The sequence below is a fragment of the Oryzias latipes genome, chromosome 18 (assembly GCF_053564925.1).
Source record: "Oryzias latipes strain Hd-rR chromosome 18, Olatipes_Hd-rR_3.1".
NCBI lineage: Eukaryota > Metazoa > Chordata > Actinopteri > Beloniformes > Adrianichthyidae > Oryzias > Oryzias latipes.
Genome location: NC_136254.1, coordinates 7,557,876 through 7,629,578, shown reverse-complemented (window position 1 = coordinate 7,629,578; position 71,703 = coordinate 7,557,876). Strand labels below are relative to the sequence as shown.

Below are 71,703 nucleotides of genomic sequence, written 5' to 3'. Positions count from 1 at the left end.
GATTCGCATGGTTATTTTGGCAATTTTTACGCCGGATGCCCTTCCCGACGCAACCCTCTGTATTTATCCGGGCTTGGGACCGGCACAGAAGTTATTGGCTTGCAACCCCTGTGGCGGTTCTGCCTACTTAATTTAAGTAATTCAAACATATATTGTTTCCTTTTAAAAACAACGTTGATAAATTGGTAAATATAACTTAAAAAAATAATGTGGATTATCTGTATTACAGTTCCGCTTTCAACACAATAATCCTGGACATACTCTGCGATAATCTGCTCACTCTTGGCCTCCCACTCCTCACATGCAATTGGATTAACAACTTCCTCACAAACTGAACACAGATTGTGAGACTTGGCCCCCACCTCTCCTCCACTCTGAGGGTCCTCAGGAAGAGCAACATCAGCACCAACCTGCTGCTGTCCTTCTACCAGTCATCCATCCAGAGCCTGCTTACTTACTGCATAACTGTTTGGTTCGGCAGCTGCACGGCCGCGGATAAAAAGAGACGCCTCAGAAAATCATTGGGCGCCCTCTCCCCACCCTGACGGACATCTACTGAATGCCTAAGTTACATTTTTGGCCAAAATTTAATTTTTGCATAAGGATAAAAATCCGAATCAGATTCTTTTATTGTTATTATGCAGTGCACAAAAAAATTATTAGAACATGCTTTTCAAAAACATTCCAATGTGACTGTGGCTGTTATGCAATGAGGTTAACAAACTGTTTTTACGATGAGTTTTAGGGCCAGTTTCCCAAAACATTTTTTTTATATTATGACTTTTAAGTCGTAAATCTACAAGAAAGAAATCTTGTGAATTTACAAGAAAAAAAATCTTGTAAATTTAAGAGATAAAAAGTCATAGATTAATATTTTTAGATATTTTTTAGGCCTTCAGAGAAGGCCTTGAAGGCCCTGACGGCCTGAGTTTTATTACAGACTAAACTGAGTCTGTATTAAAGTGACAAATAAAATACATTTAAACAAGAAAGCTTTTATTATTAAAACAGGAAACACTTTTCTTTTGTTAGCTTATTTTGATCTGGCACATACATCTTAAGAATGTTTCTGCAAATAGGATATTTTATGTAGAAACAGGCTAAGTATATGTACTAAACCATCTTTTTATCTTAAGATTATCACGTAAATGTTCACATTTTTAGAGCGCTGCTGGAAACTCTGAATGAAATGAACCAAATGTGGATTTATTGAACCCAAAGGGATGCCAAGGAGATGCTCCACGATGACCATAAACACCATCATCAGGGCTACATGTTTGATGAGGAGAACATTCTGGAGGAGCTGAATGAGCGTCTGTGAGAGGTGAGACACCAGAAACAGACAGAAATGAACAGACTCACTGAAAGAAAAAAGAGATTCACCTTTAGTTTCATTTACAGACTGCAAATAAAATGTAAACTTTAATTTAAATGTGTTTGAGCTTTTTGGTTGCTTTTTGTTGAAACAAATATATGAGAACATCCTTGTTTGAATGATTCACATACAATTAATGATTTAATCCAACTGTTTTACTTTGCATGATAACGTTAAGAGTCATGTCATCTGATTAGTTATTGCTTCATGAGGGCAGAGAACCTTATCAACAGAGCACTAAGCTGCTTTTATAATGATTGAAATGTTCATCCCAAGCCTTTGCCTCAGTAAAAAATGTCTACAACCCTTTCCTGTTTCCCCTCAGGAAATAATCTTCTTCAACTGTCACAAACAGGCGGCCTCCGCGCCACTTTTGGCCAACGCCAATCCCAGCTTTGTCCCCTCCATGCTGACCAAACTGTGCTTTAAGGTCTTCCAGCCGGGCGACTTCATCACCAGAGAAGGAACCAACGGTGAGAAGATGTACGTCATTCATCACGGCGTTGTCAGCGTCAACACCATAGCAGAGACACCAAGATGACTGATGGCTTTTATTTTGGAGGGGAATTCTGCACACTTGCCTGCTGGTCTGCTGCATGAATGTGTTCTGCAGAAGACTGGTTTTAATCTGCACACAAAGGTTCACGGAACTGACAATAGAAAAAAAAAAACGACAACATGTATTTCAATATGCAAAAAGTGGCGGTTAAATAAATAAAATAAATTAAATTGACAACCCCTCCCCCCACCCAGAGATTTCATCAACAGCAATACATGTGAAAATGGTTCAGAGGAGATTTGACATGTGATTTAGTGATTTGTTTATACTGTAAAAACTGTATCCCTGCATTGTTATCATTCAAATCAACATCTCCATGGCGACATGGTGTCACAGCTCAGTCAGGCTTTGGGTTCTTCTTTGTAACAGCACAGATTGTTGCTATAACAACACACTTAGAGATCAACAGACCGCTTAGGGACTCTAAGACGTCGACACGCAGACAGTTTCGTTCAATAGACGATTTTCTCCAAACATATTTTTTTTGTTGAAATCGGGAAACAACAGCAAAACTGATGGGAAACTTAGTTAAGCAGTTTTAATAGTAAAGGTAAGTTTTAGAAGCAGAAAAAGTTGGATTTTAACACAAGTTCAGGTTTATGATTTAATATATTCATATTTTACATTTAATAAATGATCTTTGAAGCTTTGTCAGGGAAGTGGGGACATTTTAAATGACAAACGACAAACATGCAGGTTATAATGTTTAAGCAGAGATGTGATTTTAGTCTGTGGGGAACATTTATTCTACTACAAGAATTCATTAACTAACTTCTCCAAACTCTAAATAATAATCATAATAATTAAATGAAAAAACACAGATAAAAAAATGAACATCCACATCAAGATAGCAGAAATTGGTAAAACAACATCCAGCACCCATAAAACATAAAAGACTGTAAACTAATGAAAGCTTCCTTCCTGACAGTAAAATGTAGGCCTTTAAGACTTTTCATCAGCAATGTTCAATCTTATCTGATTTATAAATAACAAAATGCTATATGATTTGTGTGATGTTCACTTACACATAGTTCAAATCCAGGCCTTGAGGGCCAGTGTCCTGCTGGTTTTCCAGAAATCCAACCTTATTTGCTGCTGATTACCTGGATCAGGTGTGTTTAGCCAGTAAGGAGCCTCGATGGCAGATTGGATGGAAAACATGTACGACACCAGCCCTACAGGCCTGGATTTGGGGACCCCTGACATAGTTCGTAAATAGTAAAATGCAGTGACATGCACACACACAACACACACACACACACACACTGTGTTTAGACACACAGAAGTACACACTTGCTGTAATGGTATCTGCCTCTTTGGTTCATCGTACCTCCAACTCTTCACCCTCCTCATTGTGGACACTTAATGAAGACAATCATTGGTTAAAACTGACATGTTCTGTTAAGGCAGATTGTATGCATTGACATAATTTGTACATCCTTACTTCAAAAGTGAGGAGGTGTTGACCTTCCACCTGGTCCACACTCATCAGGGGGGTTCAAATTGATGGTGGATCCAGGAGTCTGTCTAACCCTACTGCTCAGTGCACTCATTCATGTAAGAGTAAACCATCACCGGGGATTAGTTAGGACATCTACCAAATGATTCAGGGCATTCTGATGGGTTTAAGTCCAAACCATTTTCCGATGTGGAGGGGGTTGTCCTCCCTTTGCATGGTGATGGTTGGACCTTGAATTTGGAGCTGCATTTGTGGACAAAAGATGATATAAACATTTCGCATGTCGTGAGAAGTCTTGCACATAGCTTCTATAATACCCCAAAAATCCTAAAAGGTTACGCAGCTCTTTGATGTTGGTGGAGGTTGTTGTTTTTAGTTCCCTCACTGCTGACACTTCCTTGTCATCCATCTTGTACCCTTCAGATGAAATCAATTTCCCTACATAATGCACCTCATTTTTGAACAGGTCACACTTGTCTGGTCTAAGTTTGATTCCCCAGGCTTTCTGGCGTTGCACAACCGATCTGACGTTTTCAACGTGTTTCAAGAATGTTTTACTGTAGACCAAAGCATCATCCAAGTGTGGAATACAGATTTTGTCTCTCAGGCCCTCTAAACTTTCCTCAGTACTTCCCTGAAAAGCTGCAGGTGCATTTGTGAGGCCAAAAGGATTTTTATTCCATTCATACAACCCCCATGGAGTTGTAAAAGCTGTGAATGCTTTTGAGTCTTCGCTCATGCTTCCTTGATGGTAAGCTTTTCGTTGGTCTAACACACTAAACCATGCATTTCCACCTAGCCCGTCAAGAATCTCCTGGATTCTAGTTGCCTGTCTGGAACAGTGTTTTCATTCAATCCCCTGTAGTCAATGCACAGTCTCAGACTCCCATCTTTTTTTCTCAAGCAAACTATTGGAGATGCATATGGTGACCTAGACTTGCGAATAAACCCTTTATTTAACAAGTCCTGTATGTGACTTTTTACCTCATCGTATAACGGTCGAGGTACAGAATTATATGTTTTGGCCACTGGAGCATTGTCACTTAAGTTAATCTTCATTTCCAAATTTTTATTTTGCCCCATTTCATCTTTATGTCTAGCGAAAGCATCTGCCTCGTCTCTCAGCATTTTCTTTACTATTATTTGCGGTTGACTAGTGAGGTGGTCAACATTGACTGGTGGATCCCACTGTGTGTCCAAAGAATTACTTGGGGCTTTCACAGGAGTGAATCCCAAGGAATCTGCTTGAAAACAATCAGCCAATGTCCTAATTGGCCAATGTCCTAATACCCAATGTCCTAATTGGGTATGTTATTTTGTCATTTGGAGTTTCCTGAATTAAGCTTAAGAGAGTTTCTGCTTTCCTTGTGCCTAATTTGAAAGAGTTTCTAAGCAGAGTTATTCTTTCACAAGGCAAAGCCGTTTTTTCTCTCTCTCTCACGATTTCCTCAATCGCATTGAACCCAATTATAGGTCGTTGGACAATGTCCTTGCTCACTAGCACTGGAACCAAAACCTCATCTGACTTTGTGGATTGTTTTTTTGGACCACAGAAATTCAGGCAAACCTCAACCCAACCCCGAAGGGATTTCAGAACCGTTTGCGGCTCTTAAGTCCAAAAACCCATTTTGATTTAGTAGATCGCTGATGGGACGGATCTTTATATCGGGCAAGTTTTGGGACATCCATGCTTCGCTTATCACTGTGACCTGTGCTCCTGTGTCCCACAGAGCTTGAGTCTTTAAGTTATTCATCTTGCACCAAACAACATATTTTTTGCCAATTAAATGTGTAACTCTTTGATATTTCGAAAGAGGCCAATTGGGCGAGGTTGGGAGATCTTTCAGCTTGTTGTTTGGCCGTACCAAAGCGAGATTGACAGGACTTTTACTTTTGACTGGTTGGTTAATGTTTGGGTTGAAGGATTTGGCTGGTGAAATGGACTTGGGATTTAGATTTTGGGACTGTGGCTCTTTGGCTGTGGCACGTCCCTCAGCTACAACCTTTGCCCGTTTCCCGGCATCTACTCTGTTCCAAATCTGCACCCTTTGGCCCAGTGGGTTTCACTACCACACTTAAAACAATGTTGACAGTCAATAGTGTCTCGTTGGCAGGCGGCACATTGTCTTTCAGGTCGATGAACAAAGTTTGCACGTGCTCTATTGGGGAGACACTGCTTGTCATTGTGGATGCTTTGGAACAGTGAAGCCACTTGGCCTGTGAGGTCTCTTATGGCAGTGTTATTTTCTTCTATTTTTGTTAACAGAGGACTTTCTTTATCTGTCTTATTGTTTTTCTCTGAGCTTTGGGCGATTTAAGCAGATTTTCAGCTTCACTTTGCTCTATTGTGTTTAATTTTGCCTCATAAACGTGTTTGTTTGCAGCTTTTACTTTTTGAGCTCTTTCGGTTTCAGTGTACTGAGCAATTTGCATCTTTTGAAGTAGCACTTCATCATTACTGTTTTCATCTTGCAGGTACATTCGCATTTCAGCCCTGATGTTGTCATTGAGCAGACCAGTCATAATTGACTGAAAACACTGGCTCTGGACATGTTCCTTGTTGTATTTGAGGTCAGACTGTGCACGTTCAGATGCAAACAGAACCCTATAGCGTAGATCAAGTACACAAATGAGGAATTCAAGTGCTGTTTCACTAGGTTCTTGGGTTGCTTTTGACAGCTGCTGGTAAAGCACAGTTGCATCCTTTTCTGCAAAATGGGCTCTTAATATTTGTCTGACAGTCATCAAAATTTCTTAATTTCAGGCCAGGGCTCACAGCTCCGATCACAGCTTCTATTATTTCCAGCTCTGAATAACCTTTTCTATGGCCACTTTCGATCTGGTGTTCCAAGCTGCTGAAAGTTAGAGTGTCTCTGGAGGTTGACTCACCCACATGTCCCTTTATCTTAAATTCCTTTCTGAACCCAACAGAAGTCGCACAGCATTGGCTGATCGTTGAGTTGTCTTTCTGCGTTTCGCTTTTTTCTGAAATTCTTTGAAGAAACTGTTGAGGTTGTGATGACAGGGATGTGCTTTCGCCTTTTGCCGGCCGCTGTGCTTGGCCTTGCCGCCGGTGGGTGGAGCTGACTGCTCCACCTGCTCCACCCCCACAGGTGATGACAGGCACGCAGCCCCCGCGTCGCCTCCCGGCGATCGGCCCAGCAGCATGTCCTCCAGCTGATCTTTCAGCTCCAGAAGCACCGACATGCCGTCGTCCTCTTCCTCCAACAATTTTCTTGCTCACAAAACTTGATGATGAGTTTAACAAGAGCACGTTGCATCTTTCCTATCGCTCGTTCATCTCTAAAGATCTTGAAAAACTTGCACACCACACAGCTCTTTAACAGTCAGCTGGAAAAGTTTTTCCTCAATTTCCATGAGAAAGTCTTCTCTTTGTTACGACATCCATCAATATTCGTTCTTTCAAAAATCAAAAACAATAAATCTCTGTGGGACCTCCATATTGTTATGCCCCTCAAAAGTCGAGACGTGATGAAGAAAGAACAATTTATTTGCAGTCGAGAACTTCAACAACGACAACAAAAAACAGAACAAAGTAATGAGAAAAACGCATGAACAATCACAGCTGCTGGCCCTGATCTGCCCGTTAGTTTTTTTTTTAACAGCCCTTCTTCTAGCCTCTTCCAACCGATCTTTCCAACTGCCGCCCGCAGTAGGCACACGTCTGGAACACCCACACACAGTTCATTTTTTTCATGCCGCTACACATTAGCTGTTCTCAAGTCTTGTTCTCTGGTTCTCACTTTCCAAGCTTTCTCTTAATTACTACTTCTCCACCTCGTCTACAGGAAAAGTTGCCACGAGTGTCAACCTGGGTCCTACCTCCACACGAGCAAATGCTTCATCAAAGATCCAAAGCCTCCAGCCACCAAGAGTCCGAGCCGCACCAGGAGTCCGAGCTGCGCCACGAGTCTGACCTGTGCCATGAGTCCGAGCTGCGCCACGAGTCCGAGCCGCGCCACGAGTCTGAACCGCGCCACGAGTCCGAGCTGAGCCACGAGTCCGAACCGCGCCATGAGTCCGAGCTGAGCCACGAGTCCGAACCGCGCCATGAGTCCGAGCTGAGCCACGAGTCCAAACCGCGCCACGAGTCCGAGCCGAGGCACGAGTCTGAACCGCGCCACGAGTCCGAGCTGAGCCACGAGTCCGAACCGCGCCACGAGTCCGAGCTGAGCCACGAGTCCAAACCGCGCCACGAGTCCGAGCCGAGCCACGAGTCTGAACCGCGCCACGAGTCCGAGCTGAGCCACGAGTTCGAACCGTGCCACGAATCCGAGCCGAGCTACGAGTCCGAACCACGCCACAAGTCTGAATCGAGCCACCAGTGCGTGCAGCCCCACGACTCCAAGCCGCGCCACGACTCCAAACTCAGCAACGACTCCAAGCCGCGCCACGACTCCAAACTCAGCAACGACTCCAAGCCGCGCCACGACTCCAAACTCAGCAACGACTGCAAGCCGCGCAACAACTCCAAGATGCGCCAGGACTCCAAACTCAGCAACGACTCCAAGCCGCGCCACGACTCCAAGCCACGCCACGACTCCAAACTCAGCAACGACTGCAAGCCGCGCAACAACTCCAAGATGCGCCAGGACTCCAAACTCAGCAACAACTCCAAGCCGAGCCACGAATCCAAACTCAGCAACAACTCCAAGCCGAGCCACGAATCCAAACTCAACAATGACATCAAGCCCCCCATCGACTCCAACCACGCAACGACTCCAAGCCATGACTCCAAACCGTAAAATGCAGTGACATGCACACACACACACATAAAAACACACAAACACACACTGTGTTTAGACACACAGAAGTACACACTTGCTGTAATGGGATCTGCCTCTTTGGTTCATCGTACCTCCAACTCTTCACCCTCCTGATTGTGAACACATAATGAAGACAATCAATGTGTAAAAATGACATGTTGTGTTGACCTTCCACCTGATCCACACTCATCAGGGAGTTCAAATTGATGGTGGATCTAGGAGTTTGTCTGTCTCTGGAACAGGAGATGTCCAGTAAATGCCGTATGCTTTGTGGGGAAAATGACACAGAGGGGATCTGCTCTCTGCAGCTTATGTCCTTATATTCTTTCCCACAGCAACTTTGGACTACAGTTCTTCATTAAGATAACTTTTGCAACTGAGTGACCATCTGTAATGACTACCACCTTGTTCCTTTTTGTAACATGTGGGGCAAATGAATTGTTGGAATAGTAGCAAGTCATGACTGGCTATCCCTTCTCCCTCAAAATGCACCAGGAGTCCGAGCTGCGCCACGAGTCTGACCTGTGCCATGAGTCCGAGCTGCGCCACGAGTCCGAGCCGCGCCACGAGTCTGAACCGCGCCACGAGTCCGAGCTGAGCCACGAGTCCGAACCGCGCCATGAGTCCGAGCTGAGCCACGAGTCCGAACCGCGCCATGAGTCCGAGCTGAGCCACGAGTCCAAACCGCGCCACGAGTCCGAGCCGAGGCACGAGTCTGAACCGCGCCACGAGTCCGAGCTGAGCCACGAGTCCGAACCGCGCCACGAGTCCGAGCTGAGCCACGAGTCCAAACCGCGCCACGAGTCCGAGCCGAGCCACGAGTCTGAACCGCGCCACGAGTCCGAGCTGAGCCACGAGTCCGAACCGTGCCACGAATCCGAGCCGAGCTACGAGTCCGAACCACGCCATAAGTCTGAATCGAGCCACCAGTGTGTGCAGCCCCACGACTCCAAGCCGCGCCACGACTCCAAACTCAGCAACGACTCCAAGCCGCGCCAGGACTCCAAACTCAGCAACGACTCCAAGCCGCGCCACGACTCCAAACTCAGCAACGACTGCAAGCCGCGCAACAACTCCAAGATGCGCCAGGACTCCAAACTCAGCAACGACTCCAAGCCGCGCCACGACTCCAAGCCACGCCACGACTCCAAACCCAGCAACGACTGCAAGCCGCGCAACAACTCCAAGATGCGCCAGGACTCCAAACTCAGCAACAACTCCAAGCCGAGCCACGAATCCAAACTCAACAATGACATCAAGCCCCCCATCGACTCCAACCACGCAACGACTCCAAGCCATGACTCCAGACCGTAAAATGCAGTGACATGCACACACACACACATAAAAACACACAAACACACACTGTGTTTAGACACACAGAAGTACACACTTGCTGTAATGGGATCTGCCTCTTTGGTTCATCGTACCTCCAACTCTTCACCCTCCTGATTGTGAACACATAATGAAGACAATCAATGTGTAAAAATGACATGTTGTGTTGACCTTCCACCTGATCCACACTCATCAGGGAGTTCAAATTGATGGTGGATCTAGGAGTTTGTCTGTCTCTGGAACAGGAGATGTCCAGTAAATGCCGTATGCTTTGTGGGGAAAATGACACAGAGGGGATCTGCTCTCTGCAGCTTATGTCCTTATATTCTTTCCCACAGCAACTTTGGACTACAGTTCTTCATTAAGATAACTTTTGCAACTGAGTGACCATCTGTAATGACTACCACCTTGTTCCTTTTTGTAACATGTGGGGCAAATGAATTGTTGGAATAGTAGCAAGTCATGACTGGCTATCCCTTCTCCCTCAAAATGCAAATATGCAGCGGTGGGAGGCCTGCATTTGGGTCACTCTGTCTGCCATCAATGTAATGAGCATTTCATGTGTCAAATGCAATGGACTTTTTTTGATAAGAAATACATCCAAAATACGGCTAGCCATGCCAATCATCCTCTCCCACACTCCACCCATTTGAGAAGAGTGTGGTGGATTGAATGTCCAGGTGCATCTGTTGTCGTCAAGGTAACAGTTTAGCTCAGAATCCTCTGTGTTGAGTTTAAGCTCCTTACAGACTCCAATGAAATTTGTGCCTCGATCCGACCTCAATGTTTTGACAGGTCCCCTTGTGGCGCTGAAACCTCTGAGGCCATTGATCAAGCTTGCAGTTGTCATTGTCTCTATTACCTCAATGTGCACGGCTCTGGTGCTTAAGCATGTAAACACGATAGCCCATCGTTTATTCTGAACATATCCTCCTCAGTTTTTCCGAACTGTAACTGTCCATGGTCCAAAAACATCCAAGCCAACATGAGAGAATGGTGGTTCCATTGACAACCTGTCAGAAGGCAAGTCTGATATCTTCTGATCTTCCAGCTTACCTCTTAGTCTTTTGCAGACTACACATTTATGTTTTACACTGGACACAATTTGTTTCCCACCAATAATCTATTGTCCAGCTGCTCTAACGGCGCCTTTAGTAAAATGTCGTCCTTGGTGTGCTGACTGCTCATGATATTTTCTGACCAAGAGTGTGGCAATGTGTGTCTTGGGAATGATCAGAGGGTATTTTTCATCAAAGGTCATGTCAGTCGAGGGAATACGGCCACCAACCCCCAATTCCCGTCTTTGTCCAGAAATGGGGACAAATTCCGGAGTGAGCTTTGTTTGGAAATTTGTTCTCCTCTATTGAGACACTGACACTCCCCTTTAAAGTCATCGTGTTGAGCATTTTTGATTATGACTGTCACTGCCTTTGCATTTTTGTCTTTGATCAAAAAAGCAAGAAGCATCTCAAAAACAGAGGTTGACAATGTCAGAGTCGAAACTGCATGTACTAAAGATCTCCAAGTAAAAAATCTCTGAAACGGATGAGAACCCAAAAAGCCTTTTGTGACCTTTGTGTTGCCTCTGATCGGATTTCTGGATCATCTTCTATTAGGCCGGTCCAAGTATAACTTTGTATAAGAGTATACGGCTTCTGTTTGGTTTCCTGGATTGACTCATGCAGGACAGTAAGGTGAGTTTCTTTACAGATTTTACAAGGAGGCTTCAGAGTGCAGCGGTCCATGGTATGATTGCGTCCACATTTCCGACACCGTTTGCCATCCTCAAGCCACTTCAAGATATGGTCTGCGTTTAGCTTCTTGATATCCCTAACAGGAATTAAGATAGAGGTCAGAATTGTCACAAAAGGGACAATAAGGTTTGACCTTGGCTGATGTAAGTCTTGCCCCTATTGTCTCTCCTTGGTTTGCTTTTTCAGTTGCACTGAAGTACATCTTTGTTGGCTTCTCCTTTGGTAGGGCCATTTGTTGATCTTTCCTGGCTGGTCGGGAAGTATCGGCTTGACTGCAAATGCGCCTCACTTGAGACTTCATTTGAAGCCAGGTGGCTAAGTCTGGAAGGGTATAGGTTCTGTCAGTACCAGTCTGTAGAATACCCTGTCGTAAACAATACTCAATAAAGCCATTGCGGTAGGTGGGAGGCAATTTGCTGAGTAGGCGATCGACGTGGGAACCAAAGTGAAGTTCATATCCATTTTGTCCCTCAAGAGACCTCAACATGCCGACCAAGGACTGGAGAGATAATGCAAAGGCATTGGCACCCCCCATCCTGTGAACAGGGGTGTTGAGTATGGCACCCAGCTCACTCTGGACCAGCTGTCTGGGTTGCCCATATTTATCCTGTAGAGCTTGCAGTGCAGTTGTATATGGTGTTGGGTCATGCATGAATGCCTTTGCAAGCTGTAGTGCACTAGGAAGCCTAATGTGCCCTAACACAACTTGATATTTATATTGCTTGCTTAGGTGAAGGTGGCTTCCTAGTACATTGTCTAAGGCGAGCTTAAGTAGAGCGAAGTCACTCTCCCGACCACTCTCAAACACAGGCACAGAAGGTCGAGGGATGCCAAGGGCTGTTGCAAGGTGTATTTCGGCTCCGGGTAGTGATACATAACCAGAGTAGAGAGCAGGAAATACTGAATCAGTTTGTTGCCCCAGGTAAGTGGCGGAGAGTGGTGGAGCCCCTTTACTGACCTGCGGAGCAGCATGAAGTGAGTCTACTGCTGGTTGGTTGTAGCTGTAAGCGGGTTGGTGGCTTGCAGCAGACTGAGGCCGTCCTGGATCCTGGAAGTATGGACTCTTTGCTGGGCTTGCATCCACCTCCACTTGGAGGTGGATGCAATTGAGTCTGCCTGTCCACCCTGCACTGGTGTTGGCAAGTCCATGAAAGGGTTTAACTTGTCAGAGGGTGCAGGTGAAGGTGCCTGACCATGAGAAAGCAATGAAGAACGGAGCTTGGCAATATCAAGGTCCTGTTCAGCTCGTGCTAAGCGCTGTTGTCGTTCAAGCTGCTTAGTGAGCGCTTCTCTGGCTTTGAGTGCCTCCTCTTGACGTCGCTGTGCTTCCTTGGCTTGTTCATCCAGTCGTTTACACTCCAGATCAGCTTGTGGCTCATCCGTGATAAGATGACGGAAATCGTCTAACTCCAGCTGCTTTATTCTCTCCTCCAGGATTGCAGTTTGTGCAGCTGAGAGACCCTGAGTGGGACATGTCCCAACAGAGTACCTTGTGCGCCTACTCGATCTGCTGTGGATGTATGAACTCTGGTGGGATGAACTGCTCGATTTGTTGCTGTAGTGGCTGTTGGAGCGGGAAACAGCGACAGGTGGAGCTGAGCGCCTAGGTGGCTGGAATCCAACTTGGTAGTCATCCAAGTAAGCAGGTAAGCGGTGGTCCTTCTGTGGACGGCTCCGGTGCTCAGATGTTTCTGATTCTGCATTGTCCATGATCTTCTTTGGGTGCACTCAATCCGGCTCGAAGGACCAGATGTGCGAAGGGGTCGAGCCTCGCTGAAAGATTTCTGGTTGAAGCGGCAGATTATGGACTAGGATTCCGGTCAGAGAATCACGGCATTTGGAGAGAGAGACTGAAGTTTCTTCTTTTATTGAACAACGTTGGAAGATGATGAACTACAGCAGCTGTTGCTTTCAACCGTGTGTGGAGGATGAAGTGTGTCAGTGTGTGTGTGTGTGTGTGTGTGTGTGTGTGTGTGTGTGTGTGTGTGTGTGTGTGTGTGTGTGGTCGAAACGAAACAAAGATATAAAATGTGTTACCACAAAGTCTGTATGACAGTGAGCAAAGCTTACACATTTACTAAACAAAACTGCTGTATGAGCACATAACATAAATTCAGCAATGAGGTAAGTAACATAAGCATTAACAAAGCCACTAATCCACTTTAAACACTCAAATTTAGCTGAATTGTTCATATAAGTAGAACTAAAGACAGATATTTAACTACCTCAAACTGTAACAGCATGTTGCCATATAAATCTTATAATATAAAATAAATCACCAAATTGTTGATAAATGAGAAGCAGAAACAACTTACATTTCCTCAAGAACGCACACAAAGAGAAGGGGAAAAACACAGTGAATCCTTACAGCTTCACACCTCTGGTAACTGCTTCTCTGCTGCTTGTCAGTGTAAGGGGCATGTCCAGGCAAGTTCAACAGATGTCGCTTTTCTTCTGTACGCCAGTAGATGGTGCTCTTCTGCCTTGACCAATAGGGCTTTCTCACAGAGGCGGCTTTAAATGGAAGGGGTACAAAGTCCTGGTTGTCATACTCACTGTGATGAGGAATGCTTGCTTCTCTGTAGATTTTTGGCTCAGTGATCACAGGTGGGTGTGGTAGTGAGACAGGTGGAAGCCCAACTGGGTGTGACTGGGGAGTCTGCAAGTCAAAGCAGAGTTCAGAATGCTGCCTTACATAATCCTTTGTTCCTTCAGCTGGATTAATTGCTGGCATGTTATCTAAGTGAGGTTGTCGTGGGTTTCCACTTTCTTAGGTGGACGTCTCCCAAGCTTGAGCCTCAACTAGTGCTGCCGCAGCTGCTTTCTGTGTTTTGAGAACATGCAATTCAGCGTCCAGATCTGCTTTCATTTTTAGCTGTTCAGATTGTTGTTTTAGGATGTTTGCTTCCTTTTGTGCAGAAGACAGTGGGGCTCGTGCTGCTCCTGGTTTAGCTCTTGCTCTAGCAGCAGCTGTAGGTGATGATGTAAGCTGGCTGGAGCGTAAAGAGCTGGACACTTTTGATCTTGTCTCCAATGTCTCTTCCATATCAGCTGCAGATCTTGCCATAATTGAAATTTCACTTCCAGATAGGACGTGATGAATTAATGCCTTTTTACTATTCAGCCCTCCGTGAATGTAGGATTCATTTTGGCTTATAGACAACAGTTCTTCAGAAAGACTTTATGAGACTTCTTTGTACTAAAGATTTATTAACTTTCTCCTGAAGCCACTGTAAAACTAAGACAGAGAAAACATACATGTGAGTGTGTAATATATGCATACAACCCATGTTGTACAACATACAGACATTTGACAAAAAATTAAGTATTTAGAGTGAAAGATAAACCTAAAAGAATAGCATCGAAGGCCACTAGCACGAAAGCCAGTTCGTAGCCCCTCTATGGTGCATTACCTGTTCTCAAGTCTTGTTCTCTGGTTTTCGCTTTCCAAGCTTTAATTATTACTTTTCCACCTCTTCTACAGGAAAAGTTGCCACGAGTGTCATCCTGGGTCCTGCCTCCACACGAGCAAATGCTTAATCAAAGATCCAAAGCCTCCAGCCACACCACGAGTCTGAGCTGCACCAGGAGTCCCAGCTGAGCCACGAGTCCAAACCGTGCCATGACTCCACGCGGCGCAACAATTCAAGGCCGCGCCAGGACTCCAAGCCGCGCCACGACTCCAAACTCAGCAACGACTCCAAGCCGCACTACGATTCCAAACTCAGCAACGACTCCAAGCCGCGCCACGACTCCAAACTCAGCAACGACTCCAAGCCGCACCACTACTCCAAACTCAGCAACGACTCCACGCGGCGCAACAATTCAAGGCCGCGCCAGGACTCCAAGCCGCACCACGATTCCAAACTCAGCAACGACTCCAAGCCGCACCACGATTCCAAACTCAGCAACAACTCCAAGCCACGCCAAGATTGACACTCCACGACTCCAAACCGTGCTACTTCTCCAAGCTGCGCCACGACTTAACTTAAGTCCCGAGTCCAAGCTGCGGCAAGACTCAACTCTTGTCTTGTTCTCTTTTTCTCCCTTTTGAAGCTTTCTATTTCTCCACCTCTTCTGCAGGACAAAATGCCATGAGTGTCAACCTGGGTCCTACCTCCAGCAGACAATGCTTCATCAAAGATCCAAAGCCTCCAGCCACACGAGGAGTCCAAGCCGCGCCACAAGTCCAAGCCGCGCCACGGCTCCAAGCCACACCACGACTCAACTCAAGTCTCAACTCCAAGCCACGCCTATTAAACCTGATAAGTTATTTGTAAGTTGTGATGCATTATAATTTCTGAAGTTACTTTTTTTCCCGAAATATGCAAGATACTTATGGGGGAAATAACTGAAATTAATTGAATACCCTCTGTCAAAAGTTGATGAGTGTCCCCACTGTCAGCATCATGACACAGTTAAACTGTCGCTCCTGTTCTTCATCCCATCCAAGTACAGGGAGCTTGGAGTGCCCTTGGTATAGATCTGATTGGTCTCCTTCCTACCACTGGAAAGGGCAAAGGTAGCACTAAATTTTATTGCGTGTGTCTTTGTGTATAAATTCATACAAAGTTAATAGTTCTTCCTGTGCATGCGTGGGTTTTCTCCGGTGACTCCGTTTTCCTCCCATCATCCAAAAACATGCTTCATAGGTTAGTTGGTCAACTTAAATTGTCCCTTGGTGAAAATGTGAGAGTGCATTGGTGTGTGACTGCGGACACTCTACCCTGCGACAGGCTGGCAACCTGTCCAGCATGATGTCCCCTGCTTTTGCCCACAAGTGCATAGTCTGCGGCAGCCCCGTGACCCCGAAAGGGACAAAAACGGAATAGAATATAAATGAATTCTGAGGGGGAGAGGCATATTAAAACTAAATTGAATTCCAACTTCCTGTTCTCCTTCAGTCTTGCTGCAGCTCAGCGTTCGCCTTCATCTTATGCCCCCCCCTCCCTGCCCGCAGCCGCCTCGTCTCACCAGCGTTACAGGCGAGGCGCTGGTTCATTTCAAACACGTTTATCGTTGCATTTTCCCCACGTATTTTTAGTGTGTCCAAGACTAAATCTTGTTGTTGCTCGCACGTGTTTCATGTTAAAGCCCTGTTAGCTGTCACGCATGTAGGTGTGGGACATTTATTCTCCACAGTGACCCATCTCCTGAGGGAGCGGTGTGCTGCGGTCACAGCTATACACGAGAACTGTTTGGTTGGGGTCAACACGTCATCGCGCGAAACTGTAACCTTAACCCTCCTCGGGGTTCGAGCGACCCAGAAACAAGTTCAGCTCTGACTGCATGTGTTTAGAAAATTACATGCAATTAAATACGCTCTAAAAAGGAAAGTAACAAAGTCCTAGATCTGGTCCGGGGAGGGGGCTGTCAGGTTTCCTGCCTTAAATGTTCCCCTGCTTTAAGCCCGGTCATTGTCACGCCCCCGAGAGTCATATAACCCACTGTGATTGATTGGTTCGTCAGCTCCGCGCACAACACTGAAAAGGTGTCATTCATACAAACTTGCAGGACGCAATAACATCAAACTTTCATTTAAGGCGGTGGCCGCAAAATATCATCTTGGGGGCCGCGAATAGCTGCAAGTTTGAGACCCCTGGAGTAAAGGAGGACTACTTTATTTTCCTTTTTATTCACGTATCCAGAAGTCCATTTGTCTCATTACGTCCAGAACCTGTCATGTGCAGAACACCAATGTGTAAACAGTTCCATACGCCCCCTCCTCCAGATGAAACATCCCGTTTCAACATAAAACAACAAAGATGAATGAAAATAGTCTTTATATTAGCAGATGAACGTTGAAAATGCCAAAAAGTGCTACTCCTCTGACGGAAGCATCACACAGACTTAGAGATCTTGGTTTCATGGAGGAAGAAAGGATTGAAGTGGACGGCTGCAGGGACACCGACGTCTTCATCAACGGCTACAGAGATCCTGCAAGCCACCCATCAATGAATAAAAGAAATGAGGTTGCAAACATTTTTAATGTTATCAATGAACATTCAGCTCACCTGTTCAATTTAGTTTAGTCGCTCTGCTCTGCTGTACTGTTGCTAAATTTCACTTTAATCTCGTAAATTTACGAGTTTTTTTTCTCATAAATGTACGATTTTAAAAATTATAATAGTACTTTTTTTTTCTTTGGGTGGCCCTAAAACTCCTTCAGAAGCGATTGTTTTTTATTTCAAAATTGTTAACAGGTCAAAGGTCACTCTACTTCTGAAGCATTTGTTTTTGTTTTAAAATTTTGGTTGGGTCAAAGGTCAATCTTTTTAATTTTTAAATTGAAGGTAGGTCAAAAGGCACTTGTTTTAATTTTTAAATTGATGAAAGGTCAAAGGTCACTCTATTTCGCTCAAAAAAGGTAAAATAAAAACAAAAATGATCAATTTATTATTGTCTCGATGAAAATTGTATTTATTTTAAAATTGTTTTCAGGTCAAAGGTCATTTTTTCCTGAAGCACTTGTTTTCAGTTTAAAATTTCATTTGGGTCAAAGGTCACTCTTTTTATTTTTAAACTGATGATAGGTTAAAGGTCACTCTTTTTCTGAAGCACTTGCTTTAATTTTAAACATTTTGTTATTTTGTTTTGTGGGCATTTCAGACCATTCATGTCTGTTTTTAAGGTGCATGACTGCATAATTGAGAAGCTCCCTGAGAGAACCATTAGAAGGCGCCGTCTACACCCTGAAGTGGCTGCAAACTTCATCTCACATTTGGAAAATCAGCAACCAACTCTTTCATATCCATTTATGGACTCCTCAATTCAACATTTTAATAATAAACTCGCCACAATTCTGGACAAAGTTGCCCCATTAAAGTTCCAGACAGTTAAGGATAAAGCTCCACCTCCTTGGAGAACGGAGGATATTAGGAAACTCAAAAGAATGACAAGGAGGGCAGAACGGTATTGGTGGAAAACAAAACTCACCATACATCACCAAATCTTTAGAAACACCTTAATGCATTACAATAATTCCATGAAAAAGGCAAGGCAAGACTATTTCTCAAAGTTCATCGCAGAAAATCAGTCAAAGCCAAAAATCCTCTTTGCCACAATAGACAAAATAATAAACCCAACCTCTGGCCCACCATCCACCTTTGGCAGTAAAACCTGTGAGGAGTTTGCAGTCCACTTTACTACCAAGATAGATGGCATTAGATCATCTATCTTACAGGGGAGGGATCAACAACCCCCAGTTGACCTTTCCACTGTACGTCCTCGTATCAGTGAGAAAACGCTCGACAGTTTTGTCTTGTCTTTTGTCAGCACTCAGAAAAGTGATGTCCCAAATGAAAACAAAAACATGGCGGCGCGACCGACGCTCGCGGCGGCCTCTCCTAGCAACAATGTAGTGCAATTGTGTGTTAATGTGGATTTTAATGTGACTTTTAGTGTTTTGAATGTAAACGGTACGAAAGAGATGCTAGTATATCAGCGACAGCTTCTCTTGGAACTCGGAAACAAGTAATACCAAAACGACAAACATCTGCTCAGTTTGCTGGGCGAGCTCGGACTCCTACGAAGAGCAGGCCGCAAGAGGCCTGCGGGCAATTCCGGAACAACATCCCAAGGAAGGCACCGAAAGCGGTGCGACAGGACGCAGAAACGAGGCAAACGTGGAGGGGTTAAAGCTAGGCTAGCAGCTAAGCCACACAAGCCGGCAATTCCCACACTCCTGCTAGCAAACGTATGATCCCTTGACAACAAGAAGGACGACATCAGATTATGGAGAGCTTCCCAACGCAGCGTGAGGAACTGTTGTGTTTTGGTTCTCAGGGAATCCTGGCTGAATGAGAACATAACAGACGCTACGATCCAGCTGGAGGGGCTAACGACGCACAGAGCGGAGAGACTAGCTTCACTAACCGGTAAACAAAAGGGCGGCGGGCTAGTTGTTTACACCAACAATCTATGGTGCCGAGACGCCATGGTGGTTTCGACCCATTGTTCGCCACACCCGGAGTCCCTGTCTGTGAAATGTCGACCCTTCTACATGCCGCGGGAGCTAACAGCTGTGATCATAACAGCTGTTTATGTACCACCGAGCGCCAACACTAAGGAAGCCATGGCAGAGCTGCACAACAACATCAGCGAACTTCAAAGGGATTATCCCAACGCCTTCTTCATAGCGGCTGGCGACTTCAATCAGGCAAGTCTCACATCGGTTCTGCCTACATTCTACCAGCATGTGGACATTGCAACCAGAGGAGCCAACACACTAGATCTAGTGTGTACAAACATTAAAAATGCATATAAAGCAGCTACCCTCTCCCACGTCGGCAACTCCGATCATCTGGCTGTTATGCTAACCCCAGCCTACAAACCCAGGGTCAAGCAGGAGCAGTCAGAGGTCAGAGAAAATAGAATTTGGCCACACTAAGCAAGTTCAGCCCGCAGGACTGCTTTGAGACCACTCACTGGGACATTTTCAGGGAAGCAGCAACCCACAATAAAATCACCGACCTGCAGGAATATACAGTGTCCGTCATTGACTACATCAGGAAATGTGTGGATGATGTGACAGTGATCAAGACCATCAGGACAAGACAAAACTGCAAACCTTGGCTAACAGGAGAAGTACGTTCCCTGTTGAGAGCCAGGGACAAGGCATTTAAATCCGGAGATGCAGCAGCATATAGTCTGGCAAGGAAAAACCTGTCACGGGGGATCAGAGAGGCGAAGTGGCTGTACGCACAAAAACTGATCAGCCACTTCGTGTGTGAGAAAGATTCACATCAACTGTGGCAGGGGTTTCGGAACAACACAGACTATAAGCCCCCACCCTCAACAATTTGCCAGAACAACCGCTCCCTACCGGAAGAACTGAACAACTTCTACGCCCGGTTTGAAGTTAACAACTCCACCCAGGCACAGATGCTCCCGCTGTCTTCCAGCGACACTGCATTACAGCTGTCAACCGCTGAGGTGAGGAAGGCCTTCTCCACCATCAATCCCCGAAAAGCGCCCGGCCAACATCCCTGGACGGGTTCTGAAAGACTGCGCGGAGCAACTGAAAGATGTCTTCACCGACATCTTTAACACATTACTCAGGCAGGCATTTGTACCCTCCTGTCTTAAAACTGCTGTTATTACTCTGGTCCCAAAGAAGTCAAATCCAACCTGCCCAAGCGACTTTCGCCCCGTGGCCCTCACACCTATTGTGACCAAATGTCTGGAGCACTTGGTCCTAAAGCACATTAAGAACAGTCTTCCCAGAAACATGGACCCTTTACAATTTGCATACAAAGCAAATCGATCCACGGAAGATGCCATCTCCACCACTCTCCACCTCACTCTGTCACATCAGGAAAGAAAAAACTCCTACGCTAGAGTCTTCTTCATCGACTTCAGCTTGGCTTTTAACACCATCATTCCACAGCAGCTGGTGGAGAAGCTGAAGCTACTAGGCGTGGACACAGCAACCCACAACTGGACACTCAGCTTCCTGACAGACAGGCTGCAGACAGTCAAGATCGGCAGACACACATCCAGGCCCATTTCAGTGAGCACGGGCACACCACAGGGGTGCGTCTTGAGCCCACTGCTGTTCAGTCTGCTCACACATGACTGCACAGCTCAATACAGCACCAACCACATTGTCAAGTTTGCAGACGACACAACAGTGATCAGTCTCATAAGCAACAACGACAAGTCTGCTTACAGAATGGAGGTGGAGCAGCTAGCAGGGTGGTGCACATCTCATAACCTCCAGATCAATGTGGACAAAACTAAAGAAATGGTGATTGACTACAGGGCATCTGGCAATCCCCCCCACTCACATCTGACCATAAACGGTGCTGCTGTGGAGAAGGTCGACAGCGTCAAGTTCCTGGGGGTGCACCTCACCAATGACCTGTCCTCCTCCACCAAATCCACAAGGGTCATCAAAAAAGCACAGCAGCATCTCCATCCCCTCCGGAGACTCAAGGCCCGTACACACCGGGACGAATATTCGCCAGGCGTTATTCGCCAGCGTTTTTCGCCACGTTTTTTGTTTTCACACCCAGGCGATTTTCGCTGACATTGAGTCGAGCGAACATGCAATTTCATTCCCTGACATTAGATGGCGCTTAATGTAAACAGAAATACTCCTGTACACAAGGTGGCGCTGCGCAACTTTATGCTTCTTAAACTCGCTTTTCCCTCAAAAGAAGAGAGCAAGTATTTACGCGCTTGTCAGAATCATACAAAGAAAACATGAATATTTCAAGCACAGGTTGCTCCAACTGGTGCTTGGTTCGGGGATATTTTAGAATGTCCGTCATTATTTCTTCACGGCTGTGTAGATGCAACTCGGCGTCTATCTTCTTCGCTGGTATGTGTGCTCAGCAAGGCAGTTTTGTGTTTGTGTTTCAGACCTCCAACGCCGCCTCTGAAAAATATGCCACGAGTTTCCTCTCTCCTTCACTTTCCATGGTGGATCATGAATTCAGTGATCTATTGAGAGGGCCTTTATGTCTTCAGTGTGCACACGTGTAACAGAGTAAACTGTTTTTATCTTCGTGAAATCCGGAGGGTCCCTGAAGGCAGCAGCTCATGCTGCTAGAATTAGATGTGTGTGCTGGGGGCGTGCTGATAAGAGACTGGATTTAAGGATCAGCAGGAATGCAAGAGGAGCAGTTTTGAAGTGAGAAGATGGTGGGGGTGCTTCTTCCAATTGTTGATTGTGTGAACGAGAGGAGCCACCGGAGCAGTGCGGGGCAGACAGCGGAAGAAATACGCTCCGAGTGAAGCATCTCCGGGTGAAGTGGCGCCGGAAGACATCTTGAAGGAGACGCCCTGCCGTGAGGATAGATGAGCGCTGACTAGCACCGGAGGAGCAGCTGAGCCGAGAGCCAGACAGAGTTCAGAGGGGATAGCGGGGTTGGAACGCAGTGGGGTGTGGTTGTGACCCGCCCCCCTTCGAGCTAAGTACCCCCCTGCTATTTTATATGGATTTTCTTTTTGATTACCCAAGAAAGTAGGTGTAGTGTCTTCAATGATGAGACGTTACTTTAGGTTGGCCATTGTTACAACTCTTTTACAACCAGGATGCAGCGCGTGCTTATCCTTAACAGTGTAACATTCACGGCCTTACAATAAAATCAGACTTTGGTGTGATGAACAATAACTAGTCAATATGCCACATTACCTCCCATTTTAACTGGGATACCTTAACAACATTAATTTCTGCAAAATAGACGAAACAGGTTTCTTACAATCTGTCCTAAAGTCTTTAATCTCAAAAAGAACTATTTTAATATCAAGTTTGAAATCTAAGGGGACGCTTTATTTCACGTTGTGAGCGTCTCAAAACCACTGGCTCAGGTGACTGGTTAGGAAAATCTCCCTTTTGTGGGGAACTTCCACAGCTCGTCTCCACTTCTTCTGTCGAGACGACTTGGTCTGCCGCAGGTACAGCTCGCTCTCGTAGCTGATCTCCATGCCGTCTGTGAACTGTGCCAGAATCCCGCTCTCGGACTTTGTAGGAAACTGGACCAGTCTGTCGCACCACCATACCAGGAATCCAATTGTGACCCCCACTCACAGTGCTACGCAGATACACTGCATCTTCCACTGCAAACGAACGATCTGCAGCACTGTAATCATGGCAGTCTTTCTGGTGATATTGTCTCTTCCTCACCCGCTCCTTGGTGCACGGCTGAAGAAAATCCAGCCTGGTACGAATGTGTCTGCGAAGAAACAGATCAGCAGGGGACTGTCCCGTGGTGCAGTGAGGAGTGGATCTGTACTGCAACAAAAACAAGGAAATCTTATCATCAATGCACAGATGGGTGTGAGCCAGTCTCTTCATTCCGGCTTTAAATGTCTGGACGTATCGCTCCGCCAGACCATTTGATGCTGGGTGTCCTGGTGCACTTGTAGTTTGATGAATCCCATTCATTTTCACAAAAGTTTTGAACTCTGCTGATGTGAATGTAGTTGCGTTGTCAGTCACAATTTGCTGTGGCAGTCCAAAAGAAGAAAACAATCTCCTTAGTCTTGTGATGGTAGCCTGGGTGGTGATTTGTGACATGCGATATACTTCCAATCACTTTGTGTGTGCATCGACCACTATCATGAACATGGCACTCAGGAAAGGTCCAGCAAAGTCTATGTGCAGTCTTTTCCATGGTTCTCCAGGAAACTCCCATGGATGTAGGGGAACTTGGGGGGGGGGTGTTGCTTTGTTCAGGTGGCATGTCTCACATTCTCTGCAAAGACGCTCTACATCCAAATCAAGACCGGGCCACCATACATATTTATGGGCTAAGGCTTTTGTCTTGACGATGCCTTGATGTCCTAAATGGATTTCTTTTAGGACTCTCCCCCTCAGCTTGGCAGGTATGACAACCCTTGTACCTTGTTCTGTTGAAAGTTCATTTTTCCTCATGCTGAATGCATTTAGGTGTTCTTCCTGTTTCCCATGCCAACCTTCCATCACGTACTTGTAGACTCGTGACAATTCACGGTCACTTGTCTGTACGTGTTGTCAGACGTTTTCTGACTCAGTCGAAGTCTCACGAGGACTTGTGTCAAAGCTGTGCCAAATGCAGCCGAACTGTCACCAACTTCATTAGCAACTGTTGCGTCTGTACAGACAAGTGACCACTTAGTGTCACTTGTGCACTAAGTGGTGCCTCTTGGAGATGCTCTTACAACAGTGAGTGAATTAGCGCTGAGGTTCCTGCTGTTCCATAATCACTAGTTTCTGGTAAGGGAACCCGGGAAAGACCATCTGCATTGCTATGCTCTTTTGACTTGCGATAAACAATGTGGTAGTCATAAGCAGAGAGGATGATTGCCCATAGTTGGATGCGTGCAGCTGCCAAAGTTGGTAGACCTTTATGTTCACCGAACAGCGTCACCAGGGGGCGATGATCAGTCACCAGTGTAAAGTGGCGGCCCCACAAATACTGGTGAAATTTCTTCACACCATAAACCAGTCCCAATGCTTCTTTTTATATCTGGGAATATTTCTTCTCAGATGGGCTTAACGTACGAGAAGCGTAGGCCACAGGGCGTCGGGCTTGACATTACGAGATCCGGGTCTGTAGGTGATAGTAAATTGGAAGCGATCAAAAAATAAACACCATCGAGCTTGCCTGGAATTCAGTCTCTTGGCAGAACGGAGATAAGCCAGGTTCTTGTGGTCGGTCCATACTATGAATGGCTGCTCGGCCCCCTCCAACCAGTGACCCCACTCATCTAGCGCCAGCTTGATGGCCAAAAGCTCCCGGTTCCCCACATCATAATTTTGTTCAGCAGGTGACAACTTCCGTGAGAAAAAAGCACAGGGTTTCAACTTGCCAGTGGCGGCTTCTTTCTGGGATAGAACGGTGCCCACTCCTGAGTCCGACGCATCCACTTCCACCACAAATTGCCGAGAGGGATCAGGTTGGATGAGGATGGGAGCAGAAACAAACAGTCTCTTTAAGGTGTCAAAGGCCTGTTGAGCTTCCGTAGACCAGAGGTAGGGACGATTAGTAGAAGTAAGCCGTGTGAGAGGGGAGGCGATACTGCTATAGTTCCTTATAAAACGTCTGTAGAAGTTTGCAAACCCCAGGAATTGTTGGAGCTTCTTACGGTTGTCAGGTGGCTCCCAATTAGCAACGGCTTCAATTTTGGATGGGTCGGGTCGGATGCAACCTGCCTCGACGATGTACCCCAAGAACTGGACAGTGGTCACGTGGAACTCGCATTTTTCGACCTTCACATAAAGCTGGTTCTCTAATAGTCTTTCGAGTACGAGGCGCACGTGGTGTTCATGTTGGGCTTGGTCGTTGGAATAAATGAGGATGTCGTCTAAGTAGACGAATACAAAGCGATTAAGGAAATCGCGGAGGACGTCATTAACTAACCTTTGGAAGACTGCCGGGGCGTTGGTTAGGCCAAAAGGCATAACCAAATATTCATAATGCCCTAGGGGGGTGTTAAAGGCAGTCTTCCATTCATCGCCCTCTTTGATACGGACCAGATGATAGGCGTTGCGTAGATCTAATTTTGTGAAGATGCGGGCCTTCTGAACGGAGTCAAACATGGAAGAAATCATTGGCAAGGAATACTTATCTTTAATCGTGATCTGGTTGAGTTCGCGGTAGTCAATGCATGGCCTGAGTGTTTTATCCTTTTTCTCCACAAAAAAAAACCCTGCTCCAACGGGGGAGGAGGATGGTCGTATGTGACTTAGAGAGAGGGCCTCCTGGACGTACTGCTCCATGGCAGCTGGTTGGGGGCCCGATAGATTGAATAGTCGGCCCTTGGATACAGGGGTGCCCGGCAGGAGAGTTATGGCACAATCATAGGGTCTATGCGGGGGCAGAGCACTAGCTTTGGATTTACTAAAAACGATCTTTAAGTCATGATAGCACGGCGGAATAGCAGAAAGATCGACCGGACTAGCATCCTCCACCTGCTGGGGGTAAACAGTTAGCGAGGCAATAGGGGCTCCATTGATTGATTAACCCCAGAGACCAGTTAAAATGAGGGTTATGTAACTTGAGCCAGGAAAACCCCAGCACTATGGAAAAGTGGGCAGACTGAGTGACGAGGAAACTAATGGACTCCCTATGATTACCTGATACGACGAGTAGGATGGGTTTAGTGCGGTGGATGATGCGCGCGAGGTGTTGGCCACCCAGACCAGAGGCTTCAATAGGGGTGTCCAGAGGTTCTGTGGGTATAGACAAAGAATTAACAAGCCGATGATCGATAAGGCTTTGTTCAGCTCCAGAATCTATGAGAGCATTGGAATCGTGGACAAGAAGATCATAGCATAACTTGACAGGAATTAGTAGAAACTCTTTACCAAAATCTTTGGAGAGCTGTTCCCCTCGGGGCCTGTCGTTTAACGAGGGGCTCGGGAGTTTAAACGAATAGGGCATGAGGAAACCAAATGGCCTTTAGCTCCGCAGTAGAAGCACGCTCCTTCATTGCGCCTTTTGCGGCGTTCTTCTTCAGATAACCTCGAATGGCCAATCTCCATGGGCTCCTCCGGACACTTAATGGAAATAGGCGTTTCAGAGCAAAAACCGTGATCTGCGGGTGGTGCACTGGGTGGCTTGGTGATGGGGCGAGGATGAGGATGGTTGCGCTCTCTTTGACGCTCCCGAAGTCTGAGATCCGAACGGAGCGCCGCGGCAATCAATTCCTCGAAGGAGCGCGCTTCGGGTTGTGAGCAGAGGTGATCTTTGATCTGCTCATTCAGGGATTGGTAGAAAACCCCTTTTAAGGCCACGTCGGGCCATCCTGCTTCCACCGCTAGGATACGAAAATCGACCACATGATCACTAACTGGGCGATTCCGTTGTTTAAGGGCGAGGAGACGCCGGGTAGCTTCTTCCTGTCTGCAGGGTTGATCAAAAATCAAACGGAACTCGCTGATAAAACGGTCGTAAGTGACTAATACGATTGGCGGAGAGAAAGGCTTGGGCCCACTGGAGTGCTTTATTGCGAAGAGAGTTTACAACGAGAGTTATCTTACTGTGATCTGTTTGGTAGTAACGGGGGGCTTGTTGACATATCAGTTGGCACTGTAATAAAAATCCTCCGCAGGCTTCCACATCCCCGAAGAAAGGTTCCGGCTGGAGTCGGAAGTTTTCCGGAGCGGAAGGAGATCCGGAACCGGAAGCGGTAAGATCACTGGGAGCTTGAGCTGTGGGAGCCGAGGCATGGGTAGTCTGTCTAGTTAATTCGAGTAAGGTTTGAGTCATACCGTCGAGACGTTGGAAAAGTTCTTGTTGGGCTGCGGCCATTTGCCAAAGGGCGTCCGCCTGGCGACCGAGCATCACGCCTTGCTGGGACACGGCAAATCTGAGTCCTTCCGGGTCAGCTGGGTCGGGATGTTGGCCAGTCCGTTCTGTCATGGCTACAGAACACTTTTCGACCCAGACGCTGGAACCCGGAAGAAACACAGAGGAGGACGAGCGTGGCAGGTAAGAGGTTTTAATAGTGAACAGACAGAAAACCATGGGCAGGATCTAGGGTTCCCAGAGAGTGAAGATCGTACTCGAGTGGCGTCACTGCTGGATCTTTCTGCAGGCAGTCGGAAGGAGTTGGCGTCGGAGGGGGTCCAAGAGATGGCAGAAGACGGCAGAGGCTCGAGGTGGGACCAGCAGGAGCGAACGGGGGGAAGGTTCCAGACAGAGGTTGATGCAGGCGACCACTTGTGACAATGGATCCCTGGAGATAAGCAGAGACAGAAATTAGCCAAGGGCTTAACGAGACAGAACACCATGAACGAGACGAGAGGACCAACTATGCACCATCAGGGGCAACGGACTGGCGAAGACTGGTGATCAGGAGGCTCCTTATGAAGGCAGAAGAGGTGATGAAGTAAGTGGCAGCAGCTGGGATGGAGAAGCAGCCAAGTGGAGGGGAGAGGGGGAGGAGTCTGACAGCGGCACCATATCAATTGGCTTATTTCTCAACCGATATCTGCAGATGTAGAAAACTGTGTAATAGAACCGTCTCCACTTACTGACCATTGTCTAATTAACCTTTCCCTAAAACTGCAAAAATACACACCCATCTCACAACACCTGGAAATTTAACGATAAACCTTTACTAAAAGATATATTTACCAAGGAGATCAAATCTCTATGTTTGAAAGTCAAGGGAATGGAAATGACAAACAATGGGAAGTGGGAGTGGTTTACTTTCAAAAGCAGACATATAGCCGGTGAAATTGGCAAAAATAGAAAAATAAAGCAAAAGGAAATTGTCAGAAATATGAATATTTTATGCAGTACGGCTGATCCTTCAGAGGAAGATCTGGCCGAGTTAAACTTGCTCCAAATTCCAACTTGATAAGATTTGTTCAGAAAAAGTAAACATTGCGTTTATACGATCCACAGCAATCCACAGCGGCGCTGGGGAAGGCCCAGCGTCTCCACTTCCTAAGAATACTCAGGAGGAACAACCCGGAAAGGAAGCTGCTGGTGACCTCAGGAGGTGCTCAAGAGCATAAATGTCTATATGCCCTATCTGTATTTATCTTTAAATGTATGTTTTTTTAATTTACATTTTTTGTCTGTTCTTAAGTTTTTCATTGCATATTTGTTTAAAATTAATTTTAAACATTGTCTTTTTATCATTCTTTAAACCGCTGGAGAGAGCTGATACATTGTGTAAGTGGTTGCATCAATCCTATTCTGTACCAAGAAAAGAGCTCTGTTGCCTAGCAACATGACAAAGGCCCTTTGATGATGCCTTAGTCATGTTGCTAGGCAACGTGACAAAAAGCCCAGTCAAGACCCATTGATGTCACCAACTGCTTTATGATGTCATGATGACTATACCAACCTGATGTTGGTGCTTTGTTAGTTACTAATTAATTAAAAAATAGAAAAAAACAACAAGAGATAAAAGGTATACAATTCTAAAGATAAAGGGAATAAAATCAGGGTTTAGTGATGTCATAGATCTCACGTGACATCAATGCCCTTATGTAATGATGATGTCAGAGCACCTGATGTGAGTTTGTCATCATGACATCATATGACATCACATGACATCACATGACATAATGTGACATATTGTAGACTGCCACTCTAGCCCACATATACATCTCAGATTTCTAGTCAAAACATTCGCTGTGGTTGAAGAGATCTAAGGTTATTGCTCTAGAAAGAGTACTTTGGAAACTTGGACACTTGGAGGACATTCTTTGCAGAGACAAAAAGCTTTTGTTTCTGAAACTTTCTGGAAACTGTCATTTCTGTTATTTTACACCTAACAAGTGGTAAAAATGCCCAGTGTAACTAAGGCAAACAGGCGCAACAATCCAAGCCCAAAACTCAGTCAAGTTCTGGAGGAACTCAACACGCTGAAAAAGGCCCATGAAAACCTCATCCAGGACAAAAAAGGCCAGGCTCTTTCTACCAAGGTGGAAGCTCTTGAGCATGAAAATGCTCAATTGAAGAAAGAACTAGAAGAACTTGCTGTTCCAACTGACACCAAAGAGTTGAGACAGAAATTCAACAACTTAAAAGAAGAGAAAGATCAGACGACTGAAGAACAGTTGACCCTGAAACAGGCCAACCTTGACATGGTCTGGGAGCTGGAAGAGTGCAAGGCCGTATTGATCCAACAAATGGACATCAATGACAAAAATGAAGCTTGCATCAAAAAGCTGAAACAGCAGCTTAAATATTTCAAAGAGCAGAAGGCTGCAAAGGGAGGCAAAGGACCCAAACCAGACACCAACAAAGCCTTTGAAGACTTTGAAAGAAAATATCAGGAGTTTCAAGAGGAAAATGAGGAACTAAAGGCAGAAAATCAAGTTCTGGTTGATGAAATTGGAGATTTGGAGAGAGAAAATGCTGACCTAAACAAGAAACTGGAGGTCTCTGCTCAGCATGAATCCACTATCACTGAGCTGAAAGAGCAACTGAAGAAACATGAGGAGGAGAAAAAGGCTCTCCTTGAATTGAACAAACTCAGAGAAAAAGAAGCAGAAGATGCAAAAAGGGAGTTGGAAGAAATGAAGGCAAACAAAGAGAAGAAAACAGTCTCTGTGCAGACTGACTCTGATGCTGAGGAGAAGAAAACAGTCTCTGTACAGACTGACTCTGGGAATCAGGAATGCATCACCAAAGAGGGAGAAACCACAGAAGAACAGGTTGAGGTAGAAGAAGAGGAACCAAAGAAAGGAAAGAAGGTCAAGAGGTTTTCCTTCACCAAATTTTGGCGCAGATTGTTTTGCTCTAAAAAAGTCAAGCAAGCGACTGCACAAAATTAAAAAAAAAGATCAACCTAGTCTTATAAAAAGGGGCTGCATGGTAAGGTTTGCATGTTCTTTCCATGCATGCGTGGGTTTTTCTCTGGGTGCTCCAGTTTTCCCCCCACAACCAAAAATAGAAAAGATGTATATCATGATTGGTCAGGGTTTAGAAGCTAGTGGGAGTGTGTGCAGTGATTGAGTTCAACTTTTGTTTTTTGGTTTTTTAAGTGAAAAAACGGGCTGCATGGTTAAATTGGCGTGTTCTTTCCATGCATGCGTGGGGTTTTCTCTGGGTGCTCTAGTTTCCCCCCAACCAAAAATAGAAAAGATGTATATCATGATTGGTCAGGGTTTAGAAGCTAGTGGGAGTGTGTGCAGTGATTGAGTTCAACTTTTGTTTTTTGGTTTTTTAAGTGAAAAAACGGGCTGCATGGTTAAATTGGCGTGTTCTTTCCATGCATGCGTGGGGTTTTCTCTGGGTGCTCTAGTTTCCCCCCACACACACAAAAAAGTGAAAATCAAGATTCCTAAATGTAATGACACAAGACACTGGTAATATCCAGGAAAACATTGAAAAAGATTTTAAGAACATTTTTTTTGTGGTTAAATTGAAGCTTTTAACAAAAATGTACATGTTTACTTCCAGTCATTCATTAAAAGTGTATTATATTTTATTTCCATGTATTTATGCAAATGTATATAATGTACAATAACTAGTTATGTGTTAGTCTGTAATAATAAAATTAAAATTAAAAAAAGGAAAAAAAAACATATATATAATCCAGCCTCAGAGAGTCACAGAGCTGTGTACTTTCTGTGATGGTCCCAAGCCCATAGAAATGGAGAGGGTATATATGCTGGTTGGAGTCCAGGTTTTTCTTAGCTTCCATGTTCAGTCAAAAAAGCAAAAGGCACTGGTAGATGGAACTCTGGCCTCAGCTAGACGGGGTTCAACTCCCTGCAGTGTCCTTGAAAATTCTTTGACATGAAACATCAAAGTAAATAGTCTTCCAAAAAGATGATTATAAAGTTTTAAAGATTAATTTATGTTGATAAAGAATTGTTTAGGCATTGATGAGTATAGCAATATTAAATGTATTTCATGTAAATGTATTAATTTTTAACTCAGTTGCTTGCATTGGTTTGTATTATGATTGTACCAACCTGACACTTTTTCCCTTAAGTTTCAGATATGAGGAGGCAGCTGCTGTTCCTGGAAACGTCTTCATGTCAAACCAAAGATTGAGCTCCAGTTGAAAAATGCTTCAACCTCTTCTGTTCCAGAAAGGACCACCATCTGATGATTCCTGAGCTCCAGAGGTCATGCGTGTGCACGCTGAAGACATAAAGGCCCTCTCAATAGATCACTGAATTCATGATCCACTTTTAGAGTTATCATAGGGCACCCTCACTAGGAAACAGGACGCCCCTGACGCGTGAATCGAGTTTGGTGTCGTCCTTTTTCAACTGTTCCTCCTCTTCATCATCCTCACCACCAGAGTCTACCCCACACCAACATTCTGTGCTGTCTGGCTACGCTCTCTACATCCACGGCTTTGCTGTCACTCATCTTTTTCCTCCTCCAAGTCCTTCACTCCTGCCTTTCCTTCTATCTGTCTACAATCAATTCTTCCTCCTCTCCTTCTTCCACCATCAGTCGTCCAATTTCTACCCTGCAGGTCAGGTGGTTGTTGTTGAACCAGGCCAGGACACATCTGGTGTGATCGGCATGATTGATTGGTCCTCATGTTTGCCAGATATGTATTTCAGTTTGCTGAGTCCTGCTTTTCCTTGGTAACTTCTGCAAATATTCAATGTAAGTAAATTCTGAATATTCTATAAAAGCTAGTTGATTAAGCGATTGCGGGGCCAATAAAGGTTATTTTAGGCCGTGACCGGATTGTGTCACTATTCTCTACCACTAAAAACTATATAGTGCAGGAAAAACCAGTGGATTGTAACGCAATATGGACCCACAACTCACTACTTCTTTTTTTCTTCAATAGCAACAATATGAACTTTTACAAAGACTATTAATTAGTCCACTGTGTTATGATGATGAAAACTAGGATGAAATAAAGTTTCTTTTTTTTTTCTGATGACAAATAGTTCAAAGCAGTGCAGTGTGGTCTATATTAGCCAATCCAGTGAGCATCTGTGCACACTGGACACCCTAAAACAAAGATGAACGGCCATTGGCTGTACGAGTGAACTGGACTGAGCCAGTGTGATGTCACCCATAGAAAACAGCCATCTACCGCCTCCAGCAAAATGATGCCGCCATTTTCCCCAATTCAGACGCCGCCGTCAGTAAACAGTTATTGGTCTATGTCAACATCTGGTGGATGAAAGCGCTTTTTACTTCACAGCTTTTGTACAACATCTGCATCTAACGGTCACCTCATTCTCTTTGTCCAAAATTAGGATTACATGAGCAAGAATGACAATCACTTTTTCTTTACACAAGCTACTTTTTCGTTAGTTTTATCTTTAATATTGTTTGGGGTAAAACGTTAATATTGATATTGACGTTTATGGAACATCTTGAAATCTAATGCAGAGTTTTTCAGCTGTTCATTCTTTCCTTTACACTGCAGTCATCTCCTCTGTGCAGCCTCCAGATCCAGAACCATCAGGATCGTCTCGGTTCCTCTCGTGTTCTCCGTCTGGTTTTCTGCCGGTCTAAAAGACAACAATTCACCGTCACTTTAAAAAAACTTCTGGTCCTGTATTTGTGTGTTCAGTACCGTGGCGTAGAAGCAGGTGACGAGGATCATCGCCATCAAACCCACCGAGACGACACACCAACGGATCATCAAACCGACAACAGAGACTGAAACAGAGGATTTCTGCTGAGTCATATTGGATATTTGAGTCTTCAGAAATTTGAACTTTTTCTTGGAAAAATAATCCTAATGTTTTTATTAATCTCCTAATGGACTGTGTGCAACCAATAAAAAAAGGCATATCAAATAAAACCTGGTTGTCTGGAGTGATCATAGTGTTCTGTTAAACTAAATGAAAAAAGGAGAATTTGTTGGTATCTGTACCCACAACTTCCTATTTACTATCAAAATAAAGTTCTTAGGCCCAGTCAATCTTTTTTCTGAAGGTCTACCTCGCTGGTTTTCCTCTTTCCTGACACACTTGGTGCTGATCTGGATCAGTAAATTCTAAAATTACAGAGTGTTGCAGCAAAATGGGACACGACCAGTAAAATAATGACATTGGTGTTTGGTTTTACCTGAACATAATATTTCAAGAGTAAATTCGCTGTGATCAACCCACTGCATAATATTACAGCCTTCCAGTGATAGGCCACACGGAGGCTGGATCCACCACACAGATCTGTTTAGAAAGTTGTCTTTGCTTCTAGAAGACAGAGCAGAACCACAACCCAGCTGAGCGCACACTGCAGAGGCGGAGTCCCGGCTCCAGTTAGAATCAGCTACTGGTCCCCATTCTCCACCGTAAAACATCTCCAGTGTTCCAGCACAGTGACTGACGTCTCCCTCTAAGCGGATGATTCCTTCATGTAGGCACAAACAGATACGTTATTGATAAATGATCACACGTGTCACCAGTTTTAAAGCTGTGGCTCCTCCTCCACCTGAACAGGTGAGGTCAACAACTTTCTCCGCTAAGCAGCTTCTCTCTAGTCTGGCGTGGTTGCAGTCCAGGAGAGCAGACTCGTGACCTTCACAGGAAAACTCTTTGTTCCACTTTGGAGCCTCTGATTCTGCATACGGCGCCCCCTGGAGGACTGAAGGAGCCCCACAGCCCAGCTCCCTACAGACCACCTCTGCATCCAGCAGGTCAAAGTCATCTTCACACACGGAGGACCACGAGTTGTTGGACTTCACCTCCAGCCTGCCTGAACACCGACTGGATCCGTTCTCCAGCCTGACAGAGTCTGTGGATCCAGAAGAGAAGACCAAGTTTAGAACGGTTCACAATGATGAATATTTAAATTCTCTGGACTCAAACATCTCAGGTTACTAAAAAAAATAACTTAAGATCAACTCAATGACTCATCACAAACTGACAGTGAGACGTACATACAGTCGGCATCAGAAGGTTTGTTACCTAAGCAGATGATTTCCATCGTCTGGCTGCTCATTGTATCTCTATACGCACATTCCTCCATATTTAGTGGAAATGTATGAAGGCAGAGAGAACTAATCTGGAAAACTAGCTTTTCTTTTGGAACTTGCTTAGTTGTTGATGAAACGTGGGATCCACACTTCAGCTTCTTGCACACATTTGCTAATGTTGGCTCTGTTCTTGAAAATTCCCAGGCATCAACAGCTCTCCATTCTCTTCCGATTTTCACTTGGACTTCACCAGAGCAACGACTCGATCCCATCAGTCTCACAGTAGCAGGATCTGAAAGAACCCAAAAAATCAAAGATTGTTTGAGAAACATGGAAACAAAACCAGGTCAAGATCTGACCTTAAATCTGTAGCAAATGTTGTCTTGCTAGCACACAAGGAAGTGCAGAAACTGCTGGTTTGGGAAAGTGGAAGGAGCTTCCCTCCGTGTTACGGCTGCAGCTGTATTTTGTTTTTTTTTCTTCTGTTTCTTCTGTTTTGTGTATTTTTTGTGGGACTTTGTTGTCCTTGTGTATTCAAGATTCAATATCAACTTTATTTATGCCCTGAAGGGAAAGTTAGTAGTAGTAGCAGCACCGCAGAATAAGATAAGAGATAATTACAAGACGCAAAATATACAACGAAGGAAAGAAAAAAAAACAGGCGAAAAACATAGTCAAAAACTCTCAAAAATCATATGTACATCCATGTCTGCCAGATGAATTGTGAAGTCTAATGGCTGAAGGCAGGAGTGTCTTCCTGTACCGCTATCTAGCACAGTGTTTTTCAACCTTTTCTAAGCCAAGGCACACTTTAACCTTGACAAAAATCAATTTCCTTAAAAAGTGAATACATGTCTACATTTATATGAGCTGGTAATGAAGATTTGTCTGCATATTCATGCTGTAATTAATATTTTGTAAGAAATTCCATCTTTATTATATTTATTTATTTTTTTCAAATTTTAAGAGTTATGATTCATAATAAAGGTGCTCAATAGTTCCAAAAATACTTTCAGTATTTTTGACCAAAATGATCCATATTTAAATTTTAAAAAAATTCTTAAAAATAAACATCACCCTTATAAGTGGCTAATAAGGAAGAGGGTAAGTCGGGGACAGCTGGAGGACTGTGACCCGGAGGTCAAACAGCCGTCCCCCATCAGGTCTTTATGAAGACCTTTCTAATGTGGAGGTGAACAGGGGTTCCGTATTATTTTTTATTATCTTTTCATCATGCATTACAGGGGTTCTATTATATTTTCTATGTTCTTGTTATTATGCATTTACTGGATTCTATATATGCATGTATATTGTATTGCAGAAATATGCTTGATTCCTGCCCTCAGTAGCAGTAATATGTGATGAGGTCACCAGCAGGCCTGTTTTTGACTATTGGTCTCTGTTTTCTTTCTGTACTGGAGTGTTTATGGAGCCACAACATCTACAATGCAGACTAGACAAAAGCACACCAGACTAATGACGTATTTTGTATGTTTTCATCTTCCTTACTGAATAATAAAAAAAGCCGTTTTGCCTTGAGTACAGAGAGAGCGGACAGCCACAAAGCCTAAAAGGTTGTGTTTGTCCACCTCTCCCCTTTTGCAAAAGGTTTGAAAACGCATCCAGACTCTTGTGTGTCTTTTCGTTTCCCAATTGCACATTTGATTTTTGGACGTCCAGAACCATCCGAATCTGCGAAGGCCGGACAGCAGGCCAACACTAACTTTACAAGTCTCCTTAGTCCTGCACCTTGATTGGGGAGGGGTACACCCTGGATGGGTCACCAGTCCATTGCAGGGCCACATAGATAAATAACCAGGCACACTCACAAACACACCTGGGAAATTTAGAGTCATTTAATTTAGCAGCATGTTTTATTGGACTGGGGAGGTAAAGGAGGCCTATTTGACATATTTTGGAATTTATAGTTTCAAGTAGAATTCAGCTGAAAACATTAAAATTCAAAATAAACAGGTGAAATAACATATATCTTTACATTGCTGAAGGTTTTCATTGCTCAGATGTCAGAAATCTGATCACATATGAAGAGATTTCACTGCCAGAAAAGTGAGGACGACTGGAGACACACACTGCGCCAACAGAAAAGGCAAAAGATGGCACAATGCGGCATGAAGAACAGGGTTGGGAGGCCTCTCCATCACAGCCCAATTAAATGTTACACTGCTGAGGAAAAGCCAACTGCTTTGGTCAGAAGCACGGTGTCAACTCTCTTACAGAGTTTCCTGTGTGTCTTCACTCTGGACATGCTATGGAATATTCTGGACTGGACTGTACTGTTCAGAACGGATGTCAGACAGAATACGACAACTGGTTCATGGCCCTCCCTGAACTTATTGGATTCATTGCCATCCTCCTTGTGAAGGGGGGGGAATAAAACTTCCATAAGTGCAAAACGCAAGATGGTTGTCGAAAATGGGAAATCCACTGATCTCCAAAATTATGGTCAGAAACCACTTTAAAGACATCATGCTTTGATGACAAGGACACGCGCATGGAACGAGTTGGGACTGACAGGTTTCCTGCAATCTCCAATGTTTGGAGGTCTTTCGTTGCCAACTGCATCAAATCTTTCAACCCAGGCAAGATCCGCCGGGAGCTTCCAGAATCAGTAAAAAAGCTCGCACAGACACATGCGGGAGCTGAGAAGGCAAAAAAGGAAAACCCTGTTTATTAACACGTTCCCACACCTGGCAAAGGACAAAGGGCAATGTGCCAGATGAATGGTCATCATGGCAGGGTACTTTGTTGATTGCTACAAGTATACCTGTGGCAAATGCAGAAAGGAGATTGTGTGGCAGTAAGCATGTGCAGACAATGTAGTGTGTTGATGATATCACTTCTACCACATGATTTCTGTCAGTATTGTGTCTGTAAAGACGTGTCTTTTGTGCATGAACAATACATCTCAGCCAAAAAAGAAAAACCAAACTGTGGTGACCTATTACTAAAAGTAACGGAAGTGAGGGGAAATCAGGAAAAACTTTCGCAGCCACTTGGATTGTCCTTTGTACATGCCAAAAGAGCAGCCTAATGGCTGCTCTTTTGGCATGCAAATTTGAACTAATCCAGCTACTTGGCTGTCCCCTGGCCATTGCAGGTAGAAAAGCCAAATGGCTGCTCTACAGACGTTCTAGTGTTAAGTGAAGCTGTAGGGGGGAACTGGCATTTTTCTTTAGTAATCCTTTTCTGCTGTTCATGTTAGTCCAGACAGGTTAGTGTTTGTCTTTGTTTTCCCTTTTCTTTTAGTAAAGGTAAGAAAACAGATTTCAATTGAATGGGTTTTGTTGGTTATTTTGGCCTTGGTTCACCCTGAAGTCTTTTTGCTTTACTTTAAGTTCTTGTTGGTTGTCATTCATTTGTAAATACATTTGTTATATTGGTTTTGGGACAGTCTTGTGGTGTTTTGTTATTCATTTAAAACAGGCAAAAACTGTAACTTTTATGTTATGCTCTCTAGGTACCTTTACACCAGAAAAGGGGCGTCAACTTCCCTAAAGCTCCGTTAACATCGGCCTCAGTAACACGTGTTTAAGCAGCCACTTCCAATGAGCAGCCACTTCCAATGAAAAGTCAATGTAAACGTGCATTTCAGGCTTCTGGTTCAAAACTCTCACATTCACGCGTAGCTATGCAAGTTTCTCTGACCGTTTGTCGTGGGTCCCACCAGGGAATGATTGGGCAGAGGCGCCAAGGTGAAAGTATTCTTGTTTTAATGCAAGAATAGAGCACACAAATTGCTCCACAAAGGTTAACCAACATAGACTTCTCCAATCCAACACTCCAAATTCTCCTCTCAGACTCCCACACTGACAGCTGTAACTGGTTCTGTTTTAAATGGTAAGCCCCTCCTCCTGGGCGTTGCTCTCCATCAGTCCCAAGGAAAAATAGGGAGAAGTGTTTACATTGTTCAAGAACATAAATAAATATACAGAAATAAACAGTTCCATTCAAAGAAACATTCTGTGTCGTGTACAGAGAAATAACAATAATCATCAATAAAAATAAATACAAAGAGTGACCGATGCGTCACATGACCCGGGGGGTCCATGACCACTTCCGGGTTACCGGGTTACTTCCGGGTAAACAAACAGACGCTAATGTTGGCGTTGTGTGTGCTTCGTGTTAATGTATGCATGGGGATGGTGAGTCGGCAACCCAGCGTGCACTCAGGGCTACCTGCAGAGGGATAGGGACGGAACGAAAAGGGTGAGTTGATGTAAATGATGTGTTTCCGGGTCCGTGCGTGCGTGTTAATGCGCACGTGTGTGTGCGCACCTGTGTGCATGTGTGTGCGCCTGCAGCGGCGGCTGACGGTTCTACACCGTCACACCGTTTTTAGGCTCCATGAACAGAACGCGCAACCTTTGAACGCACGTTGCAACCAGCTCAAACTTTGACCAATCAGAGACTTGGATTTGGGAATGACGAGTGAGTGAATATGGGTCACATGCCCGGTGCAAACAGAGCTTGAGATGACTTTCAATCAAACTTTTACTGATTGATGTACCTGCACAGGTGTTCTAGACATTTCTATAGTGGCGTAAATGTCACAAAAAGTTCCCGTCTGTGCTTATTGATACATCAGCTCCCAGTGAGATTGAACATGTTACAGAAACACGCCTACATTCACTAACTGGCAGCTGTACCTGAGCAGGTGAGTCCAACAGCTTTGTCAGGTGGACAGGCCTTTGTTTTCCTCCATGAACTTCCACAGTCCAGAAGAACAGACTCATGACCTTCACAGAGAAACTCTCTGGTCAATATCGGAGCTTCTGCTTCTCCATAGAGCGCCCCCTGGAGGACTGAAGGAGCCCCACAGCCCAGCTCCCTACAGACCACCTCTGCATCCAGCAGGTCAAAGTCATCTTCACACACGGAGGACCACGAGTTGTTGGACTTCACCTCCAGCCTGCCTGAACACCGACTGGATCCGTTCTCCAGCCTGACAGAGTCTGTGGATCCAGAAGAGAAAACCAAGTTTAGAACGGTTCACAATGATGAATATTTAAATTCTCTGGACTCAAACATCTCAGGTTATAGAAAAATTGATTTAGGATCGACTCAATGACTCATCACAAACTGACAGTGAGACGTACATACAGTCGGCATCAGAAGGTTTGTTACCTAAGGAGGTGATTTCCATCGTCTGGCTGCTCATTGCATCTTCATACGCACAGTCTTCAATATTTAGTAGAAATGTATGAAAACAGAGAGAACTAATCTGGAAAACTGGCTTTTCTCTTGGAAATTGTTTAGTTGTCAGTGAAACGTGGGGTCCACACTTCTGGTTCTTGCACACAAATGCTAATGTTGTCTCTGTTCTTAGAAATTCCCAGGCATCAACAGCTCTCCATTCTCTTCCGCTTTTCACCTGGAGTTCACCAGAACAACGACTCGATCCCATCAGTCTCACAGTAGCAGGATCTGAAAGAACCCAAGAAATCAAAGATTGTTTGAGAATCATGGAAACAAAACCAGGTCAAGATCTGACCTTAAATCTGTAGCAAATGCTGTCTTGCTAGTGATGCCTGGCCCGAGCCCCCTGCAACAGACGCCTGGCCCGAGCCCCCCGAGCTCCGCACCCTGAGCCCGAGGCCCCTGCTCTGCATCCTGAGCCCGAGGCCTGTGCTCCGCATCCTGAGCCCGAGGCCCCTGCTCTGCATCCTGAGCCCGAGGCCTGTGCTCCGCATCCTGAGCCCGAGGCCCCTGCTCCGCATCCTGAGCCCGAGGCCTGTGCTCCGCATCCTGAGCCCGAGGCCCCTGCTCCGCATCCTGAGCCCGAGCCTCCAGGTCCAGACGCGGACTCCGAGCCGCCAGCTCCAGACTCTGAGCCCGAGCCGCCAGCCGTTTGCTGGTCGGACTCTCAATGCCGGATGGCGCGGCCTCCCAGCCGCCCTCCGGACCAGCCTCGCCGGACAGAGCGGCCTCCCGCCCGCCCTCCGGACCCGACTCGCCGGACAGAGCGGCCTCCCGCCCGCCCTCCGGACCCGTCTCACTGGACTGCTGTTGGCCCTTGCGTTAACCTTTCGGGCCCCTTCCTCCCTGTCTTTAGATGGAACCTCGGTGCGGTTCCTTGAGGGGGGGGGGTAATGTAACGGTTTCAGTTTCTTTGTTTGTTTCCATGGTTTTCTGTATAGGTTAGAGTTACTTCCTGTTTTATTTGTGGTATTTCCTGTTTTGTTGTTGTTTCGATTGTTACCCTTCCCCATCTGTCCTGAGTGTTTCCACCTGTGTCTTGTTGCCTTGTATGTATTTAAGTCTTGTCTTTCCCTTCCTCCTATGCTGGTCCATAGTTTGTTATTCTGCTCTTCCCCTGTTTCGAGTGTTTCTAGTGTTTCAAGTTTTGGACTTCCTGCTTTGCAGTGGTTTTCAGTTTGTTTAGTTATTAAAGCCCCTTACCTTCCTTGAACAACTGCCTCTTCCTCTCTGCGCCTGGGTGCTCCCCCCTGTCCCGTAACAGCTAGCACACAAGGAAGTGCAGAAACTGCAGGTTTGTGACAATGAAAGGAGCTTCCCTCCACTCATCCACTTCCCTAAAGCTCCGTTAACATCTGCCTCAGTAACACGTGTTTAAGCAACCACTTCCAATGAAAAGTCAATGTAAACGTGCATTTCGGGCTTCTGGTTCAAAACTCTCACATTCACGCTTAGCTATGCAAGTTTCTATAACCGTTTTTAGGCTCTAAGAACAAAACGCGCAACCTTTGAACGCATGTTGCAACCAGCTCAATTTTTGACCAATCAGAGACTTGGATTTGGTAATGACGAGTGAGTGAATATGGGTCACATGCCCGGTGCAAACAGAGCTTGAGATGACTGTCAATCAAACTTTTACTGATTGATGTACCTGCACAGGTGTTTAGACATTTCTATAAAGGTGTAAATGTAACAAAAAGTTCCCGTCTGTGATTATTGATACATAAGCTCCCAGTGAGATTGAACATGTTACAGAAACACGCCTACATTCACTAACTGGCAGCTTTACCTGAGCAGGTGAGTCCAACAGCTTTGTCAGGTGGACAGGCTTTTGTTTTCCTCCATGAACTTCCACAGTCCAGAAGAACAGACTCATGACCTTCACAGAGAAACTCTCTGGTCAATATCGGAGCTTCTGCTTCTCCATAGAGCGCCCCCTGGAGGACTGAAGGAGCCCCACAGCCCAGCTCCCTACAGACCACCTCTGCATCCAGCAGGTCAAAGTCATCTTCACACACGGAGGACCACGAGTTGTTGGACTTCACCTCCAGCCTGCCTGAACACCGACTGGATCCGTTCTCCAGCCTGACAGAGTCTGTGGATCCAGAAGAGAAGGCCAAGTTTAGAACGGTTCACAATGATGAATATTTAAATTCTCTGGACTCAAACATCTCAGGTTATCGAAAAATTGATTTAGGATCGACTCAATGACTCATCACAAACTGACAGTGAGACGTACATACAGTCGGCATCAGAAGGTTTGTTACCTAAGCAGGTGATTTCCATCGTCTGGCTGCTCATTGTATCTTCACACGCACATTCCTCCATATTTAGTGGAAATTTATGAAAACAGAGAGAATTAATCTGGAAAACTGGCTTTTCTCTTGGAAATTGTTTAGTTGTCAGTGAAACGTGGGATCCACACTTCTGGTTCTTGCACACATATGCTAATGTTGTCTCTGTTCTTAGAAATTCCCAGGCATCAACAGCTCTCCATTCTCTTCCGCTTTTCACCTGGAGTTCACCAGAACAACGACTCGATCCCATCAGTCTCACAGAAGCAGGATCTGAAAGAACCCAAGAAATCAAAGATTGTTTGAGAATCATGGAAACAAAACCAGGTCAAGATCTGACCTTAAATCTGTAGCAAATGCTGTCTTGCTAGCACACAAGGAAGTGCAGAGACTGCAGGTTTGTGAAAGTGGAAGGAGCTTCCCTCCAGTCATCCACTTCCCTAAAGCTCTGTTAACATTAGCCTCAGTAACACACGTTTAACCCTTGTGTTATCTTAGATGACCCCACCCTTACATTGACATGTTATTCCTACTATGACAAAGGTGGATGAAGGTGGAAAGATTTCATGTAATCCATGGACACCAGTGAAAATCACAAATCATTGAAGAAAAAAGGTTCAGCGCACTGTCTAGTGGGTCTAGATGACCCAACTCCCAATGTTAAAGTGCCTAGGATAGCACAAGGGTTAAGCAGCCACTTCCAATGAAAAGTCAATGTAAACGTGCATTTCAGGCTTCTGGTTCAAAACTCTCACATTCACGCTTAGCTATGCAAGTTTCTATGACCGTTTTTAGGCTCCATGAACAAAACACAACCTTTGAACGCACGTTGCAACCAGCTCAAACTTTGACCAATCAGAGACTTGGATTTGGTAATGACGAGTGAGTGAATATGGGTCACATGCCCGGTGCAAACAGAGCTTGAGATGACTTTCAATCAAACTTTTACTGATTGATGTACCTGCACAGGTGTTTAGACATTTCTATAGTGGCGTAAATGTCACAAAAAGTTCCCGTCTGTGCTTCTTGATACATCAGCTCCCAGTGAGATTGAACATGTTACAGAAACACGCCTACATTCACTAACTGGCAGCTGTACCTGAGCAGGTGAGTCCAACAGCTTTGTCAGGTGGACAGGCCTTTGTTTTCCTCCATGAACTTCCACAGTCCAGAAGAACAGACTCATGACCTTCACAGAGAAACTCTCTGGTCAATATCGGAGCTTCTGCTTCTCCATAGAGCGCCCCCTGGAGGACTGAAGGAGCCCCACAGCCCAGCTCCCTACAGACCACCTCTGCATCCAGCAGGTCAAAGTCATCTTCACACACGGAGGACCACGAGTTGTTGGACTTCACCTCCAGCCTGCCTGAACACCGACTGGATCCGTTCTCCAGCCTGACAGAGTCTGTGGATCCAGAAGAGAAAACCAAGTTTAGAACGGTTCACAATGATGAATATTTAAATTCTCTGGACTCAAACATCTCAGGTTATCGAAAAATTGATTTAGGATCGACTCAATGACTCATCACAAACTGACAGTGAGACGTACATACAGTCGGCATCAGAAGGTTTGTTACCTAAGCAGGTGATTTCCATCGTCTGGCTGCTCATTGCATCTTCATACGCACAGTCTTCAATATTTAGTAGAAATGTATGAAAACAGAGAGAACTAATCTGGAAAACTGGCTTTTCTCTTGCAAGTTGTTTAGTTGTCAGTGAAACGTGGGATCCACACTTCTGGTTCTTGCACACATTTGTAAATGTTGTCTCTGTTCTTAGAAATTCCCAGGCATCAACAGCTTTCCATTCTCTTCCGCTTTTCACCTGGAGTTCACCAGAACAACGACTCGATCCCATCAGTCTCACAGTAGCAGGATCTGAAAGAACCCAAGAAATCAAAGATTGTTTGAGAATCATGGAAACAAAACCAGGTCAAGATCTGACCTTAAATCTGTAGCAAATGCTTTCTAGCACACAAGGAAGTGCAGAGACTGCAGGTTTGTGAAAGTGGAAGGAGCTTCCCTCCACCCGTCCACTTCCCTAAAGCTCCGTTAACATTAGCCTCAGTAACACACGTTTAACCCTTGTGCTATCTTAGATGACCCCACCCTTACATTGACATGTTATTCCTACTATGACAAAGGTGGATGAAGGTGGAAAGATTTCATGTAATCCATGGACACCAGTGAAAATCACAAATCATTGAAGAAAAAAGGTTCAGAGCACTGTCTAGTGGGTCTAGATCAGTGTTTTTCAACCTTTTCTGAGCCACGGCACACTTTAACCTAAAAAAAAATCCCGCGGCACACCAGCATCCAAAAATTTAAAAAAAAAGGAGAAACTCGGTCTGTATTGATCTACAGCCCCTCCCTCCACAATCTCACATGCATTTTTGAGATAATTGTGTCAGAAAAAGCTGGAAACTGCAGCTGTTTTTTTTCTAAAAGATTCAATAAAAGTTAAGTTAGAAGATTTAAAAACAGTTTGAAGTGTGTTCGTTGGTTTCAAGACGTTTAACAACAGATCTCCTTGTGCTCACAACCCAATGCATCATGGGAGATGTAGTGCATAAAACGGCCGGCGGAGATGCTTTTCGGAGCTTCATTGTTTGGTTCACTTGTTCCACGGTCTGATACTGGACTCTGTGGAAAGCTACACCGCTAAAGACGAGCTTTAGCTGGTATTTTTGTTAGAACTGAGGGAATTTACAAGCTAAATCGGGACAAGGAAGTGAAGACTTTAACCACTTCTGATTGGTCAGACTGATGACATGTGATTAAGCTCCCCAAGAATGATTGGTGGAGACAGTTAAAGCAAAGGGACTTTTCCAAAATACAGCCGGAGCTGCAGCTGAATCGTGGTAACGTCATTCTTATCTAAATGTCTTTAATAAAATAAAATAAACGCAAAGAAAAAGTATTTTATGATCTTTCATATTCCTAACTACTCAGTGTTTTATCAGGGCCTGTTTGGATGAACAGAGAGCTGAAATCCTGGAGATGGGAAATGTTGTTAAATCAGTTAATGAGGGCAATTTCTCACAGCACACTTGACCATCTCCCACGGCACACTAGTGTGCCGTGGCACACTGGTTGAAAAACACTGGTCTAGATGACCCAACTCCCAATGTTAAAGTGCCTAGGATAGCACAAGGGTTAAGCAGCCACTTCCATGAAAAGTCAATGTAAACCTGCATTTCGGGCTTCTGGTTTAAAACTCTCACATTCACGCGTAGCTATGCAAGTTTCTATGACCGTTTTTAGGCTCCATGAACAGAACGCACGACCTTTGAACGCACGTTGCAACCAGCTCAAACTTTGACCAATCAGAGACTTGGATTTGGTAATGACGAGTGAGTGAATATGGGTCACATGCCCGGTGCAAACAGAGCTTGAGATGACTTTCAATCAAACTTTTACTGATTGATGTACCTGCACAGGTGTTCTAGACATTTCTATAGTGGCCTTAATGTCACAAAAAGTTCCCGTCTGTGCTTATTGATACATCAGCTCCCAGTGAGATTGAACATGTTACAGAAACACGCCTACATTCACTAACTGGCAGCTTTACCTGAGCAGGTGAGTCCAACAGCTTTGTCAGGTGGACAGGCTTTTGTTTTCCTCCATGAACTTCCACAGTCCAGAAGAACAGACTCATGACCTTCACAGAGAAACTCTCTGGTCAATATCGGAGCTTCTGCTTCTCCATAGAGCGCCCCCTGGAGGACTGAAGGAGCCCCACAACCCAGCTCCCTACAGACCACCTCTGCATCCAGCAGGTCAAAGTCATCTTCACACACGGAGGACCACAAGTTGTTGGACTTCACCTCCAGCCTGCCTGAACACCGACTGGATCCGTTCTCCAGCCTGACCGAGTCTGGAAAGAGATGAAGAGCAGATCAGCTGGAGGTTGCAGACGTGGACCAACATCTCACTGCTTGGACCATCAACTACCTCACAGACAGGCCACAGTTTGTGAGGCTGCGTGTCGAATGTTGTGGTGGTCTGCAGCACGGGGGCACCTAAAGGGACTGTGGTCTCCCTTCTCCTGTTCACCCTGAGCACATCGTACTTCACCTACAACTCCCACCACTGTCACCTGCAGAAGTTCTCAGATGACAGTGCCATTGTGGGCTGTGTATCAGGGGTTGGGGGGGGGGGGGCAGCAGGAGTACAGGGGGGTCATCTCTAACTTTGTGGGCGAGTGTGAGAATAACCACCTTCTGCTTAACACCAGCAAGACAAAAGAGCTGGTCCTAGACTTCAGGAGGTCCTCACCATCACACTCACCAGTGAACATCCAAGGTTCAGACATTGAGGTCGTGGACACTTTTAAATACCTGGGTGTTCACCTGAACAACAGACTGGACTTGTCCGATATCACAGATGCTCTGTACAGGAGGGGTCAGAGTCGTCTTCCCCTGCTGAGGAGACTGAGGTCGTTCGGCGTGTGCAGAAAGCTGTTAAGGACCTTTTATGAGTGGGGGGCAGTTCAGGCAGAGACATTAAGAGGCTGAACAAACTGGTTAAGAAGGCTCTGTCCTCGGCTGCACACTAGAGTCCATGGAGGAGGTGGCGGACAGGAGGATGCTGGCTAAGCTAACATCCATCATAGATAACCCCTCCCACCCCCTGTACCAAACTGTATAGAGGCGCTGACCAGCTCCTTCAGCACCAGACTGTTGCACCCACAGTGCAAGAAGGAGCTGCCAAAGGTCCTTCCTCCCCACAGCCATCAGACTGTACAACACCATGTTTAAGTGACACTCCATGAACCCACGGGTTTTTTCATTCACTCATGTATTTGTTTGCTTATTGTTGCAGTTGTTGTTTTCAGTTGGTTTTGTTCCTTAACGGTTGTTTCTTTTGTATTTTAGTGGCGTTCTTTGTTTTTATTTACAATGTTATTTCTGTAAATACACTGAAGGTCACTTTGTCTTTTGGTATATGTCACTTTTGTTGCTGTATTTCCTGGATGTCTTTTTTTACCACAGCAGATCACAGAATTTTCCCATCGTAGGACAACCTATGAAGATAAATATCCTACAAAAAGAACGCACTTGTAGATTTTGATCGGAGAACTTGTAATATAGAATGTGAGAACTTGCACACCAAAAATCTGCATCTGTGTGTAAAAATCTTCTGCTGTGAACTGACAAATTCCCATTTGCATGTGTTCATTTAGAGTTACAACTTCAAATCTGTGATTACAACTGCTCAAATGTGCTTCTGCTTGTGCGTGAATCCTCTGGCGCAAATCACAGGTGCGCTACAACTGCGCTCTGAGTTCTGACACATTCCTTTGGAGAAACTTGTGTCAAAACTGATCTTTGTCTGAAAATGGAACGGGGGGGGGGGAGTAGAGGAGGCGGAGTCAACCAATCAGAGTGCAGCAATCAGAGGATTTTGTAAAGTTAGAAAGGTCTTCACAGATTTGGACTTCCTGCTTCAATAACTCTTCTGATAAACGTTCAAATGTGACAGAGTATGTCAATCATTTTGTATTAACTACATTTCTAGAAAAAGATCGTTATTTTCCTGCATTTTAATAAGAAATGATCTCTTCGTGCTTAAATGCAGACATGCAGCGAGACGGCTGCCAACGTACCGTTGCAGGACAATAGGGTCAGGGCTATTGAGCACCTTTATTATAAGTCATATATATTGATATATGACTTATAATAAAGGTGCTCAATAGCCCTGAATCTAGCCACAGGGGTTGCAAGCCAGTTGCCTCTGTGCCGGTCCCAAGCCCGGATAAATAGAGAGGGTTGCGTCAGGAAGGGCATCCGGCGTAAAAATTGCCAAAATAACCATGCGAATCATCCACAACACTTTAGACATACCGGATCGGTCGAGGCCCGGGTTAACAACGACCGCCACCGATGCTGTTAACCTACAGGGTGTCGGTGGAAATTTGACTACTGTTGGTCGAAGAAAGAGGGGAGGCAGAAGGGTCCGTGGCCAGAGAGAGAAGGGAAAAGGCAGGAACATAGGTTTGAGAATAGGGACTCTTAACGTTGGCACAATGACAGGGAAAGGCAGAGAGCTGGCAGACATGATGGAGAGAAGGAAGGTAGATGTACTGTGTGTGCAGGAGACAAGGTGGAAGGGCAGCAAGGCACGTAGTATTGGAGGAGGATACAAACTGTTCTATCATGGTGTTGATAGGAAGAGAAACGGGGTAGGAGTGATTCTGAAGGGGGAGTTTGTAAACAGTGTTCTAGAGGTGAAAAGAGTCTCAGACAGGATGATGAGCCTAAAGTTAGAAATTGAAGGGGTGATGGTGAATGTAGTCAGTGGGTATGCGCCACAGGTTGGCTGTGAGTTAGAAGTGAAGGAGAGATTCTGGAGTGAGTTGGATGAGGTCATAGAGAGTATCCCCAGAGGAGAGAGAGTTGTTATTGGAGCAGACTTTAATGGGCATGTTGGTGAGGGCAACAGAGGTGATGAGGAGGTGATGGGCAGGTTTGGTGTGAAGGAAAGGAATCTGGAGGGACAGATGGTGGTGGACTTTGCGAAGAGGATGGAAATGGCTGTAGTCAACACTTACTTCCAGAAGAGAGAGGAACATAGAGTGACATACAGAAGTGGAGGTAGGAGTACTCAGGTGGACTACATCCTATGTAGACGAGGTCATTTGAGAGAGGTTATTGACTGCAAAGTGGTGGTAGGAGAGAGTGTAGCCAGACAGCACCGCATGGTGGTGTGTAAGATGACTCTGGAGGTCAGGAAGAAGAAGAGAGGGAAAACAGAAAAGAAGACCAAGTGGTGGAAGCTACAGAATGAAGAAACTTGTGAGGAATTTAGGCAGAAGTTGAGACAGGGTCTGGGTGGTCAGGATGAGCTTCCAGAGGACTGGGAAACTACAGCAGAGATTATCAGGGAAACAGGTAGGAAGGTGCTAGGTGTGTCATCTGGAAAGAGGAAAGACGGTAAAGAGACTTGGTGGTGGAATGAGGAAGTACAGGAATGCGTCCAGAGGAAGAGGTTGGCTAAAAAGAAGTGGGATGTAGAAAGGACTGAGGAAGGTAGACAGGAGTACAAGGAAGCGCAGCGTAGAGTGAAGAGAGAGGTGGCAAAGGCCAAACAGAAAGCTTACGATGAGCTATATGACAGGTTAGACACAAAGGAAGGAGAGAAGGACTTGTACAGGCTAGCCAGACAGAGAGACAGAGATGGGAAGGACGTGCAACAGATAAGGGTGATTAAGGACAGAGATGGAAAGGTGCTAACAACCCAGGAGAGTGTACAGAAAAGATGGAAGGAGTATTTTGAGGAGCTGATGAACGTGGAAAATGACAGGGAAAGAAGGGAGGAAGATGTGGTTGTTGTGGAGCAGGAAGTAGCAGAGATTGGAAAGGATGAGGTTAGGAAGGCTCTGAAAAGGATGAAGAGCGGAAAGGCCGTTGGTCCTGATGACGTTCCTGTGGAGGTATGGAAGTGCTTAGGAGAGGCAGCAGTGGAATTTCTAACAAGGTTGTTCAATAGGATTCTAGAGAGTGAGAAGATGCCTGAGGAATGGAGGAGAAGCGTTCTGGTTCCGATCTTTAAGAACAAGGGTGACACGCAGAACTGCAGCAACTATAGAGGAATAAAGTTGATGAGCCACACAATGAAGCTGTGGGAAAGAGTAGTGGAAGCCAGGCTTAGGAAGAAGGTGGAGATCTGTGAGCAGCAGTATGGTTTCATGCCCCGTAAGAGCACCACTGATGCCATTTTTGCTTTGAGAATGTTGATGGAAAAGTACAGAGAAGGTCAGAAGGAGCTGCATTGTGTGTTCGTAGATTTAGAGAAGGCGTATGACAGGGTGCCGAGGGAGGAGCTGTGGTACTGTATGAGGTCGTCTGGAGTGGCAGAGAAGTATGTCAGAGTAGTTCAGGACATGTATGAGAGAAGTATGACGGTGGTGAGATGTGCTGTAGGTCAGACAGAGGAGTTCAAGGTGGAGGTGGGACTACACCAAGGATCAGCTTTGAGTCCTTTTTTGTTTGCTATGCTGATGGACAGGCTGACAGATGAGGTAAGACAGGAATCTCCCTGGACAATGATGTTTGCGGATGACATTGTAATTTGCAGTGAGAGTAGAGAGCAGGTGGAGGAACAGCTAGAGAGGTGGAGGTTTGCTCTGGAAAGAAGAGGCATGAAGGTCAGTCGTAGTAAGACAGAATACATGTGTCTGAACGAGAGGGATCAAGGTAGAAGCGTTAGGTTACAGGGGACTGAGGTGAAGAAGGTGCAGGAGTTTAAGTACTTGGGGTCAACAGTTCAGTGTGATGGGGAGTGTGGAAAAGAGGTGAAGAGGCGAGTGCAGGCAGGTTGGAGCGGTTGGAGGAAAGTGTCAGGAGTGTTGTGTGACAGAAGAGTGCCAGCAAGACTCAAAGGAAAGGTGTACAAGACAGTGGTGAGACCAGCTCTGCTCTATGGGTTAGAGACGGTAGCAGTGAGACAGAGACAAGAGGCTGAGATGGAGGTAGCGGAGATGAAGATGTTGAGGTTCTCCTTAGGAGTGACCAGGTTAGACAGGATAAGGAACGAGTACATCAGAGGGACGGCTCATGTTGCCTGTGTTAGCGACAAAGTCAGAGAAGCCAGACTGAGATGGTTTGGACATGTTCAGAGGAGGGATAGTGGATATATTGGTAGAAGGATGTTGGAGATGGAGCTGCCTGGCAGGAGGGCAAGAGGACGGCCAAAGAGGAGATACATGGATGTCTTAACAGAGGACATGAAGTTGGCTAATGTTAGGGTAGAAGATGTCCATGATAGAGTGAGGTGGAAAAGGATGATTCGCTGTGGCGACCCCTGATGGGAAAAGCCGAAAGAGAAAGAAGATTATAAGTCATATATATTAACATTTGAAAAGATGTATTAGAATAGATCAACGCGTTCTCCGCTGGCTGTCGCGGACCCAGGCAATGGGCGACGGCTGGGTCTGCGTCAAAGCCGTAGTTCGCCATCGGTCAGCAGGATTCTCGTCTCTCATTCTTCTGCGGAGCTCGGCGGCTGGGTCCGCCACGGCGAAGGGTGGAGCGCGGAGTCGTGGACACAGCCGCCGAGCTCCTATCTATCTATTTGACATCTTTGCTGCTCATTCAGAGGATGTTCTCTCTCATGTGGGGTCTGTGGTAATTTTAACTCCATTGACTTTCCTGGATGGAACTTAAGTGTTTCAGTGCTTTATTGTTTTCTTTAAATTTGTTCTTCTTCCTTAAAGTCAAAGAGAGACCCACTAATAAACTCACCTGAACAAGTTATATTCAGAATGTCTGTTGTTTTTATGACTGACACAGCAGAACCACAATCCAGTCTTCTGCAAACATTGGCTCCCATATTCGGGTCCAGGATTATTTTCCGTACGTCACGCCAATTGGATCCCTGGATCCTGCTCTGCAGTCTACCAGCACAGCGACTGTCTGTTCCTACCAACCTGAATTCTTTTGGACCTACTGAGAACAGACACAGTGATACCATGAAGCAGTGGGACTTCAGCACAACCCACAGCAGATTGTGTTTTTGTCGGTTTGTCTTATTGACCTGTTGTGTGTTCAGCCCACAGTCCTGCGGAGAAACCAGAGAGAGCGTGAAGAAGATCAGTCAACTTTCTACAACATGTCGCGTGTCCACACTGAAATCTACAGCTATCACTGAATGATGGTGAGAATCTCATTAAGCCTTAGTCACAGATGCTCTAAAGCTCCGTTCACATAGTCCTCAGAAAGGCGCGTTTAAGTGTCCACTTCTAGTAAATAGTCTATGTCAGGGGTCCCCAAATCCAGGCTTGGAGGGTCGGTGTCCTACATGTTTTCCAACCAACCTGCCATTGAAGCTCCTTATTGGCTAAACACACCTGATCAAGCTAATCAGCAGCAGATAAGGCAGGATTTCTGGAAAAGAAGCAGGACACTTGAGACCTGAATTTGGAGACCCCTGGTTTATGTAAATGCAGGTTTCAGGCATCTGCACTCAAAACTCCTTGACAGAAGTCAGAACTCTGTCTCCCCCGCTGGTCGTCGGCGGGAGCAGTCTCCAGAATAAAGCAAGCACTTCATCTCCCAGCATGCACTTCCTGGATGCCACACACCTGACTCTCATTCACTCAATCAACCAATCACCTTCAGCAAGTGAAAAACACGACAGCAGAAAACGTTAACTAAAGCGAGCAGCTGCTAACGGAAAGGGAATACCCTAATACACATGTCACAATCAGGGTGTAGTTCGTGTGGACATGTTGCGGGCGTCCTACGGATCACGTGCACACCTTGTGTGCATTGGCATTTGTACTCGGTCAGTAAGGAGGCAGTAATCACACTTTACATACCACAAGTCTGGGCGAAAGGTCGCTGTACAAAGGATCACCCATATGTAATATGGTTTTTTTTCACTATTCTTGATCATTACTTATCATTTAGTTCTCCATGCGTCTGTTTGGTGCACCTGCAATTCTCCAATCGGAGGTCTACCGTTCTACCTCTGCACCACACCCATCCTATATTATTTATAGGAAAAAACTTGTTTTTAAATATTCATCTCTTACAAAAGACCAAGACTGTTTTTGAGGAAACTTTGGTGCCATCAAGCAGAATTTACCTGCAGCCATTTTCAACTGATGCTCCTCTTAATTTTGTTAGGGTCCTTACCTACAGAGACAAGAATGATCTCCATGGAAACATCCCATCCTGAACATGAGGGCCCCTCATGAGTAGAACAGCGGGTCATGTATGACATTTTCCAGTTCAAATGCACGGATCTAAGAGTAAGGATCTACTTTTAGATCTGGATCTAGATTCTGAGTCAAGATGGAAGCAGAGTTTTACCTGAGCTGCAGAGACCCACAAACAGCAGCAGAGCTGGACGCTCCATGTCCTCTCTGTGTGTCCTCCCCTACCGTGCTCCTCTACTTATCACGCCAGTGCTCTGGCCCCGCCCTCCCAGCCTTTCTGCTCTCTCATTTTTTTTCTAACTCTGATAACTTGTTATACAAAACATCCCTCAAAGACAAGTTGTGATGATTTTCTCGGTGTTTGTTGCTGCTGAGCATCTATAAGGGTTTTAATTTCCTGACACTTGTGGCTCAGGGCTTTACATTGCAAGATATATCTTTTATCAGAAGAAACTTTAGGAGTATAACCAAGATGTGATCAAATATAAAAAACTAGAGTTTCCTCTGAGGAAGACTCTGGTCATTTTAGAAAGGTGGAGGAAGCTCAGGAGTCTGGAAGGAGCTTGGAGTTGAGGCGTCACTCCACATCAGAGAAAGGCGGTTTATAGCAAATTAATTCAGCTTGAAAATAAAAGGAGAAGAGAAAAACTGCCTTCATCTGCTCTGGATTTGTTCATTATAGAATGGCAAGCAAAGAAAATAATAATAATCATTTAAGTTTTAAAGAATTATTTTATACAGGTGGAAAAACTAAACATTTTTCACTTTTCCTTCATGACATCCACAAACATTTGAATCATTTCACTCATTTTATCCTCCAGATCTCTGTGTTTAGTGTGTTTCCTGTTGCAGCATCAAGCTCAGCCTCACTGCAAATTGTGCAATCTAATGCAAACTGGGTTGAGGGCCTCTTGCTAATTCAGTGTGTGCTTCAATGCAATGCTTTATTACAATGTTTTCATACATTTTGATTACTTTTCCTCACTTTTGCATGTGTGTCACGTGTTTCCTAACATAGAGCAGCACTGAAAAGGCATTTGCCCCTGATGCTGTGTGTCTACGTTACAGTCTGTCTGTAGTGTTCATCTTGCTGTTTTTTGGACTAAACTATTCTACATTTTACACTCTTCCTCAGTGTGATATAACCCTAAGAATGCTGATAAGAGATATCAAACACAATCATCCCTATATTTCCTATTTACCCCTTTCGGGGTCACAGGGTTGCCCCAGCCTGTCCCAATGCCACAAATTCACACAGAGGGACAATTTAAAAATGATCAACCCATCTACAAAACTTGTTTTTGGACTGTGGAAGAAAGCTGGAGTTCCCGGAGAAAACCCACTGTGGCAGTCAGCCAATCACTCGCTGTGGGGCGAAAGTACTACCCACTGCACCACCGAGCCGTAAATATGTTAACTTTGTATATTTGTGTATCTGACTCTGAAAGAACACATTTTCTGCATCTTGTGCGTGGTCGTGCACATATCCTGTTAACCCTTGTGCTATCCTATGGGGTCCTATGTCGCTAGAGGAGACATCAGGTGATTCCTCATGGGAGAAGAGCACCGCCATCTTGGTGAGGTCAAGTCACTGCTGCAGTGAAGGCATGTAAACACATTTTTTGCAAAATGCCAGGTCATTGTGCGGATTTCAACTGTCAAAATCGAAAAAATTAGTCCACGAAGGAGGAAGGCATAACATGTTACAGGTAAGTATTATCATTTTTTTTCTTTTAATGCTGCATTGTACGTATAATTTGCTGTCAAAATAAATGTACATTTTGTTTTGTTAAACTTATATATATATATATATATATATATATATATATATATATATATATATATATATATATATATATATATATATATATATATATATATATATTTCAGGATATGAAGATAAGAGGACTTAAAGATCAACAGGTGTTTGATAATTTCACCACAATCAAGTTCACACATGGATTTGGAATTATTCAAAGTTCTTTTAATTAAAACCACTGAGTGTTACATTGTAATGTGCAATAATGATTACTGAAATGTTTAGATTACAATCAATAAGCCATTGATTCTGTTTACTTGATCTGTAATGTGTAGCAATAATTACTAGTTTAATGTTATCATGTGTTCTAATGATAATCAATTATTTATATATAACGGTTACCGTTACTGTTTACTGAAATCATGAATGAATGTTTTCTGAAGATCATCAATCATTTCTAGGCACTGGATTTTGTTACTTGAAGTGAATCTATCTGATCAGAACCGGATTTAAAAACACTGTAAAACCATCAAATGAATGAACTCAGTAGGGGTGGGATTATATAAGCTTGCTTCTTCCCACTCCTTTTCAAGCAGTAAATCAAACTCTACTTATACCTCAGTTAATGATCACTGTATTTAATTAACCATATATGATTTAAGTGACATTTTTGTTTTGTTTTCTGTCTTTTTAATCTATGCATTTCGTCATTTCTGTAATGAGTTTAATAAATATGTGTAAATTCTTTATTGCTTTGACTACAATGCTTGAAATAAATCAATAAAATAAAATCAAAGTCTTAATATACAGCATTTTAGGACTAGGCTATTATAGTAATATATATTTACCGTAAATTCTGGACTATATGTCATGGTGCCTCCGTCAGTTCCTTCCCCATCCCCTTCTTTTTGGTTCCTGATGCGACACAGCTGCGACCACTTACCTCATCGCCAGTGTTCATCGCCAGTTCGTTCCCCCTGATGGTGCATATTTGGTCGTCACGTTTTGCTCACGTTTTTGCTCTTAGCCTCAAGCCTGAATCTAAATCATGTTCTTACCTGTGTCCAGGAATCCTTAGCCACGAGTGGTCGCCTGAGCCTGCATCTTTCTGGACCCTGCTCTATCTGCCTCATCCGGTCTCACCATGAGCCTCTGCCGATTCTCCTCTCCTCACGAGCCTCCACCGATCCAGCCGTTCATCAGACTCTTTTTTTTTTTTTTTTTTTTTTTTTTTGTCTTGCCCAACAGCTAGGCAAACAGATGAGAGCTGAGGGCCTCTTGTGTTGGAAAAGGAAAGAGGGGAAGAAGAGAGAGGGACGTTAGAGAGAGGGGGGGGGTAGGAGGGTGATAATCGGAGGGGAAGGGGGGTAAGACCATGAAGCAGCATAGAGCAGACAGGCTTACTGGTTGTTTATCGTTACGGTACGGTTCAAATGTAGTACAAAAAGGGCGGGGCCTGTTCACACACACTCAAATATTATCAACACACCTGCTAGCCGCAAAAATGTCCACATGTCAACATGCACACAAAACAGATAGTGTTCACGAACTCATACCTATGCCTTTAAACCAACTAGTGTGAAATCTTTCATTCATTCAATCATGCAAATTAGTGCAAAGGTGAGCTAACACCTGTGCTCAGGTGAGTGTTTATGTTCTTCTAAAATGGATGGTGGAATGTGAAAAGAAGGAGGAGGAGCGCCCAGCCACCCCCACACCCATACCCCCGCCGCAGCAGCAGCGGCAGCCGGAATTCCCCCAACGCCACACGGGAACAGGCAGGGAACAACCGCCCCCCGGGCGACCAAGACCGCCACCCAGGCCAGGGCCAGCAGGACCGCCGCGAGGCCCCCAGAGCCAGAGAGCAGGGAGGCGCAGAGGGAAAGAGAGCGCCGCCCCAGCCCAGCCAGGAAAGCAGCCCCCCGCCGCGCCGGAAGAGCCCAACGCAGGGCCCCACCGGAGAGGGACGCCCACAGCCCCAGACGAGCACCCCACCACCACCCAGGAGTTCCGGGCATCCCCCCGCCCCGACCCCAGGTACGAGCCAGGACCCCCCAAGGGAGACCCGCTCCGCACCCCAGGCAGCCACCCACCCGGCCCACGGTTGGTCCAGGTAGGATCAAGGCAGGGTTCATCAGACTCTTTGAACGAAGCCACCAGTGACGCCACGAGCCTTCAGGAACCGCTCGCCCTCGTTGTGGACCCCTCGGAGTCTGCTGCCCTTCATACTCACCTGAACATTAAATCCATTCTCAAATCACGCCCGTTCTCACCAGTGTCTCCTTCCGGGTTTCAGCGTCTGGGTCTATATTGTTCTGTGATGCCATGACACTATAAGTCGCTATTTTGTCATCCGCCTTAGACCCTGCGGCTAATTCAATGATGCGGCTAATTTATGTATTTTTTTGACTGCTGCCGGGAGCGTTCGCGCAGTCTCAGACTGGAGGATGAATGCATGATCAAACTTCTGCCAACAAGCCTGTTTCTTTTTAATCACACGCACAAGCAGCCAAACAGCATGGACCTGACTTCAGCTCTTAGACACTTCAGTCATGGTGCAACAAAAAGAAACACCCATGCCCAGCCGCATCCCACAATCCTTTGGTGCCATTAGACCTAATGTGCACGTGACCGCCACTACAATATGACGCAGCTTTCGAGTTAAAAGCAATCGTTAAAAGCAGTGTGAAAAAATCCACCATCACCGGGTTTGGAAAAGCCGGTCTACTGCGTGATGGAGAGGACAGCGCAAGAAAGGAGTGAATTTACCTCTGAGTCAGAATGACAGTAGCCCATCTATTTAGCAGCTCAGTAATATATGAGATGAACATTTAAACATGCTTTTATTATTGTTATGTTTATTATGAAGCGCCTGTTGGCTCATCATCATTTTCTGGTCAGTGTTTTTTTGTGGCAGAACGAAGCCGGAAGTACGGTTAGGTGAAGGCAAACATGCGTTTTCAACAACATTTAGCCCGGATGAACGTAAAATTGATGCGGGAAATCCCCCAATCTGCAGCTTGGCTGCACGTAAATATGTGGGAATAACATCAGCCTTTATTTTGTCGGGACACGACTAGAAACACAAATCCACTTGATTGTTTGAACAGTTTCTAAGGACTGAGCGGCATTTTGCTTTGAAAAGCTCACACCGCCCCAAAGCCGCTGTGTGAGCTGGAGACATGGTCCTCCTGAATTTGGCTGCTCGTTCACATAGAGCTGCGGGGCAGGTAGCAGTCTGAAGCCTCCCTCCCGTAACAAAGCATCCTCCCCGCCCCTCAAACACAAAACTTAAGTCTGTTTGCTCTGCTCAGAGACACGGTTCGCTCCATCCACCGGCAGCCACGCCCCGCGCGCAGGGACTGGACGTCAGGCGGCACGAAGAGCTCCTGCCTGGCGTCCCCCTCACTGGGGTGGGGTGTCGGAGAAGATAGGAAGGGAGAGACAAGGAGCCCGCGGGGCAAGAGCGGAGCGCAGAGGCATCTGCGGAGCAACAGTTTGTCACTGTTGTGGAAGGAAACTTCTGGCACACGCGCTGCGCTTTAAGTGACTTCTGCTCTTTTTTACTAGTATGTTTTTTTAACCAGCCCTGTTACTACAATATTGCTGCCGCAGAGGAGAGCTGCTCTCCCGTTCTCCCCTCCTTCCGCTGCCGCTCCCTGCTCCTTTTTAAACACGCACGCGGTTTCAGCACATATACATCCTCAATCCACAACACAGTGTGGCGAGCTGGGGGTTAGCCCCGCCTTAAGCCCCTAAGACTCATGGGAAGTGGGGAATCGCGGGTGTGAATTTCCCGACCATAACTGAGGGAGCTGTGAGCAGTGAGCAGTGAGGTCCATGCTGTTTGGCAGATGTGGCTGTGTTCAAATAAATGGGTTGACGCACTGTTAACTCCTCCCTCAATGAGGGTGAAGTCAGTCACATATTCTGTGGGTCAGGACATTCAGTGATGGGTCAGTAGTGTTGGTAACAACATGTGGCTTGCATACAGGTGCGGCTTGTAGTCAGGTGCGCTCTATAACCCAGAAATTACGGTATACGTTTCTGACTCAGTGACTGAACTTTTCTTGCAGGTTTCCAATGGATTCAGACTTCAGGAAAAAGTGGGCCTTAGCAATAAAAAGAGCTAAACCAGATGGATCACTGTGGTTATCAACTAGCAATACAGTCTGGCTAAGTTAAAAAAATGTTGTGGAAAATGATTTTGATAAGACTGGTCAGACTGTTTGCTTGAAACCCGACACCATACCATCTGTGTAACACCAAATTGATCACTCACATGAATCAGTAGATAAATCTATTTTCTTTTTTTTCCTTCTTTTTTTTAAGGGTAAATCTGTTATTGACTTTTGGACTTATTCTTGACTTATTATTGATTTTCTATTATTGACTTATTATTTATTTATTCTTATTTATTATTATTGAATTACTATTGATTTTTTATTATTTTTATTTATTATTGATTTATTATTATTATAATTATTGACTTATGTTTATATTGTTATCATTTATTATTATTGACATCCTATTGACTTATTGTTGGGCTTTTCTAAATAATTTAAATTACATGTCAAAGAGGTCTAAAACTTCTACATGTTTAAAATTATTTTAAAAAATTCTTTGTAATAATTCTTTTTGTAAGAAGTCCTGCAACTACGCATTTTTCATTAAAGTTTGAGCTTTTAAGGCTGACTGTTTCTCTTATTTAACAACAAATGATGTATATATATAAATTATATACATATAAATTATGTATTTATATATATGTATAGATATATATATAAATATATAATATATATAAATTATTTAAAAGCTACTTAGATGCCACCAAAGGCTGTAGAAATCCTTGTCATGTGGGCGCCGTCTACCTCACCAAGATGGGGTCGCGCTCCGCCACCGTCGGCCAGGCTTCCCAAGCGGGCGTGTCTCCTCTAGCGATATAACTAATTGGGGTCAAGATGACCATTGACGTGTTCTCCCTACCAAGACAAAGGTGGATAAAGGTGGAGAGGATTTCATGTAATCCATGGACACCAGTGAAGATCACAAATCATTGAAGAAAAAAGGTTCAGAGCACTGTCTAGTGGGTCTAGATGACCCAACTCCCTATGCTAAAGTGCCTAGGAGAGCACAAGGGTTAAATGTTGACAGCATCAAGCTCCAAGCGACTTTTTTCATGTTTTCTTTCTTCGTGTCGATCCCCACATGTACTCCATGTTTACCCCCACCTCCCTTTTCCCCCCTCTCCCTAAAACTTCCTCATTCTGACACTTTTCCATGTGATACAGAATTTAAACCATAAAAAAGAAAAGTCAAGCTGCAGAGTAGCTCAGCTGCTGCACAGCACAAATGTCAAATGATCATTTCTGGTCAGAAGAGTTTCCTGTTGAACCGTTATCAAGGATCCTGTTTCCTAATGAAGATTCAGAGATTAAGTTTTGAAATAATCTTTGGGTTTAAAAAGAGAGCATGGCTGAATATTAGCCTCATGGGGGAAATTTGTGGTTTTTCATTGCCTTTGTAGAAAAAGTGTTGCCATGTCCCCAGATGTGACAACACTTTGTGTCAAACAAATAAATATGAACATCGCATCACAACTATGACAATTGTATAAATGAATTGGGGTAAAAAACAACAAGCTGCATGGTGGTGCAGTGGTTAGCACTCTTGCAGCATAAATGGATCAAATCCCGGCTGGGTTCTTTCTGTGTGGAGTTTGGATGTTCTCCTCGTGCAAGTGTGGGTTTCTCCGGTTTCCGTCCAAAAACATGCTTCATAGGTGTGTATGTGAATGTGTGGCTCTGCAACAGACAGGTGACGTAGTCAGGGTGAACCCCATCTACACTCAACAGTAGCTGGGATAGGCTCCAGCAACCCTCAAAGGGATTCAGTCAGTTCTGAAGACGGACGGACAGATAAAGAACCCAGTGAGACTCAGAAATGTGTTTCCTGAAAGCCGGTTAGAGGGAGATGAAGGTTCACCGCAGCAGAGGAGGAGGCGACGTGTCCGAGTTTCCCGGCTAAGGATGAAGGAGACGAGGTGAGGACTTTAGGGGGGGGGGGGACCTGGAGCGGTTTCAGGACACACTGGAAAAGATGGTTTTATTTCTCTTCTTTTTCACAATAAGACACAGACAGACACGTCCTTCACATGACCTCAGGGTCAAATCTCTCCTTTGCTCTGGAGTTGTGACCAGCTTACAGGTGTCGACAAAAGAAATGATGGATGTGAACGTCCACTTTTTCTTAGTTCCTTTCGTTTTTGCAGCTGGTTTTATTTGTTGAACTTTAGTGCTTAGCCACGCCCCCGCCGTTGACAGCCAAACCGAAGCATTTGTTTTTTTTTTGTTTCTATATTGTTGTCAGTCTTATGAAGCAGCTGTTCCTAATTTGTTTTGTTTGTTTCTTGTTTTTCTTAAGTTTAAGGGGAATTATTTGTGGTTGAAGTAAATGTGATGAAGGGCATTAGTGAATTATATTGTTGAAGGAAATATGAAATATTTCATGAGAGTAATTTTCTTTATAATTATTTCTTAGTAGAGTGCCTAATTAGGTGGGAGTAGCAAAAGAGGTATATAAGAAGGTGCCTCACTCTCAACATGGCAGAGGCACTGAGAGATTGAGTTTGAAGGAGAAATGGGCAGAAGGAGTGCCAGTCTGATGCAAACACAATGGATGGTGAATTGTTCTGAAATCAGATGAATTTATGTTGTTTTTGCCTTCATCCCTGCTTTATTTGTTTGTGTGTCTCCCAAAGACTCTATTAAAAGGCTAAAAACTCTATGAAATCTCTCCTGGCTTGCCTACCAGTTTTTGTTTTTATATTTTTCTGGATTTCTTGAGAGAACCCCGCGACAATCAGAATCAGAAATACTTTATTGATCCCACAATTTGGAAATTTGTTTGTCACCATAGCAACTGACAGCAGAGGGAAAAAAAGACTTAGAATGAAATAAAAAAAAACAAGAACAAAGAAAATGTAGCGTAAATGCAAATATCAAAGTAGTAGTATAATTTAAAAAGCTATTTACAGAACAGTGCAGGTAAAAAGATGTGCAAAAGAAATGTGCAAAATAGAAAAAAACTAAATAAATAGATAATGAAAATGTGCAAAGGTTATCTTTTGCATAGTGAGTTGTTGTACAGGGTTATTGCATTCGGTATGAATGATTTTTGGTACCGGGCAGAACAGGGTGGAGAGGATGCTCTGGGTTGTCCATGATTGAAAGGAGTCTGTTCAGTGACCTCCTCTCCATCACTGTTTCAAATGTGTCCTGTTTGCAGCCAATGACAGAACCCGCCTTCCTGATCAGCTTGTTCAGTCTGTTGGCGTCACTGACTGCAATGCTGCTTCCCCAGCAGACCACAGATGAGAATAACGTGCTGGCTACCACAGACTGGTAGAAGATCTCCAGTATCTTGCTGCACACATTGAAAGACCTCAGCTTCCTTAGGAAGTAGAGTCTGCTGCAGGCCTTCTTGTACACAGCAGAACTGTGGCTCTTCCAGCTCAGTCTGCTGTCAATAGTCACACCCAGATATTTATACTCCTCCACCACTTCCACATCCTTGCCCAGGATGCAGAGGGGTTGTAAGACAGTCCTTTTCCTCCGGAAGTCGATCACCATCTCCCTGGTCTTGTCCACATTGAGCAGCAGGTGATTCTCTCCAGCCCACTCCACAAATCCGTCCACCAGCCTCCTGTACTCCTCCTCCCGTCCACCGCTTATACACCCCACAACCACAGAGTCATCAGAGAATTTCTGTAGGTGACATGACTCTGAGTTGTGCTGAAAATCTGAGGTCTATAAGGTGAACAGAAATGGAGAGAGCACAGTGCCCTGTGGGGCTCCCACACCACTCAGCACCACGTCAGACAGGACGCCGCCCAGTCGGACAAACTGTGGCCTGTCTGTCAGGTAGTCAGTGATCCAGGAGACGGTGGACGCACCAGCACCCATCAGCCTCAGCTTATCACGCAGCAAAGAAGGCTGGATGGTGTTAAAGGCACTGGAGAAGTCAAATAAGGTGATTCTCACCATGCCTCCACCACCATCCAGGTGTGAGTGAGTTCGCTGCAGCAGATGGATGACAGCATCATCCACCCCCAGGCGCGGCAAACCGGTAGGCAAACTGCAGGGGGTCTAGAGAAGAGCTCACCACCGGTCTCACTTGAGCCAACACCAGCCTCTCCAGCACCTTCATCACATGAGAATTGAGGGCAACTGGACGGAAATCCCCGGGGTGAGAGGTTTTCTTGGGTACAGGGACCAGGCAGGAGGTCTTCCAGAGGAGGGGCACCTTCTCCAGTCTGAGGCTCAGGTTGAAGAGATGCTGGAGAACCGCAGACAGCTGGTGGGCACAGGTCCTCAGAGTACGAGGGATGACGCCATCCGGACCGGCTGCTTTGTGCTGGTTAAGTTTCTCCAACTGTTTCTTCACCTGGCAGGCTGTTACAGTCAAACAGGAATTGAGGGGGGTGGTGAAGTCATTCAGTAGGTGTGGCGTTGTAGAGGGGGGAGAAAGGTGAGGAGGTGTGGGGGGTTCATGAGGGGGGAGGTCAGATAGCTGAGAGGCAGCAGGAGCGGGGGGGGGTGGTGTGGTGGAGGTGGGGGGGGAGGCTGAGGCATTCAGAGAGCTAAACCTTTTGAAAAACTCGTCAGCTCTCTCTTTGCTGCCTGTGATGGGTCTGCTTCTCCCCCGACATCCTGTGATCTTCTTCATTCCAGACCACACCGCTCTCATGTTATCCTGCTGGAGTTTGGATTCCAGCTTCCTCCTGTAGGAATCCCTCCCGTTCCTCAGCTGATCCCTAAGCTGGTGCTGCACCCTCTTCAGCTGCTCCCGGTCTCCAGACCTCAAGGCTCTCTTCTTCCTGTTCAGGAGGTTCTTCAGGTCACAGCTGATCCAGGGTTTGTTGTTGGGGAAGCATCGAACAGTTCGAGGAGGCACAACAGACTCCTCACAGAATTTAATATATTTCGGGATGCAGTCCGTCATGCCGTCAATGTCCTCCCCATGAGGCGTGCAAAGAGCGTGCCAGTCTGAGGACCCCAGACAGTCCTGCAGGGCCTGCTCCGTTTCTGGGGTCCACCTCCTCACAGCCTTTATGTGGACACGTTCCCGCAGGGCAATAGGGACATAGTTTGGGATGAGGTGAACCAGGTTATGGTCAGACCTGCCGAGGGGGGGGAGGGCTGTGACTCTGTATGCATTCCTTGCATTTGCATACAGCAGATCCAGAGTTTTATTTTCCCCGGGTGGAACAGTTCACATACTGAGTGAAGTCCCCAAGCGTTCTGTCCATGGTGATGTGGTTGAAGTCCCCAGTGATGATGCAGAAAGAGTTAGGCTGCTGTGTCTGCAGGCGGGAAACGGTGGTAGTGATGACGTCAGCGGCGGCCTCAGCATCGGCGGATGGAGGAACATACAGATTCACCACCACAACCGATGTGAACTCCCTCGGCAGATAATAAGGCCAGACTCCCACCGCCAGCATGCCCAACTTGCGGCGCGCAGAGTCGCTCCTTGACGCAGACGTGTCCGGGGTTACACCACCGCTCACTCACATAGAGAGCAATCCCGCCTCCCCTCTTCTTCCCGCAGGCGGCTGCATCTCTGTCCGCTCTCACAGTCGTAAAACCGGGAACCGCGACGCTGCTGTCCGGGATGTGGGAGTGCAGCCACGTCTCAGTTAAGCTCAGTAGGCTGCATTCCCGATACTCCGTCTGGGTGTTCATTAGTGTCGTTAGCTCCTCGGTCTTGTTGGCCAGTGAGCGCACATTCCCAATAATGACTGCAGGCACAACAGGTTTAAATCTCCTCCTGTTCATCTTAACGTGAGTCCCGGCTCTGCGACCCCGACGTCTCCTCCGTATCTCCTTCATAATCTCATGCCGAGCTCCATGAAACAGGCTAGGCTCCCTCCGAGCCAGCAGCTTGTCGCGCGTGTTAACAATGGCCATGCTTTCCAGTGTTATTCCTTTCGATGAGAGAATATCAAGCGAGAGGAAAAAGTAAGTAAAAAGCACAAAAATGGAAAAATGACAGAAATAATGGAAGAACAACAAAAAAAGTGAAAAAAGGAAAGAAGACAATGATTACAGACTTGAGTAAAAGAGCGATTATAGGAGCTATGGCAACAGGCCATAGTTCACGGCGCCATCTTCTGCATGGAGCATGGAGAAGAACGAACCAGTGGAGCAGGACTGTTTGTTTCCCTGCATTTAAAGTCAGCAGCTCACGTTTACCAGAAGACATGACTTCCTGTGCAACTTCCTGTTCTGACCAATGAAAGACTCACGATCAGAGAAGCTTTTTGTGTCTTAGTCTTAGTCACAGCACCTGTACGGGGGGGGAACCCGTTTTTGGGTTGTCTAGGTCCATGGAGGCTCGTAGAGAGGAGCGGCTGCATCTTAAGGGGAGCACAGGTGTGTCTTGAGGCTCGTACAGCCACCACAAGGAACTTCCCTTAAATGGAACGTAACGTTGTCGTGCGTCTAGTTACACGGACTTATGATGTACAGGTGATGATGTCGTACGGCGTCCTTATGCTGCACTCTAGTCGTTAATAAGTGTGAGTACTGGCCCTTTTCCTATAAGTAAGAGGGCTATACTACTAAATCAAATGCATTTCACTTAAAAAATAATTGGTTTATTCAATTTTATACAAATGAATACTTTACATCTGACACTAAAGCAATCCTGATTATAAACTCAAGAGGGGCTACGTAAATAATGAAACACCTGCCTAGAATGTAAATGTGCAACTCAATGAAAAATTAAACTAAATTAAACTTGCAAACATTTGTGAAGGTAAGAATTTGGAGTTAACCTCTCTTTCTCTCCTAAAACTTCATCCAGCCATCAATCTCTGGATTCAATCCGGTGCAGAAACACATTTAATGTCATTCAAATGTGCAAAACACAATATAACGTCCAAGAATCTTTTCCTGGTTTCTACCTGAATTCTGTGGCATCACCTGCCTTCTTCCTGACCTTTGATGGGGCGCCATCAGTGACCAGACTGACATCACGTGACCAGTTCATTCCAACGTTGTCCAGCACAGTAACTAGAGAGCTGACTATGTCATCAGCTGTTGTTGTGTCCATCAACTCAAGAAACAGCTAATAGTTGATAAATCTTCTTTTCTTAAAACTGCAAATGGTGAAACTTTTCTTTATGGTGAGTCTCATAGTGGAGGTAAATGTTATATTCTTTGAGCACTGAGACCTGTTGATGACATACCAATCATGCAGGTTTTGCAGTCAGCTCCGTGAACAAATAAAACTCTGTCCATTTTTCCACTTCAACCTATTTTTTTTCTTTTAGACAACATTTTGGTTATTATTGTGTCACTACTGATCATTCTTGGAGCAATGTAACAGTGGTGAGGCTCATGAGGAACCAAACGACATCTTACCCAGACGCAGAGCTGTTAGGTTTCACTTTTAGCACATGCAGAGATGCTGTTTCACCTGTTTTGCTTTCCCTTTGCTTCCCCTAGTGGCGGAATTGCACATTTGGGTTGTTTCTAGAAAAAATCATAACTCGCCACAGGAATGGACTAGAAACCTGCTTTTTTATTTTTAAAAACTTGCTGATAATTTTTACTCTTCATGACTGGGCTGGATTGAACCATCTTGCTGGCCGGATGTTTGTCACCCCTGCTTTACATCATTCAAGGATTTATTTAATTGTGTTTTTTTTGCATTAATTAAGATTTGAGTTTAAAGTCAAAAGTCAAAGTCGGCTTTATTGTCAAATGTACTGCATCCATAAAGACATACAGCACAGATGAAATTGCTTTCCTCTCACCCCACAGTGCAAGCAGCATATAAAAAAAATAAATAAATAAACGACTTAAAAAATAGATAAAAAGACAGCAATAATAAGAAGAATAACAGTAGTCTAAACAGTGCAGAGAGCAATGAGATGGTTAAAGTGGCAGTTTAAAGTGACAACAGTGCTGAGAACAGTAAGTGGATGAGTCAGTGATGGCAGTCTTTGGTGAAGGTGGTGATCTGAACTGTTGTGAAAGTTTTCAGTGTGGGCTTGTAGGACGGAGTGGAGGGGCCAGAGGGGGGAGGGCAGGGAGGGAGTTGAGGGTCCTTATCGCTTGATGGAGGAAACTGTCTTTTAGTCTGCTGGTTCTGGCCTGCAGACTTTGCAGCCTCCTCCCTGATGGCAGCAGGTTGAAGTGTCTTTGGGATGGGTGTGAGGGGTCCCCTGCAATCCTTATGGCTTTGCGGGTGAGGCGGGAGCGGTAAATGTCCGAGAGGCCAGTAAGAGGGACACCAACGATCTTCTCAGCTGTTCTCACAATGTGCTGCAGAGTCTTCCGGCAGGACGCGTTGCAGGCTCCGTACCACACGGTGATACAGCTGGTCAGGATGCTCTCGATGGCCCCCCTGTAGAAGGTCTGCATGATGGGGGGAGGAGCTCTGGCCCTCTTCAGTTTGCGGAGGAAGTACAGGCGTTGTTGGGCTTTCTTGACGAGTGATGCAGTATTTTGGTTCCAAGACAGGTCGTCGGAGATGTGAACCCCCAGGAACTTGGTGCAGCTCACCCTTTCCACAGCAGCACCATTGACGATCAGTGGAGCGTGCTGGGTGGGAGTTCTCCGGAAGTCCACAACCATCTCCTTTGTCTTCTCCACATTCAGGTAGAGATTATTGTCTTTGCACCACAGAGCCAGCCTGCTCACCTCCCTCCTGTAGGGGGTCTCATCGTTGTTGTTGATGAGACCCACCACTGTTGTGTCATCCGCAAACTTGATGAAGAGGTTGGAGCTTGATGTTGGGGTGCAGTCGTGGGTCAGCAGAGTGAAGAGGAGGGGGCTTAGCACACATCCTTGGGGGACCCCTGTGTTAATTGTAATGGTGCTGGAGGTGTTGTTGCCGACACGAACTGCCTGTGGTCTCCCTGTCAGAAAGTCCAGAAGCCAGTTACACAGGGAGGTGTTGAGTCCTAGCTGGTCCAGCTTGTGGATGAGCTGCTGGGGGATGACTGTATTGAAGGCGGAGCTGAAGTCAATGAATAGCATTCTGACATGAGAGTCTTTTGTTTCCAGGTGAGTGAGGGCTGAGTGGACGGCTGTTGAGATGGCATCATCGGTCGAACGGTTTGACCGGTATGCAAACTGGTAGGGGTCCAGAGTGGGGGGGAGGGTAGACTTGATGTGCTGCATGACCAGCCGCTCAAAGCACTTCATCAGAATGGGGGTGAGAGCGATCGGGCGGTAGTCAGTGTAGCAGGAGGGAGAGGACTTCTTTGGGACTGGGATGATGGTGGTGGCTTTGAAGCATGAGGGGACAACAGCCTGGCTCAGTGAGAGGTTGAAGATGTCGGTAATGACATCTGTCAGCTCATCAGCACAGTTCCTCAGGACACAGCCAGGAATGTTGTCAGGTCCTGGGGCTCTCTGTGGCTTAATGCTTCCCAGTGAGCGCCTCACGCTGTCACGTGATAGCATCAGCACTAGGTCACTGGGAGGGGGAGGAGTCTTCTGTGCCGGGATGCTGTTGTCTGCCTCAAAGTTTAATAGGAGAGAATTGTATTTTGTCTTTAGAAAATAATATTTCGTTACATTTATTAGCCAGGACACTTGTGGATGATAATTCCTGAAGGCAAGGCGTAAGTATTATACTAACGAGTGGCAAAGGTACATGGAAGACCAGACAAAGCATCATAGGGGAACAACGAACTGGCGAAGAATGCTAGATCTGGATCTCCTTAAGTAGGTCTGTAGGTAGATGAGCTGAGTGTCCACAGCTGGTGATGATCAGGAACAAAGCAGAGAGGGGCAGGGGAAGAAAGCTGCCAGAGGCACCATGACAATCCAAGTCTTTTCATGTTTCTCTGTTGTAGGTATATGTTTCTGAGGCACTAACTTAATGCTGTTGTCATGTACTATGAAGCGCGTGTTTGTGTGAATGCATTGTAAGGTAGGAAATGTCATGAAGAAAAACTCGGCCCTAACTTGTTATATACCGTAAAATCCGGACTACAAAGCGCACCCGATTATTAGCCGCACCCACCCATTTTCACGTGTTTAACTAATTTTATACATACACAAGCCGCGTCGGGGTACAAGCCGCATGAATTAGGCAACATTGTCATCCTGACGGATCACTTCCTGACTCAGAGTGTAAGTGTGATTTATTAGCACACAGTGGGTGGAGTCATTTTTGCCTTAGGCTCATGTCTTTGAGTCTATCTGCATCTGCCAAACAGTATGCACCTCTATTCTGTTCACAAGTTCCTCAGTTATGGTTTTTATTTTTTTTATTTTTTTTTAACTTATTGACAATCTAGGTATCACACATAAAATTACAAACAGTAACCATATAATCAACATTACATCCCTCAGTTATGATGAGGAAATTTACATCCCCGATCCCCCATTTCCCATGAGTCTTAGGGGCTAAAGGCGGGGCCAACGCCCGGCTCGCCATTCTGTTGTACGTGTTTAAGAATGAGCAGCAGTGCATGGAGGGGTGAACGGGTAAAGCTCTCCTTCCGCTTGTGTCGCGGCAGCGTTATGGGAGTAACAGGGCTGTTTAAAAAACACGCTAGTAAAATAAAGCAGCGACGACTGAAAAGCGCGCGCCTCAGCGCGATACGCGCGCCTCCTCGCGGCGCGTGGGTCAGAAGTTTCCTTCCACAACAAACACTTGCTCCGCGGACGCCTCGAGTAAGCCCTGGCTGCAGCCTGCAGAATGGCTCGACGCCTCCGCGCTCCCGCGCGCTCCTTGTCTCCCCTTCCTATCTACTCCGACAGCTCTGGCCAGCGCGGCTACAGGGAGGAGCGCTTCGTCCCCATTGCGCCGGTGGACGGAGCAAATCGTGTCTGTGCAGAGCAATCAGACTTAATACTGTACGTTTTGTGTATGAGGGGCGGATGCGTTGTTACGTGTGGGAGCCTTCAGACTGCCATCGGCCCCGCAGCTCACACGACACGCAGTCTCCAGCTCACACGGAGGCTGTGAGCGTTTCAATGCAAAACTCCGCTCAGTCCTTAGAAACCGTTAACACGACCACGTCAATTTGTGTTTCCAGTCGTGTCCCGACAAAATAAAGGCTGATATTATTGCCACATATTTACGTGCAGCCAGCCGAGTCACTATGACTCAGAGGTAAATGCACTCCTGAGCATGCGCTGTTCTCTCTGTCACGCAGCTGACCGGCTTTTCCAAACCCGTTGGTGATTTTTTCACGCTGCTTTTAACGATTGCTTTTAACTTGAAAGCTTCATCATATTGTAGCGGCGATCACGTGCACGTTGGGTCTAATGGCACCAAAGGATTCTAGGATGCGGCTGGACATGCGTGTTTCGTTTTGTTGAACCATGACTGAAGTGTCTAAGACCTGAAGTCAGGTCCATGCTGTTTGGCTGCTTAGAGGTGTGTTGAAAAACAAATGACTTGTGTTTGATGTTAGAGAATTCAAACCATTCACTGTGTCCAAAAATACGTACACGGCGGCCGCCAATAAAATCCAATAATTAGCCGTGTCACTGAATAAGCCGCAGGACTGTAAGCGCAGGAAAAAAGTAGCGGCTTGTAGTCCGGAAATTACGGTAGTTATTACAGATGTATAAGATAATTGGTAAGAATGAATAGATGTTTCCATATTAGTGAAACCATGTGTACAATTAATGTATTCAAATGGATCATTTAGTCCTATTTTCTAAATGTTAATAAATTATGTATCTTGTGTAATTACAAAATGTATGTAGTGAAATCATATGTAATGAAAACTACATCTACAAGAAAATCCCATGAGATCCCTAAAATGGGGAGCATGAAAAAGACATCTGCAATTCAGGACCAGATGTAGCTCAAACATCAACTGGTACATGTTGAGTCTAATGTTCAAGTCATGTCATTGTGCAAAACCACTGAATGTTTTTCTGTTCCATTATTTGTTGACCTCACTGTCTGCTTTGGTTGTGTACTAGGGTTAACATGTGATGTATTGTGTGCTAAATTATTTTGCTTTTGCTTTACAGATTGATACAAACGCCATTCTGCTTATGGAATAAAAGCTGAAAGTCTGCATTCCAATAGTATCTGAGTTGTTTTATTTAAAATTCTATGTGGCAATGTACAGAAACAAAATTAGAAAGGATGTGTCTCTGTCCAAATATTTATGGTCCTGACTGTATACCTCTATAAAGAGATTCTTTTCAGTAAAGCCTCTCAGTTTATGCAGTGCATGTAGTCACTTGGTTTTCCTGGGTTGGGTGACTGCTGACTTGGAATCACTGTTCCTGTCCCTGATTTAAGAACTGAAGAGCCCGGTTCCCCTTGTTTCTTACAAGGTCAAACTGCAATTTCCTTTGCTTGGATTGTCTCATCATTTTATAGCAACTAACAGGACAATAGAGACAGGAATGTCGTTTATTGTACACTCTGCCATCCTTTTTTGATTTCAATATGAAACCTTTTCCGAAGTTCAAAGATGGCTCCTCATCTTCTGAGTGGTTAGTCATCAAAGAGGGGTGTGGCTCTGCTTTAACCCTTGGTATGACTTATGAGCTTTCCCTTGCCTCTTTCTTTTAGTTAGAGTGTTTGTTGGAATAACTATGGATTCGTCCAAACTACTTTGCTGCATCTTTGGTGGGAGGTACTCGTCGTCCTTGTCATTACCTGTGGTTTCTATGCAGCTTGAGGGAACGTCTGACCGATCTTGAACCATGTCACGTTTGGTAGAGTAGTCTTCAGTGAGCTGGAGAAAAGAAACAAGTTTGTTTTCATTTTAAACTTTGCAAATAATATTTTATTAAAGTTAGAGTTCAGTCTAAAGCAAGTTTTGATGCTAAAGATTCTGAGCCCTAGTTATAAAGACAAAAGGGTTTAAATTGATAGATTCCATGCTAAACACTTACAAATCCACTGTCTGTTCTTGTCAGTGGAGGAACCTATCGCTCGTCTGCATCTGTTCTCTTTGGACACAGACAGTGGAGTTTGTATCTGATTCCAATTCCTTTGAAAATTATTTGTACTTTTTAAAAGTATAAACACTGTATGGCAGTCATGTGAGCCGCTGTTCGTGGTCAAGCCTTGTATAAAAATGACTTCATAACTATTCAAACAAAAACTATTAAAGTAAAGTCAAAGTAAACTTGTCAATTTCTATAATGTTTTCACATACATAGAAATTTCAATTCCGTTTCTCTCAAGCTCCAGCCTTAACAGGGAATCCAACTTCAAATTTTACAAAAACTAGGCAGTGAAAATATAAAAAAAGCTATGCAAAGTGCGCATATCTTTGTAATTTTGTTAGTTTTATGCGCCAAAGTCACCTTATTTAACCTCAAAGTTGACAACATTAACTGTCTTCAGAAAAAATGACATGTGATAACTGATAAATAATAACAATAAGCTATTAAAGTAGACATCGTTTTGTTAGGGGAAAGTCATTTGAATGTGTTAACAGACGGGGTTTACATATTATGTTCTATCCTAAACATCCTTTAACCACGGCTGAGTGAACAGCGGCTCACTCGACCGCAGTCACCCTAGACCGGTCACTGCATGGAGCTGGAGCAAGCTAACGAGCAAACGAGCTCCGGCCCGTCGCAGGGCTCTTTTGCTCGTCATGCTGGCATTCGGGCAGCTGGCTGCGGTATGTGATGTTGTAGTTTAGGGTCAAACAGGTTTAATGATATTCAGGACGTGCTGAGGTAACT

At 45.2% G+C, this 71,703-nt stretch overlaps 2 protein-coding genes and 1 long non-coding RNA gene across 4 annotated transcripts; 1 reads left to right on the top strand and 2 right to left on the bottom strand.

The window, feature by feature from the left end:
• Positions 1 to 12,150: 12,150 nt before the first annotated feature.
• Positions 12,151 to 30,721, top strand: LOC110013490 (uncharacterized). 2 transcript variants are annotated; one of them, XM_020699794.3, is made up of 3 exons: positions 12,151 to 12,912; positions 14,751 to 27,589; positions 28,111 to 30,721. In XM_020699794.3, exon 3 carries the CDS (start codon positions 29,004 to 29,006, stop codon positions 29,994 to 29,996), a length of 993 nt encoding a protein of 330 aa, XP_020555453.1. In that variant the 5' UTR covers positions 12,151 to 12,912; positions 14,751 to 27,589; positions 28,111 to 29,003; the 3' UTR covers positions 29,997 to 30,721. The 2 variants fall into 2 exon arrangements, with proteins under 2 accessions (XP_020555453.1, XP_078792009.1); XM_078935883.1 differs by having other exon boundaries at positions 14,751 to 30,721.
• A 1,728-nt stretch (positions 30,722 to 32,449) lies between these two features.
• On the bottom strand, positions 32,450 to 33,911 carry LOC105357517 (scavenger receptor cysteine-rich type 1 protein M130-like). The gene is made up of 4 exons (XM_023965949.2): positions 33,589 to 33,911; positions 33,223 to 33,507; positions 32,726 to 32,811; positions 32,450 to 32,660 (listed from the first exon to the last, which is right to left on the bottom strand). The coding sequence occupies exons 2-4, from the start codon at positions 33,455 to 33,457 to the stop codon at positions 32,565 to 32,567; spliced, it is 417 nt and encodes a 138-aa protein (XP_023821717.2). The 5' UTR covers positions 33,458 to 33,507; positions 33,589 to 33,911; the 3' UTR covers positions 32,450 to 32,564.
• A 16,916-nt stretch (positions 33,912 to 50,827) lies between these two features.
• LOC144987063 (uncharacterized) lies at positions 50,828 to 52,461 on the bottom strand. Its single transcript, XR_013650926.1, has 3 exons — positions 52,400 to 52,461; positions 51,120 to 51,143; positions 50,828 to 51,031 (listed from the first exon to the last, which is right to left on the bottom strand). It is a non-coding gene; the product is annotated as an uncharacterized LOC144987063 (long non-coding RNA).
• Between the last annotated feature and the right edge of the window lie 19,242 nt (positions 52,462 to 71,703).

What these genes read in the sequence shown, in the direction of transcription:
- LOC110013490 (XM_020699794.3), top strand. Translation starts at nt 29,004, where the DNA reads ATGCCCAGTGTAACTAAGGCAAACAGGCGCAACAATCCAAGCCCAAAA.
- LOC105357517 (XM_023965949.2), bottom strand. Translation starts at nt 33,457, where the DNA reads ATGTTTTACGGTGGAGAATGGGGACCAGTAGCTGATTCTAACTGGAGC. An exon ending in TCTTGAAATATTATGTTCAG is followed by an intron (nt 32,812 to 33,222) that starts GTAAAACCAAAC and finishes CCTCTGTTTCAG; the next exon opens with TCTCTGTTGTCGGTTTGATG. An exon ending in TCACCTGCTTCTACGCCACG is followed by an intron (nt 32,661 to 32,725) that starts GTACTGAACACA and finishes GTTGTCTTTTAG; the next exon opens with ACCGGCAGAAAACCAGACGG.